Source organism: Miscanthus floridulus, chromosome 1, assembly GCF_019320115.1.
Source record: "Miscanthus floridulus cultivar M001 chromosome 1, ASM1932011v1, whole genome shotgun sequence".
Classification (NCBI taxonomy): Eukaryota; Viridiplantae; Streptophyta; class Magnoliopsida; order Poales; family Poaceae; genus Miscanthus; species Miscanthus floridulus.
The window spans coordinates 51,018,945-51,089,627 of NC_089580.1; the positions used below are offsets into that span (position 1 = coordinate 51,018,945).

Genomic DNA, 70,683 nt, shown 5'->3' on the forward strand with positions numbered 1-70,683 from the left:
ACTTACCAGCGAAAGGAACCCCCGCGACGGCCGCATCGCGATAGGGGTCAAGTTGCTGCCCCTCAGCTTCACCTCTACCGTCTCCCCCACCTGACGAAGAATTTTCTCATCAGAAAGGGCAGAGGAGGACATCCGGGTGCCCTCAATGGGCTCACCCGGCTTCATCTCGAACAGCCACCGGCGCCGAGCCATCAGCGACAGCACCCTCCGACGGTGGAAGGTGGCCACGACCACAGCCACGGTGAGACCATGGCCCCATAGCCTCGCCAGCCCCTCTAGAAGCGGCTGCAGCTTGGGCTGGTCATCCTTCAGGACGCCGTACTTCCACCTCTCTAGGCAACTCCCCACAATCTGCCCAATGTAGGGGGGAAGTCCTCCATCGTCATTGCGGAGGTAGAACCAACTCGTGTACCACCGGCGATTGGAGGACGCAAGTTGGGCCGGGATGTAGAGGTGCAGGCAGTCCTGACGCACTTGGAGAGTGCAGCCGCCGGCCCTCGTCGCCTTCCTCTTACCCAACGTGCCCGTTAGCTTGTTAGTATGCCCCGCCTAGAACAGGTGGAGCCACAACTCCCAATGGGGAGCAATCCCCAAATACCCCTCGCAGACGGCAACAAAGATAGCCGCCTGAGCGATAGAGTTGGGATTGAAGTTGTGTAGCTCCATGCCGTAGTAGTGCAGGAGCGCCCACATGAACCGATCCACTAGGACGCTGAGGCTGCGCTCGTGGAAGGAGATGAAGCTCATGACGTAGCCATTGCGAGGCCTCAGCTCTGGCTCGTCGTACAGAGCAATCCACTCCGGCCTGGTGGGGTCTATCACCGGGCGAAGGAGTCCACCGTCGACAAGCGACTGAAGCATCTCCTCGATGACGTTTGATGGGTCCCAGGGGTCTGCCTCGACAACGACGATGTCGCCAGCCATGGGTGCGATGGAGGAATCGGGTGCGGTGGTGAGTTTCTTCTTTCTCTCCCACGCTCTCGCTTTTTTCTCGCTTTCTCCCTAGGCTCGCTCTTCTCTCCTCTTCTTCCCGGCACCCGATGCTCTAGCGGTGGCTCGACAGAGGTAGTGCTAATGCAGGCAAAGTAAGACAAGGAGGGGTGGGACCCTTCGGGTATTTATGTAGGGAGGAGGCGAAACGAACGGGCGACGAAATCGGGGAGGTTTTCCCCCCGATCCGGCGCAGTTAACCACGAGCCAATTTTGTCGGCCCGCGCGCCCACGTCTCCCACATTAAATGCAAGGACAATTATGTCCCATCCACCACGTCACGCTCGGCCACTATGGCAGCAGGCGTCATTTTGCCTCCCCATGAAACTGCCTCAAAAGGCGCGCCACCCGTTGCTGAGCCAATAGGGAAGATATTCCCCACGGCCTATTCCTTTCGTATGAAGGAACTAGGCTCTGAGCCTATTATGATCTAGGGGTTCGAAGGCTGGGCCCCAAAGGGTTTCGACAGCTACCCCAGGATAACAGAGTCAGGGACGACCGCGGGCGAGCCTATATGGGGCCGAGGCCCAAGCAAGCGAAATGCTTGGGATGCCCAAAGTCGTGTCCGAGACCGGCAGGAAAGTCTCCGAATGGGATCCCACCGTAGGGAGGCACCGAGCCACCGAGGCCCAGCGAACGGCCTCGGCACCTACTAGAGACATCCTCTGGTACTCTTGGAGTGTGTCTCTAGACCGCTAGCCATCCCCTAGCGAACAGGGTTCAGGCCTCCACTCGGACTACCCGATAACAGCTCACCGGAAGTGCCACCGCTCGTGCCCACCGAGGGTAGCGAGGCACATTCCACCCCTCCTTCCGAGCGAAAAGGAAGCGTGAGGGTCGCACAAAAAGTCAGGGGAACCCCCGATGGCCTTCTCGTTCTATGCAGAGGCTAGGGGGCTCTTCCTGCAACCTTACCGACACCCAGCGACCCCGACTCGCACTCAAAGGGGCTCGACAAAACAAACCCTCCTTCCGAGCGAAAAGGAAGCGTGAGGGTCATACAAAAAGATAGGGGAGCTCCTGACGGCCCTCTCACCCTGTGCAGAGGCTAGGGGGCTCTTCCTGCAAATACGCCGAGACCCCATAACCCGGGCTCGCGCCCAAAAGGGGCCTCGGCAAACAAACCCTCACGCGCGAGGGGCGTATAAAAAGCCAGGGGAACTCCCGACGGCCCTCTAGCTCCACGCAGAGGCTAGGGGCTCTTCCTGCAACCTTGCCGAGACCAGAATGGGCTCGGCAAACAAACCCTCCGTCCAAACGAAAAGGATATGTGAGGGTCAGATAAAAAAGTCAGGGGACCCCCGACCGCCCTCTTGCTCCAGGCGGAGGCTCGAGGGCTCTTCTTGCACCCAAGACCAAGACAAACGGTCCCAGCCCACGCTAGAGGTTTAATTACAAAACATGATAAAGGGCACCGAGCCCGTTACGGTCCAGGGGTTCGAAGGCTGGGCCTCCAAGAGGTTTCAACAGCCGCCCTAGGGCAACAGAGTTAGGGACAACTTCGGGGTGAGCCTATGAATGGCCCAGGCTCGAGCAAACAGTCGCTCGGGGCGTCCTAAGTCATGTCCGAGACTGGTAGGGAAGTCTCCGAATGGGATCCCACTGTAGGGAGGCACCGAGCCACCGAGGCCCAGCGAACGGCCTCGGCACCCACTAGAGAAACCCTCTGGTACTCTTGGAGTGCGTCTCTGGACCACTAGCCATCCCCTAGCGAATGGGGTATGGGCCTCCACTCGGACTCACCCGATAATAGCTCATCAGAGGTGTCCACGCTCGTGCCCATCGAGGGTAGCCTGGCACATTCCACGCCTCCTTCCGAGCGAAAGGAAGCGTGAGGGTCGTACCCAAAGTTAGGGGGACCCCTGACGAACCTCTCGCTCTGTGCGGAGGCTAGAGGGCTCTTCCTGCAGCCTCGCCGAGACCCCCGCAACCCGAACTTGCGCTTATGGGCTCGGCAAATGCGATAAAAAAGCTACTCGCTTAAACGCAAAAATGAAAAAAGCCCCTGGAGGAGTAACTCCACTCCTCCAGGGCCTCGGGGGCTACACCCGGCGAGTGCGCTCGCGCGCACCCACCGGAACCTCAAGAAACAAAACCCAACACCTACGGGGGCGGGTATAAACCAAGCCTCGGCAAACCCTCAGGGAGAGTGCACGCACTCCCCCGGAGGCTCGGGGGCTACTGTCGGGTACCTTAGAACGGGGTACCCCGAGCGAACAATCAAAGGGGTCACTTAAGTCCCATCAAAAAACAAAGCTGGAAGCTAAGCCGTGGGCCCCGCACCCGCCACGTTCGAGCCCACCAGGCCCTCCGCCTCGCCTCGAGCCTCGCGTAGGAGGTCTCGGCATCCTGACGCAATCTCCGCCTCGTGCGAGGCTCTCCATGAAAGGCCTCGGTAGGGAACACGATCTCCGCTTCGCGCGAGGCTCTCCACGGAAGGCCTCGGCAGGGGGTGCCTTCTCCGTATCACGCGAGGCTTCTCATGAAAGGCCTCAGCAAGGAGTCCGATCTCCGTCCCATGTGAGGCTCTGATCTCCGTCCCGCGCGAGGCTCCGCTCTCCGTCTCATGCGAGGCCTCATTCCCCGTATCGCGCGAGACCAGCTTATCCATAGTCCGTCGCCCCCGCCTCGGCCGGTCTTCCTGACAGCACGTCATGTCTCATTAATACTTCAACCACTCCCGCAATCTCAGCCGGACGATGGCTCGACGCCACAGAATGGCTGACGGGACCTGAGGTCGCATCAACGCCATACCGGCTGGGACAGGGCACGGCGGGGATTACCGGCCACTGTGTCCTAACGCTGTGCCCACGATCAGCGCCCACACTACATTGTGTACCGTGATCCCTGCCTCGAAAACAATATCGCACGGACAACTTGGCCCAGGTCATCACCACCTCCAAGCCGACGCGTCAGATCAGCCGCCCACTCGAGGCCTCGGCACTGTACACCAAGGTCTCGGCTATCTTGGGGTTCGTGCCCGCCGAGACCCCCCCCCCCCCCACTGCGGTGCGGCCTCAGTACCGATCAAGCCTCAGCCTCGCGCACAGTCCGTCCACAGTGGTTTGCACGTCCACCGCCCCACCCACTCCGAGGCAGTCCCAGGGCTCCCACGACGCACAGGATCGGATGGGACTGGCATGCCGCCCCAGTGCTCCAAGGACGGACCACTCCGACGGCCACGCCGCCACAGGAACAGGCCACAGGGCTCGGACATGCCGCTCCTGTTGGCACGACGCCGCATAGTTAACACATGTACTGTTCTTATTCTCCCTTCAGCTATAAAAGGAGAGGACTTAGGCCATTTAGAGGGGGACAGACGGAGAAGAACACCTTGTAACACACACACACGCACATCCCTGCCGCCTGAGAGCAACGTCTTAGACGGCCCACACGACACCTTGCCAAGACCTGGGACTAGCTCCCTCTCTCCCCTAGCTTGTAACCCCCTACTACGAGCACTTCGGTGCAAGGAATACAAGATCGATCTCTCAGACTGGACGTAGGACGTCGATTGCCTGAACCAGTATAAACCTTGTGTCTCTTTGCATCACCATCCGGGATTAGGGGCACGCAGTTCTAATTCACTAGTTGGTTGAAGACCCCCGGTCCGAAACACCGACAATTAAATTATTGATGGAATATGTTTTGACGGTGCATTTATATAAACTCATATATTTTAATATTTATTAGAAAAATTGATAAAATAGAGGTATTCGAAATACAATAAAATTTAACTAGATTATAAATTAGAATGCAAGAAAAATTGAACACAGAATTACAACCCAAACAGGAATAGTTAAATATGATCCAATAAAATGTAATTACAACAACTACCTAGCGACGGTGACTACCCCTTTCCATTCTTCTCTATCCCTCAGGAGGACGTAGCGTTATGTAGGCATGGGTCCGTGGTGGGGCCCAACAGCGGCTGTTTTTACGAAACCCCGTACAGGGGGCGAGGTTGGCGGCATGTTGGCAAGGGCGGTTTCAAGGTGCGGGAGACGCGGTCACCAACACCCGAAGAGAGATGTGCGTGGGACTCGTGGCGCTGCGGTGTAAGCGCGGGCGTCGGTCAGCCTGTTCGTTTAGCTGGGGCTCGTCGATAAATGATCGTAAATTTTTAGTTGAAATAATATTTTTTTTCCTTATAAACTAGTTCGTAGTATTTTTTTTTATGAACCAGCAACAATACGAATCAGTCAACTGAACATGCTGGTGGTGGTGACGCGACGAGGAATAGACGCACAAGATCAGAACGGCCAGAGGATTTGACGTCCAGGAAATCGAGCGTGCGCAGGGAGAGAATCACTCGAGCAACGAATAGTTTTTTGTTTTTTTACCTTGGTAACAGGGTTTGTCTTCCCATAAATGAATCTATATAATCTATATATAATAATCATGGAAATTTACTTTATACCAAGTTTGTTTTTTTTAAAACAACTAGCCGTGCGTACTTCCTTGTATACTTGTGGCCGTCGGGACTCGGACCTGGAAGAGCGAACAGCGTCTCGCTGACCCAAATCGACGGCCTGGAGCTCGTTGACATCCCCGGCCGCGGAGCTCGGCCGGCAGCCCTGCCCGGCACGAGACAAATACGTTGGCTTGAACTTATCAGCCTAACTTGTTTGTCCTATAGTATTTTTTTCTCACAATAAATCAATGGACAAAACTTTTTAGTCTAGCTTTTCGGCGAAGCGAACAGGTGAAAACAAGAGCGCCGACTTGTTCGGGCAGCAGGCACCCGTCCCTACCCTGAACACGACGCGTACGCAATACAAGAGCGCCAACCGAGCGTGAGCGCGACACGAACTCGCCACCAACCCAAACCGGTTGAGCCTTTTAGTATTGTGTCATTATAAAAGATGGTTCTAACCTACAGTCTACTAAAAAAGTTCAAACGTACCCTGATACCATGACGCTAAACTTTCTTGTCTTCCAAGCCATTCTGTCCGTCTTCGGTTAGATTTTCACAGTTTGGTGGCCCTGACATGCGGGCCCGACCAGTTATGATGTCCAGAATACCCTTCTCTCATAACCCTGTCCCCTCTCCCTTCTTTCTTTCTCTGCCGGGTGGGGCCTAAGCTGTAAGTGACATCATCGAGGGCAGCGACATCATCGTGTATCCCTGCGCGAGCGTCAGCGCGTGGCCGACATGGAGGGCAGCGATGGATGCGCGCGGCGAGGCTAGTCCACCCCGAGACCATTGCTGCCCGCGCGTAGCTCGCCGCCGGCCGCGTGTGGCTCCATACCTTAGACTCTCCTTCCTCTTCTCCTTCACCCGAACAGGAACGACGACGTAGCCTTCATGAGCGACGGCGCACGCCCCTTCTCCCTAGCTAGGACCGACACCATCTTGCCCCGCTGCTTCATCACGCCTCGCGCGCCGGTCCCAGAGCTCCCCGCGCCGGGGACGACGTCCACCCACCGCCCTGGCGACCGGCTAATCCTCCGGCTTTGGCTCTCGCTCCCGCTGCCAGTGCAGTGCTACTAGGAGCGGGCATGCGTGGTGGTGACGGTGGCTCGCACAGGGCATGGGCATGTGCGGTGGCAGCTCGGCGCGATTGCGAGGCCTGGTCATGGACATCGTGCGGCGACTCGCGCAGCCTTGGGCGGGCGTCACCGGCTCCCAGATGGACCCCGTGGGGCCGCGCATGGACATGGATCCCGCCGGATCGAGTGCCGTGCCGCCGCGAGAGGTTGGTGGGCCCACCCACGAACCTCGGAGCTCCACCCGCGCGTGGACACAGGTCCCGCATGGACATCTCCCACCTGCGGCAGTGCATGGACCTCCGTGACGAGGACGATGGCACCGAGCGCATCGCGCTCCATTCCGGTAGGTCGACGGAGAGGGCCGCTTTGCTCTGGCCGTCTGGGCGACGGCGACGTCGCCATGGGGTGGGGCGCCAGTGTCTGGCTTCGACCGCACGGCATGGAGCGTCGCCGCCGTCGTGCTCGAGGCGCTGAGCATCTCCTGCCCTGGTCTGCTCTTGTCGCCGTGGACGCCGCACGCGCGTCCTCATCGCCGTGCACGTAGTCTCCTTGCTCGCGCTTGCCCGGGCTATTGGCGGCGAGCAGCACCTCCCACTCCAGGCACAGCACCACGGACGTCGCAGCCGCAGCCTCCTCCTCCCTGCCGGGACATCACCACAGACCTCGCCCAGCTCCACCGCGGTTGCGATTTCTCGGTCGCGCACCCTGCCGCCGGCCGCGCGCCCCACCGCCGGCCCTGTGTGGCGAGCTCTGGACGGCGATGCAGGGCGAGGAGAGGAGCCGCAAGGCGCTGGACGACCTATCCGTCGCGCTCTCCGACGGGAGAAAAAATAAAATGGGGAAGAAAATAAAAGGATTAAAAGAAAAGGAGAAAATAAATTCCGGAGGGTATTTAGACTTTTTCCGCTGCGGTTTGACACCGTTAGAGGTAAATATGGATAGAATGTGCATGGAAGGTAAGAAAGTTTAGCGTCATAATAGCAAGGTGTGTTAGAACTTTTTAGTGGTACGTAGGTCAGGACATCTTTTATAATTTAGGATTAAGTCCACTTTTTGTCCCTTAACTCTTGTGTTTGGCTTAATTTTAACCATCAACTATAAAACCGTCTAGTACTAGTACCCCAACTATCAAAATCGTTCACTTTTAGCATCTGGGCGTGAGCAAGGCTGTTTTAAACCATCGTTGAGCAGTGCCTTCATCGCCGAGCATCGAGGCATGGAAGTTGCCGGGGGCCAGCGAGCCTAGCAGTGGGGGCATGCTCCCCTGCCTGGCAGCAGTACAACAGCTACGCTCGCCGACCATGGTAGTGGGGGCACAAAGCAGTGGGGGCATGCTCACCCGCCTGGTAGCAGTGCAGCAACTGCAGCAGCAACACGGCAGCGTGTGAGTAATTATTAGCTGGCTAGCTAGGCCTGTAGCTTGGAGATCATGAAGCATGAGTACCAAGACGCCGCCCGGAGCGGAGACGACATGGGCTCCTCTAAGGACAAGATGATGGTGGCAGCGACGGGGGCAGGGGAGTACGATGATGAAAGTGCATCTAGCCCTTTAGTGGGTTTTGGATGATTGAATGACAACGTGATTAAAGGTCTTACCCGTTTGCTAAGTATGGACACGTAATAGGTTATCTCACAGGTACTTAATGAAAGCCAAAATGATGTATTGTTGTATAAACAATCTGGTCCAAGCACAAGACAACAATGCAAATGGAATTCATGCAAAGGCTTATTTATTGTGGGATTTTCATGTACTGTGTGAAAGCAAGCTCGTAAGAATTAATTAATGAGACATGAGGGATTGCATATGGAATGGTCTTATATTTGAAGCTTGCTAAATTGAAATGAAAAAGATAACAATACAAATGAATGGATGATTCAACATAATATGTGACTTGATGGCTTGAGATGGTGAAGATAGCAAGGAAAGGCTTCGAGGAACTAAGCAAGGGTGAAGGGCAAGTGACAGCTTGGCGGCTGAAGAACCTAGCTAGGGTGAAGAAAGAAGTACTTGCATTTAGTTGAGGTACTAATCAAGCTATGATGGTCATGTTAATGTAAAGGATCAAATCACTATTGGAGTGTTTGATGAAAGTGACTTGATACATTTGCGATTATTCAAGAATTTGATGAATGGAATCAAGTCACGTGCTCAAGATGGCTATGCTCAAGTGAAAAAGATCAAAGCCAACATGTTGGCACCCTTACTTGATGAAGATTGGAATACACGGCTTCGATTGAAAGAGATCAACTCAAAAGGTTTAAATTCGTTATACTTTTAAATTTGAGTTAATAGAAATGTCGTACTATTAAGAGGGATGCATCATGTTGATAGATAATGTTTCATAAGTGCTCAAGCCAACCCATGTGAGCTTTGAGTGTTTGAGAGACAAAAGAGCTAATCTGTTTTTTATTGTCTGGCAGTACTGGACATGTCTGGTATTTGCCCAGCAATGGTAAAATTGTTCTTCTCAGGTTGGTTTGTCGGGAGTTCTAATGTAAGTTGAGAGTTCCGACGGTCGGGAGTTCCGACATCTCATGCCTAACTGACTTAGATGATTCACTGTCCTAGTCATAGGACGACCAGAGGCCAACGACTAGTTTTTAAATGCCTTGAGGGTCGGGAGTTCCGACTGTCGGAAGTTCCAATATGCGTCGGGAGTTCCAACACCTCACAAACTTCAACTCAGTTACTTCATTTTCAAATGTACTGAGGGTCGGAAGTTCCGAGATTCTTTGGGAGTTCCAATGTCTCACAACTTCACTATAACTCAGTTACCGTTGGCATAGTGTAAGTTATACCGGACGTGTCCAGTATGCATACGGTATGGCAACGGCTATAAAACGACTAGTTTTTTAAGGGGGCTATAAATACCCCCAAGCCTCCACCTTTGGAGGCTGCTGATTCTACCAATACACACATATGTTTTTGAGCTTTGCCAACTCTCCCAACCCCCTCTTAGTGAGTGATTGATCAAATTTGCCAAATCAAATTGTGGATTGAGTGAAATTCAAAAAGCGAGCAATCCAACCGCTTGAGCACTTGTGCATATTGTCAATCTCATGATTTGCATTTGTTACTCTTGGACTCTTCGGTCCTAGATGGCTAGGCATCGCCGGAGAGCACCCAAGAGATGGTGGTGTGCCTCAGAAAGTTTGTAACGGTCAATTCCACCGCCTCGGAATCAACTAGTGGAAGGAGAAAAAGGAGTTAGAAAAGACTCCAGCTAGAGTGAAAGCTCTAGTTTGGTTTTGATGAATTGATGAAACCCTAAGTGCTAACCTAGTTTATTAAGTGATCATGAGATAGGTAGCACATTCCAAGTGGTGAAGCAAATGAAGATCATGACATAAAGATGGCGATGCCATAGTAATGATCGAGTGCTTGGAATGGAAAAGGAGAAGGAGAAAAACAAAAGGCTCAAGGCAAAGGTATAAATTGTAGGAGCCATTTTGCTTTAAGTGATTGAGACACTTAGCGAGTGTGATCACATTTAGGATCAATAGCCGTACTATTAAGAGGGGTGAAACTCGTATCGAAATGCGGTTGTCAAAGTGCCACTAGATGCTCTAACTCATTGCATATGCATTTAGGATCTAGTGAAGTGCTAACATCCTTAAAAATGTTTGTGAAAATATGCTAACACATGTGCATAAGGTGATACACTTGGTGGTTGGCACATTTGAGCAAGGTTGAAGAAGTTAGAGTTAAAATGAGTTAGTCACGCTGGTCACAGAATGACCGGATGCGTCCGATATGGAGATCGGACACGTCCGGTATGTGACTCAGGACTGAACTACATAGTGCGACCAGACACGTCCGGTTGCCACACCAGACGTGTCCAGTATGAATCTACATGGTTGGTGTTCGGTAGTGCAGTTGATCGAACGCTGGCAGCGTCCGGTCTAGAGTGATTGGACGCGTCCGGTCGAGCATGGATGCTTACTGTACTCGACCTTACACTGAGGCTTAGCATCCGATTAGTTTCTAATAGATGCGTCCGGTCAGCCATGGTGGCTTACTGGACTCGACCGGACTTGATGGCTCGGCGTCCGATCATTTGTAGTTCTGCGTCCGCTCTAAGCATCCAATCGCATGAAAGTGTGGGCTACAACGGCTACCTTGTCTTGAACTAGACACGTGGCGGTTTGGGAGAGACTGGACGCATCCGGTCGACCTACCGGACATGTCCGGTAATCACGAACAGAGCGTCTGGTGCTGCGTCCGGTCGACGCGCAGTTAGCCCAATAATTGAGCCAACGACTCTATTTCATAGGGGCTTCTATTTAAGCCCCATGGCTGACTATAGCTCACACCTTTGGCCATTTTTATTAAAAATAGCAACCTTGTGAGCTTAGCCAAAGCCCTCCCACTCATCTCCATCATTGATTCATCATCTTTGTGAGATTGGAAGAGAATCTAAGTGCATTACTTGAGTGTTTGCATCTAGAGGCACTTGGTGTTTGTGTTTCGCTGCGGATTTCGCTTGTTACTCTTGGTGGTTGCCGCCATCTAGATGGCTTGGAGCAGCGAGGATCGTTGAGCGGAGGGTGGTGATTGTCTCTGGCTCCGATCATGGTGATTGTGAGGGGTTTTTGACCTTTCCCCAGTGAAAAGCCAAAAGGTACTCTAGTGGATTGATCGTGGCTTGTGTGATCCTCATCTTGTGTTGGTTGTGTGGCACCCTATTGAGGGTTTGGCGTGTGAAGCCAATTAGCGCGTGAACCTACAAGTGAGTGAATCGCCACAACGAGGACTAGCTTGCTGGCAAGTAAGTGAACCTCGGTAAAAAATCATTGTGTTCATCATTAATTCTAAGGTGATTGGTCTTCATTGTTATTCATCCTTGTGATTGATTGGTTTCTTCATCTACACGGCGGTATAACCTTCTTGATCACTCTCTTTATTTTACTGCAAACTAGTTGACAAGCTCTTTAGTGTAGCTAGTTGTGAGAGCTTGCTTGCTTGGTTGGTGTGGCTCTTTAGTTAGCCTTTGAGAGCACACTAACATTGGGTAGTGTCATAGCTATTGTGTGAATAGACACTATCTAAACTAGAATTATGGTAGATGGCTTGCATTTTGAGTAGGCTAGCGCAACACTTGCTTCGCCTCATAATTGTCTAACTATTTTGTTAAGTGTTGTTGTAGAAATTTTTATTAGGCTATTCACCACCCCTCTAGCCATTAGGACCTTTTAAGTGGTATCAGAGCCGAGGTCACCGTTATTTGAGACTTAACAACCTTCGGTGTTAAAATAGCTAAAATCAACAACACTAAGAAGCCACCCTAATTTGATGGCTCAAATTATTCTTATTAGAAGTCAAAGATGACCACACATATCAAGTCAATCAATAGAAAGGTGTGGAAGATGGTAGAAACCAAAATTGAGATTGAGGATCCAGAAAATCCCATCGCAGCCGAAGAAGTGCTTCTCCAAAATAATGACATTGCTCTAAGTGTCATTTATGATGCAATTGATGTGAGAACATTTGAGCAAATCAAGAATATTGAGATGGCTCATGAAGCTTGGAAGAAATTGGAAGAATCATTTGAGGGCACTCAAGCCGTGAAGGGTGCAAAGGCATATATTCTCAAAGAGAAGTTTGCAAGCTTCAAGATGAAGGAAGATGAGAGTGTGTCGGACATGTTCCATCGGATGGAAGTGATTGTCAATTATCTCAAAGCACTTGGTGAGAATATAGAGGACAAGGACTTCTCCAATAAGTTCTTGAGATATTTGCCCGCAAGATTTGGCATGTTGGTCACCTTACTAGTGAGGACCGGTTTGAACATAATGACACCAAACCAAATCTTGGGAGATATCATGACCGATGATGCTTATAGAGATGATGATGAGAAGGAAAAAAAGAGGGAGAAGAAAGATGAGAAGAAGGATGACAAGAAGAAGAGTGTGGCATTCAAGGCCACATCATCTAAGGGTAAAGCTAAACAAGAAACATCAAGTGAAGAGGATGATTCATGGTATGATGATGATGAGAAGATGGCTCTCTTTGTCAAAAGATTTGGCAAGTTCATGGTGAAGAAGGGCTACCGTGCAAGAAGAAAGAAATCTTCATCCAAGAACAAAGAAGAGTCAAGAAGGTGCTTCAAGTGTGGAAGTAAAGATCATCTTGTCGCCCAATGCCCATACAATAGCGACAATGATGATGACAACAAGAAGAACAAGAAGAAGGATAAAAAGAAAAAGAAAGAGAAGAAGGATAAGATGGCCTTCAAGAAGAAGAAGGGTGGTTCATATATAGTCACTTGGGATAGTGATGCTTCATCAAGTGATGATGATGATGATAGTGATGACAACAAGATCACCAAGAAGAAGGTTCTTGCAAGCATTGCTATAAATGAGAAGCCTTCTCTCTTTGAATCTTCATCATGCTTCATGGCTAAGGCCACTAAGGTACAATCTTGTGATGATGAAAGTGATGAAGAATATGATGATGATAATGAACATGAACATGAAAATGATAGTGATAGTGATAATGATGAACCTACTAAGGATGAATTATTTGACATGCTAGAAGATGCTAAAGAACACTTTGACATTAAGAGAAGGGAATGCAAGAGCTTGAATAAGGAGGTAAAAGCCCTTAAGCAAGCCCTTGATGAGCTCAAAGCAACTCATGAGAAGCTAGAGGAAGCCCATGAGAAGCTTAGTAAGGCTCACAAAAAGCTTGAAAAGGCTCATTCCACTTTGCTTAATGAACAAGATAAAAAGAAGCATGTTGAAACTTGTGATGTAGGTGTAACTTATGATTTAATTGATACATCACTATCTATACCTATCATTGTTGCTCCTACTAATCCTTCTTGTAGTACATCTACTTCCGCCTCATCTAGTAGTGATGGTCTCACTTGTGATGCCTCACTAATGGTTGAGAATGAGAACCTCAAGAAGGAGGTCACTAAGCTCACTCACACTTTGGCTAAGGCCTATGGTGGTGAGGACCGCTTGCTTATGTGCTTGGGTAGCCAAAGAGCGTCTCTCTACAAAGAGGGATTGGGCTATACCCCCAAGAAAGGCAAGGCGGCCTTTGCTCCTCACAAGACTAGTTTTGTGAAGAACAATGGTCGATTTTGCACTAATTGCAAGCAAGTTGGTCATAAAGAGTAAGAGTGCAAAAACAAGAGCAAAAATGCTAATATATCCTCCCTTAAGCTTGATTCATGCTATATGCTTACTAAGGGCATAAATGGTGTGAAGGCTAAGTTCATTGGTAAACCATGGATGGGATCAAAGAAGAAAGCCATTTGGGTACTAAAGAGCTTAGTGACTAACCTTCAAGGACCCAAGCAAGTTTGGGTACCTAAAAAGAATTGATCTTCTTTTGTAGGTCAATTACAAAGCCGGAGGAAGGCATTGGGTTCTTGATAGTGGGTGCACTCAACACATGATCGGTGATGTAAGAATGTTCAACTCAATCAACATCAATGGCAATGATGGTTATGATAGTATCACATTTGGTGACAATGGCAAAGGCAAGGTCAAAGGGCTTGGTAAGATTGCAATACCAAATGACATGAGCATATCCAATGTGTTGCTAGTAGAGAGCTTGAACTTCAATTTGCTATCCGTGGCACAATTATGTGATCTTGGATTCAAATACATATTTGGGGTAGATGATGTAGAAATCATAAGTGTAGATGGCTCTAATTTGATCTTCAAAGGTTTTAGATATGAGAATCTATACTTGGTTGATTTCAATGCTAGTGAAGCTAGATTATCTACATGCTTGTTCACTAAGTCTAGCATGGGTTGGTTATGGCATAGAAGGCTTGGTCATGTTGGAATGAAATAATTGAATATATTGGTTAAGCATGACTTAGTTAAAGACTTGAAAGATGTTGTGTTTGAAAAGGATAAGCTTTGTAGCTCTTGTCAAGCCAGCAAACATGTTGGAAACAACCATCCTAAGAAAAGCATGATGAGCACTAACAAAGCATTTGAGTTATTGCACATGGATTTGTTTGGGCCAACACAATACACTAGTATCGGTGGAAACAAATATGGCTTTGTAATAGTGGATGACTACACAAGATACACATGGGTATTCTTTCTAGTGGACAAAAGTGATGTATTTGCAACATTCAAATCATTTGCCAAAGGCATTCACAATGAGTTTGAAACAACCATCAAGAGAGTTAGAAGTGACAATGGTAGTGAGTTTAAGAACACTAGAATTGATGAGTTGTGTGATGAATTTAGAATTAGACATCAATTCTCGGCCAAGTACACACCTCAATCAAATGGTCTTATTGAGAGAAAGAATAGAACACTCATTGATATGGCAAGGTCTATACTTAGTGAGTACAATGTGAGTCAATCTTTTTGGGCCGAAGCTATCAACATGGCTTGCTATTGTAGCAACCGCCTCTATTATCACCGATTGAAAGAGAAGACACCATATGAGCTCTTGAATGATAGAAAGCCCAACATTGCATATTTTCCGGTCTTTGGTTGCAAATGCTATATCTTGAAGAAAGGCACTAGATTGGGCAAGTTTGACAAGAAATGTGATGAAGGATTCCTACTAGGTTATTCCACTACAAGCAAAACATATAGAGTTTGGAATTTAAATAGTGGTACTCTTGAGGAAGTTCATGATGTTGAATTTGATGAAACCAAGGGTTCACAAGTAGAGAATGAGAACTTGGAAGATGTTAGAGGCATTCAACTTTCAAATGCCATGAAGAACATGGATATTGGTGAATTGAGGCCTAGGCAAGTGAATGATGATGAAGATGATCAAGTGCAAGTGCTCTCTAACTCAAATGTGCAAGATGATACAAATCAAGTTAGTGCAAGTGGCTCTTAGGATAATGAACAAGATCAAGTGGCTAGTACATCATCTCAACCAAATGATCAAGCAAGTGCAAGCAATCAAGTCCAAATGCTCCAACCAACCAATATTGCAAGAGATCATTCTTTGGACACTATCATTGGTAATATTTCAAGAGGTGTACAAATAAGATCAAGATTGGCATTATTTTGTGAACACTTCTCATTTGTGTCATCCATTGAACCAAAGAAGATAGATGAAGCATTGAAGGATATTGATTGGGTAAATGCTATGCATGAAGAGTTGAATAATTTCACAAGAAATCAAGTATGGGAGTTAGTAGAAAGACCAAAGGGACACAATGTGATTGAAACTAAATAGGTCTTTAGAAACAAGCAAGATCAAGATGGGATAGTAGTAAGGAACAAAGCAAGATTAGTAGCACAAGGCTATACACAAGTTGAAGGTCTTGACTTTGGAGAAACATATGCCCTGGTTGCTAGATTTGAAGCAATTAGAATCTTGCTAGCCTATGCTTGTGCCCACAATATCAAGCTCTATCAAATGGATGTTAAGAGTGCATTTCTCAATGGTTACATCAATGAAGAAGTATATGTTGAGCAACCTCCCGGTTTTGAAGATGATAAGAAGCCCGACCATGTGTACAAGTTGAAGAAGGCATTGTATGGATTGAAACAAGCACCTAGAGCATGGTATGAGAGATTGATAGACTTCCTCCTCTCTAAAGGGTTCATGATGGGCATGGTTGACACCACTCTTTTCATCAAGAAGATTGGAAAAGATTTATTTATATTGCAAATCTATGTAGATGACATCATATTTGGATCAACCAATCAAGACTTTTGTGATGAGTTTGGAAAGATGATGTAACACCCCAGTGTTACGATCTCGTTTAGCACTGCGATTTAGGCCTAAGAAAAATTTTCGAATCAAGTTTTCTCAGATTTTAAATTAAAACATATTTGACACGATACATGAGTCCTATGCGACCCGGTTTTTGCGGACACGAATAAACGTCCAAGTTCAATCACGCCGCGCGTAGAAATATTTAGGAATATCGAACGATGATTTTGGTGAGTAAATTAAGCATGAAAAGCAATAAAATAAAATCCGTTAATAAATAGAACGATATACACATATATAGCTTTTGAATCAAATTTAAATTTGAGGTTTACTGAGATTTTCATGTGCCTAGACGTTGCAAATTGACTAAAGTAGTAAACCGTATATTTATATGTGTGTGTGTGTATATATGTGTGTATGTATGTATATATATATATATACACACACACGTTATGGTAGTAACTCTAAATCAACAACGTGTAATTGTGCCAGTTGACCTGCTCCTCTGCCTGTTCAGTCTTGTCTCTGTGGCCTCAGTCATGTCCTGCGCTCTGCTTGTCTGTTGTCTCGTTGCCAACCAATCATGTACGTACACAGGAACTAGTATAGAGGAGTAATGGATGGCATGAATGCTGAGCTGCTGCTGCTTGTCCGTTCTCTCTCTCTCACACAAGTCTGCTCCTTTGCTTTACCTCTACTGCCCCTGTCACGTCGGGTCATTTTCATTTCCCTGTGCGTGCAGCTGTGCTGCTGCCGGCCACACTGCACCGCCCCATCCTATCTCCGCATGGTGTCATGCTGCCCTGTCGGTCTCCCTCGGCTTCTTGAATATGCCTACCTGCTGTCTTCTTTCTTAAGCCGAAGCCCCATCCGTCGTTGCTCCTCCGTGTGTTCCACCATAGCAGCGCCTGCTTGCCCTTCCCCGCTCCACCTCGTAGCCGTAGCGCCTCCTTCGTCCTCGCGCCTCACGTCGCAGTGGCCACGCCCACTGGCGCCCGAGCCCCGCTATGTCCCCTGTGCCACTACCACGCGTGAGCATGAGCCCTGCTACCGAGCTGGCTCCTCCCCTCTCTCGCGCGCAAGCGCGCGCCTAGCCACATTGCCCGCACCCCTCAGTCCCGCGGCTGTCCATAACTGCGCGTCGGGCTAACGTGCCGCGCCCCTGTCCGTGCGCTCACGTCCCCTGTCCTCGCCGAGCTGCCGTGAACCACAGTCGCCCCACGAACGCAACCACGGCTTCCCCATGCTACTTTTCCACGCCCTCGCACCGTCTGGCTGCTGGCCAGCCAGAGCCGCTCGCCTTCACGCTGTTGCTGCCGTTCGCCCGATCAGAGCCACCGCTGCCGGTTTGCCACCTTCTGCGGTTCGTGTGGGCGGGCTACCATGGGGCAACTCGGGTCTTGTCACGGCTGGGCCGTGGTCGCGCGAGTTCTCGGGCAACTCTCTGGCGGGTCTCCTGCCACTGCCGTGTCTTCTCGGCCAGGTTTGGTCACCGGCCGGAGCTCCTCTGCTCGACTCTATGAAGAAGACGATGCGAAGGGTATGAATCCAAGCCGAGATTTTATACGGGGACCTTACTGCGAAATGTGCGACCTTAGTGAATAGTGCTGATGTACCTCGACGTGATTTGTTAGAAACACAGGGATGTTTTTGCAAAATGGGCCACCTCCTGGCCGCATGGGCTGGCTGTTGGGCCATGGCCTGCACCTCTGGCCCGACTGCACTAGTTTACCGACCTACTCCTGCATGTGGGTTGGCTGCTCGCCCACGCTGGGCCGGCTGGTGTCGCCGCATTGCTAGGCCGCGTCACTACGCACTACTTGGCCGGCCGCTTCCGGTTTGCTGGGCCGCGCTGCTCTGCTGGGCCGTGTGCCCTGTCCCCGCGCCTAGGCCGCGGGCGTCCTGCCCTATCTGGGCTGGTCCCGTGCTCGCCTGGGCTGATCTGGCCATTGGGCCGAGTGGGTGATTGCTGGCCTCTTTATTTTTCTTAAGCAATTTCTAAATTTGCTTATAAGGCAAAACTGAAAAATCAATATAAATCTATGTAGTGATCCAAACTTTATGAAACTAGTTTTGTTAGTTTCCTAAAATCATGCTCTATTTATTAGCATATTTTGTTCACAAAGTTTGGCAATATTTTTGGGAGCTATATAATTATTTTAAAATGCTTAATATTGTTCAAAGATGAACTTGTAGGAATTTCCCGGATAAATCGGTAATAGTATTGACTCTAAAAATTTGACAGTAAACTACTAATATTATAATCTACCCACTATAATTTTTGTAGCTCAATAATAATTAGTTTGCTAGGTAGCTAATGATGCTCTATTTTGAATAACGATTAAATCGATAGATAGGAATAAAGAAACAACTTAGGTTTATATAACTAAACTAATTGTTGGAAAATAACGCCTTATTCGACAACATGTATATGTAACCTTAGTACGGTCATCGTTAGAACTAGCTGTTAACTTGAGAGGCGTAAATCGTATTTTACGAGTCACGGTTGCAATCGATTAATTATGTCTTTGCATTGCATCGCATTGCATATCATATAGGTACGAAGATGGATCAACGGACCGATCAAAGGATGATTGAGAATCCAAAAATGGTGTAATGGTATTTCTCTCTAGGAGATGATGCAATGGGCTTTCTATCCAGTTGATGGTGGATGATCTAGAGATACAGATACTAACTTTTAATATATCTTACCCAGGCAAGCCCCGGTGCATAATCCCTACTTTTCTGCAGTTTAAATTATATTTGTGCATTAAGTTTTAAGGAGTTGAATAAAACCCACTTGCATATATATATCTTTATCCTATGAGTCTTACTAGTATGATAGGATCGTGTAGATTGCTATGCTATAGGACTCCGGTAGAAGTCGAGTTATTGCCTGTCACTCGCAAGATATAGGAAATATGTTACTATATGGTTATCACTTGGAATATATAAAATGGTGACCGGGCAGGGATATGGTTTTGGTATTGGTGAGTGTAAGGAGTTGTGTCGCCATGGACACGGGGCATAGCTTGGTTACACTATTTTTCCCTATCTGGTCGGTTAAGGACCGATCGTTGCATATGACTCTAGGCAGGTCACAGACTTATTATCCCGAGCACATACTTGTGTATAGGTGCTTGGAAGACTTGTTGCTCTCTTGTCACGGATCCGGCTCTTTCTGGACCGACTATCAGGTTTTGTTTTTGGTGGAGGAGGTCCTTGCACCGCACTGAGTCCGGGACTCAGGGGCGGGGGCTTGGAGTCCCAGTTTGGACGGGGACCTAGACACCTAGGACAGGAGAGTGATGGGTTGGTCCTTCTTGTGCCCGGGGTACAAGCAGGGCGTGTGTTTTCGGGGTACCCAGCTGGGGGCATTGATTCACGAATCACTGGGCGATCCGGTACGACTTGTCTACGGTTTAGCATTGTAGTAAGAACTGAAGATGAAAGATGAAAGATGGAAAAGGAAATCTAATTGCTTACCACTTTCTTGAAAGTAGTACAGGTGCTTACATAGAATGGTTAGTTAATGAACCAAGGCGGCTATTATTAAAAATCAAATATAAGGACGCACGCTTAGTAATGCTTTCTACAAATGCAACCCACAAACTAGATAGCCTTGCATATCCTTGGAGTCTTTTCTTTTCTCCTATCAGGTAAGTCTTGCTAAGTACAATTAAGTACTCAGGGTTTTATTCCCCCTATTGCAGGTGACAGGTGGATGCTAGAGCTGACCCTTGTGTGTGGACTCCTCCTGGTGGGCTCAGCGAGGATTCCTTTACGCTGCGATCGTAGTTGTTATTTATAACTCTCACCAAATACTTTTATAAATGAAAGTTTAATAATCTGTTGTCGTAGTTTATATATCAATACTTCATCATATCGTTAATAGATGTTTATTTCCGCTATAACTCTGATCACATGCTTATATTCCGCTGTTTAATTAAATTGTTTATAACTCTGATAATATGATTATATTCCGCTATTATAATAATAAATATTATACTCTAATGTACATGTAAAGTGATGTAAGAACTGGTTAAGAATGATATAAGCTTTATTCTCTTATTTGTGATCCTGATGGCAAAAATATGGATTTTCGGGTTCTCCCCTAGGGTGTACCCGACAGAACCAAGTAATTTAGTGTTCTCCCCTGAGTGCTTAGTGTCTAATGGAAGACAAGCGCTCCTGTGAGGCATTAGATTAGGCGGTTCTACCACAGATGATGGCTAATGAGTTTGAGATGTCCATGATTAGAGAGTTGAGTTACTTCCTTGGTCTTCAAATCAAGCAATTGAAGAATGGTACATTTGTGAGTCAAGGCAAGTATATCAAGGACATGATCAAGAAGTTCGGCATGAGTGATAGCAAAGTCATTAGCACACCAATGGGAAAAAATGGCAACTTGGATAGTGATGCAAGTGGAAATATGGTGGATCAAAAATTGTATCAGTCTATGATTGGAAGCCTACTCTATGTGACCGCATCAAGACTAGATGTCATGTTTAGTGTATGCATATGTGCAAGATTTCAAGCCTCACCAAGAGAAAGTCATTTGAAGGCTACAAAGAGAATATTGAGGTACTTGAAGCATACACAAAATATTGATTTGTGGTATCCCAAAGGAGCAAAGTTTGAGCTAGTTGGTTACTCCGACTCGGATTATGCGGGATGCAAGGTTGAAAGGAAGAGCACCTCGGGGCACATATCAATTGTTGGGAAGATTACTTGTTTTATGGTCATCAAAGAAGCAAAATAGTGTTGCATTATCAACCGTTGAAGCCGAATACATATCCGCCGGTAGTTGTTGTGCATAAATACTTTGGATGAAGGCCACTTTGAGTGATTTTAGAATCAAGTTCAAGAAAGTGCCATTGCTATGTGACAATGAGAGTGCAATCAAGTTGACAAACAATCCGGTTCAACATGCAAGAACAAAGCACATTGATGTCCATCATCATTTCATAAGAGATCACCAACAAAAAGAGGACATTTGCATTGAGAGTATAGGCACCGAAGATCAACTTGCCGATATATTCACCAAGCCATTGGATGAGAAAAGGTTTTGCAAGCTAAGGAATGAGTTGAACATATTGGATTTCTCAAATATGTGTTGATGCACCCCCCCCACTCATATGACATGCCTCTCCTTCGAGCAATCCAAGGTAAAAATTGATTGGCATGCCATACATCTTTGCTATGGACATGATTAGTGCATCTAATTACATTTTTAATTTTATTAGGACCGTTGAAGTGGTTCTATTTTATTAGGCTTATTCATGAAAATCAAATGATTTTGATGTCTATATGGTGTCACTATTGCTTCTATACTTGACTTGATCTAGTGGTAGCATATGCCATGTTTATGGGCTTGTAAACCTAGTGTTTAATCTAGAATATGGGCTCTAAGTGTTTAACTCAATATGGTACAAGATAACCCTTATTTGGAGGTGTGAAGAAGATTGTCCTTGGATCAAACCAAGTTAAATATCTTTGGCAAATAATCTAGATTGGATCAAATTTGGGAATATGATCCTCACCCCATTGATTGACATTGATAATCTCGACCCTACAAGTAATACTATCTATATTTTGAACCTTTGTGGTCATTGATGACAAAGGGAGAGAGAAACAAAGATAGTAGTAAAGATAGTGAAAAAGGGGGAGAAATATCATAAAGGGAGAGAAATATAAATATATGTTGATATATGACATAGGGGAGAGATATGACAAAGGAAAGGGGTCAACTAAAATTTTGAGCACACAAGTAGGGTGAGCAAGCTCATGAACTTGTATGGTGCATTTGAATGTGCATTTCATATATTTGCTTGCATGGCACAAGTTTTAAAATTCAATATCTATGTTTGTGTGGTGTATGCTAGTTGTCGGTTTGAATGATGAAATGAAAACTAGCATGCATAAGATATCTAGTAATTTCATTTCCAAATATTTCCAAGTGGCATTGAACTAACCATGGTGCTAAGGATGGTATATTGGTGCACTCTGATTGGTATCACGCTTCAAAGGTCCATCTTTTATACCTTAGCATCATTTGGTAGACATTGTCTCCTATATTTCCTATTTAAGCATATGTGCAAGCTACTGTCCAAACTCTTAGCACATATGTAGGGGAAGCAATTGCTACCATTTGGGGTTCATGAAACTTGTCCATATCCTTTTACACATAGTAAATATGCTTGGACAAGCAACATGGATTCAATTGAATTTCAATTCATATCTTTGTGAAAGGGTTGTCATCAATTACCAAAAAGGTAGAGATTGAAAGCTCTAGTTTGGTTTTGGTGAATTGATGAAACCCTAAGTGCTAACCTAGTTTATCAAGTGATCATGAGATAGGTAGCACATTCCAAGTGGTGAAGCAAATGAAGATCATGATATAAAGATGGTGATGCCATGGTAATGATCGAGTGCTTGGAATGGAAAAGAAGAAGGAGAAAAACAAAAGGCTCAAGGCAAAGGTATAAATTGTAGGAGCCATTTTGCTTTAAATGATCGAGACACTTAGTGAGTGTGATTACATTTAGGATCGATAGCCGTACTATTAAGAGGGGTGAAACTCATATCGAAATGCGGTTGTCAAAGTGCCACTAGATGCTCTAACTCATTGCATATGCATTTAGGATCTAGTGAAGTGCTAACATCCTTGAAAATGTTTGTGAAAATATGCTAACACATGTGCACAAGGTGATACACTTGATGGTTGGCACATTTGAGCAAGGGTGAAGAAGTTAGAGTTGAAAATGAGTTAGTCGCGCTGGTCACAGAATGACCGGACACGTCCGGTATGGAGATCGGACATGTCCGGTATGTGACTAAGGACTGAACTACATAGTGCGATCGGACGCGTCCGGTCACCACATCGGATGCGTCCGGTATGAATCTACATGGTTGGTGTTCGGTAGTGCAGTTGATCAGACGCTGGCAGCGTCCGGTCCAGAGTGACCAGACATGTCCGATCAAGCATGGATGCTTACTGTACTCGACCTGATGCTGAGGCTCAGCGTCTGGTTAGTTTCTAATAGACGCGTCTAGTTGGCCATGGTGGCTTACTGGACTCGACCGGACTCGGCGGCTCAGCGTCCGATCATTTGTAGTTCTACGTCCGGTCTGAGCGTCCGATCACATGAAAGTGTGGGCTACAACGACTACCTTGTCTTGAACTGGACACATGGCGGTCTGGGAGAGACCGGACGCGTCTGGCTGACCTACCAGACACGTCTGGTATTCACGAACAGAGCGTCCGGTCGACGCGCAGTCAGCCCAATAATTGAGCCAATGGCTCTATTTTGTGGGGGGCTTCTATTTAAGCCCCATGGCCGGCTGTAGCTCACACCTTTAGCCATTTTTATTGACATAGCAACCTTGCGAGCTTAGCCAAAGCCCTCCCACTCATCTCCATCATTGATTCATCATCTTTGTGAGATTAGGAGAGAATCTAAGTGCATTGCTTGAGTGTTTGCATCTAGAGGCACTTGGTGTTCGTGTTTTGCTGTGGATTTTGCTTGTTACTCTTGGTAGTTGCCACCACCTAGATGGCTTGGAGCAGTGAGGATCGTTGAGTGGAGGGTGGTGATTGTCTCCAGCTCTGATCGTGGTGATTATGAGGGGTTCTTGACCTTTCCCTGGCGGAGAGCCAAAAGGTACTCTAGTGGATTGCTCATGGCTTGTGTGATTCTCATCTTGTGTTGGTTGTGCGGCACCCTATTGAGGGTTTGGCGTGTGAAGCCAATTAGCGCGTGAACCTCCAAGTGAGTGAATCGCCACAACGAGGACTAGCTTGCTAACAAGCAAGTGAACCTTGGTAAAAAATAATTGTGTTCATCATTAATTCCAAGGTGATTGGTCTTCATTGTTATTCATCCTTGTGATTGATTGGTTTCTTCATCTATACGGTGGTATAACCTTCTTGATCACTCTCTTTATTTTACCGCAAACTAGTTGACAAGCTCTTTAGTGTAGCTAGTTGTGAGAGCTTGCTTACTTGGTTGGTGTGGCTCTTTAGTTAGTCTTTGAGAGCACACTAACATAGGGTAGTGTCATAGCTATTGTGTGAATAGACACTATCTAAACTAGAATTGTGGTAGGTGGCTTGCATTTTGAGTAGGCTAGCGCAATACTTGCTTCGCCTCATAATTGTCTAACCATTTTGTTAAGTGTTGTTGTAGAAATTTTTATTAGGCTATTCACCCCCTCTCTAGCCATTAGGACCTTTCATAGAGTGACCTTTGTGGTACTTTCTAGGGCTAACCTTCGCTGGGTCGCCCGCAGCCCCCTCAACGGAGAGTAGGACTCGAACGAGTCTGAACTTTGGTAAAACAAATATCATGTCTCAATTCGCATTTCATTTGATATTTGTGTTGCTCCAGCTCTTATGCAGGTTCTCTATGTATATTATCATCTCTAGTAGGTGCCTACAGTTTGGTTTGAAGATAGAAATCGAAAGGAGCAAGTTTGGGGCTGATCTGCAGAAATCGTGTATACCGAATACGTCCGGTATTAGAGCTCAGGGCTGAATATTATTTGATCTCTATTCTAACTTTGTGTTGCAGACTTCTAGCTTCTAGATATATTCTTTATAACTTGTTTACTCTGTGGCTAAATTGTGAGGGGTGGTATTACTCTTAATTTGGAGTTTCCATTTTGGAAACTCCCTTTTCTAATTGTTTTCATATTTAAAGGTGTTAATTTTCAGAAATGCTTATTCACCCCCCTCTAGGCAGCATCCTAGGTCCTTTCAATTGGTATCAGAGCAAGGTTCTCACCTAAAGCTTCACTGCCATAAGAAAAGGATGTCCACGCCTATCGAGTTGGAGCCGTTGCTTCTCTAAAATAATGGTTCAAACTTTCTACCTTGGTCAATTCTTATACTCAATGCTTTTAGGGATATTAGTCCTCTTGTTGAGCATATTGTGGATGCAAGCATACCTCTTCCAATAATTGATTGGAGCAACTACAAAGATTTATCAAAAGAGGAAGAGATATGTGTGCAACTCAATGCTCATGCTATTAATGTTATTTTGAGTACATTAAGTGTAGAGGTTCAAGATAAGGCAATCTTCAATGGACAACCACCTCCGGAGAGTGCTCATCTCATTTGGACTAGACTTTTTGATTTATATGGAAAATCCAAATGTAATGATGCACTTGAGATCGAATCAATGGAAAGTATATCCATTGTGTCCTCATGCAGCAAAGAAGCCTCACAAGACCTCAAGAGTGCTGAGCTAGAGCAAGAAGTGCAAGCAGTGCATGACTTGTTGTCTGCCTACACATACCAGATGTGTCCGATATATCTACCGGACGTGTTCGGTATGGTCAAGGCAGCAGAGCAGCAAGCAGCTATTTGTAATGATGCTGAAGCTCGATGGCAACCAAGTGATGAGTCAACCTCAGTATCTCATGATACTCATCACTTGTGTCTCATTGCCAAGAAAAGCAAGAAAAAGAGTAACAAGAAAGATCAAAGAAAAGGAGAAAGCACAAGTAGATGATGAAGATGAGAATGATGTTGAAGTTGAAGACAATTACAACCTTGATTATCTCAACCGCAAAGACAAGTTCATCATCATGAAGATAGTTGAAAAGAATGATGAGCTTAAAGAAGAGACTAAGAAGCAAGAGCAATCACTTCAAAAGCAAGAATTGTTTCTCATCTCCAAGATGGAAGAACTAAAGGCTCTAAGTGAAAGGTATAAAAAATTGTTAATTGAGCATGCTTTAGTTACTAACTCTTCTTCTAGTGTTTCACAATTAGAGAAGGAAAACTTGGAGCTCAAGGCAAGGCTAGATGAACTATCAAGCAAGTATAATGTGCTACAAGCAAACTATGTTCATCTAAAGTGCTATCATGATGAAGTAGTAGAATCAAGCATGATGCTTGAGGTGGCTCATGAGGTTGTGATCACATCGGTAAAATTTTCTCAACCTCTCACACATTCACTCACTAGTACACCATCTCAATTAAATATTTCTTGTACTAATGAATATGCTCCTCAAGCAAGCCAATCTTCGATTGAGCTAAATCTCATAGAAAACATAGAGCTCAAAGAAGAGGTGGAAAGATTACAAAAAGATGTGATTCAGTTGAAGGGTACGGAGAAAGCACAACCTTCTCAAGATAACCGTGATGACATGGTGAAGAAGCTTGAGAAGGGTTCAAACCTTGCTTCCTCCAAAACCCAACAAAAGAATCACATCTCAAGCAAGGCCAACACAACTAAGAGCAAGAAACATGGAAAAAGGTTATGCTATGGTTGTGGATTATAAGGACATGAGTGGGCCATGTGTCCACATAAGAGTTGGACCAACAAGTGTAAAGTGGCCGAACAAAATGCCTCAAACAAGTTGGCCAACCAAAAGAAAAGTGATGGACAAAGCACTTGTCTCATAAGCAAGAAATTGGGGCATCCTACCAAGAAATGTCCAGTGTACAAAGAGGCAAGAAAAGAAGCCCAAGTTGCAACAAGAAGATGCTATGGATGCAATGAGATGGGCCACAAGATTGATAGATGTCCATACAAGCAAAGCAAGCATAGAGCAAACAAAGGCCGCATATGCTATGCTTGTAGAAGAAAGAGGCATGTAAGTTATGAATGCCCAAATGGTAACACACCTAAGTCGAACACATTTTTTTATAATGATATGCTTAGGAAGACCACAAATGGAGTTAGCACTAGCAAGGTGATGTGTTCACCATAAACTAGTGCTAAAGTCATTTGGGTGCCTAAGCACTTGTTGACTAACTCAAAAGGACCCAACAAGAGTTGGGTACCAAAGTGTGCTTAGGGTAATGATGTATGTACTTGGTGATGAGATGAAGGCCTTGGGGTGGTTGAGCAAGCAAATTGATAATACTCACTCAATCTATCAACCAATTCTTATCATAATCTCTTATATGGTTGACCCGAAGATAATTTAATGAATATATCATTTACTTCATCTTCACCATTGGTAACAAGTACCTAAACCTTATAGGATAGCCACTTTATTTGTTTTGTGCTCAATGACTCACAAATAGGCATATTGATGAAAATTTGAAACTGGCTAATTAGTTTTACTTGATAATTATCATGTTTGCCATATGGTGCTTTTAATACGTCTCTAGTAGAGAAATTCATTTGTTGAGATGCAAGTATACGATAAATAATAAAGCTAAATGAAGAATCACAAGCAGCGAATTATTTGTTTCTATCCTGCACCTATCGGACATGTCCGGTATGGCTAGGGACAGAGTGAAAGGTCCTAATATGGCTAGAGGGGGGGTGAATAGCCTATTTAAAAATCTACAAATCAACTAGAGCAATTTGATTAGTATGACAAATAGCGTAATGCAAACTTGCTCTAGCTCTATAAGGGTTGCAAGCCACCTATCCAACAATTCTAGTTGCAATGATTACTTAGGCACACAAACTTGCTATATAACTACTCACTAAGAGCTCTCAACCTTGCTACTCTAAAGAGCTCAACTAGATGAATGACAATAATAAAGCAAGCTCTCAATTCTAATTACACTAAAGAGCTTGTATTAACTAGTTTGCAAGAATGTAAATAGGTGAGTAGGGTGATTATACCGACGTGTAGGGGATGAACCAATCACAAGATGAAGATTAAGCCAATCATCGGGAGAATGCAAAAGACAAGAGACAATCGATTTTCTCTAGAGGTTCATGTGCTTGCCAACACGCTACGTCCCTGTTGTGTTGACCAACACTTGGTGGTTCGGCGGCTAAGAGGTGTTTCACAAACCTCATCCACATGATAGGACACCGCAAGAACCGACCCACAAGTGAGGTAACTCAATGACACGAGCAATTTACTAGAGTTACCTTTCGGCGCTCCATCGGGGAAGGTACAACTCCCTTCACAATCACCAAAGGCGGCCACGAACAATCACCAACTCATGCCGATCCTCCACCGCTTCTCCAACCGTCTAGGTGGTGGCAACCACCAAGAGTAACAAGTGAAATCCGCAGTGCAACACGAATGCCAAGTGCCTCTAGATGCAATCACTCAAGCAATGCACTTAGATTCTCTCCCAATCTCACAATGATGATGGATCAATGATGGAGATGAGTGGGAGGGCTTTGGCTAAGCTCACAAGGTTGCTATGTCTGAAAATGTGCAAGAGGGTGAGCTTGAGCCGGCCATGGGGCTTAAATAGAAGCCCCCACAAAATAGAGCCGTTATACCCCTTCACTGGGCACACTACGGGCTGACCGGACGCTCCGGTCAGACTGACCGGACTCTAGACCCAGCGTCCGGTCAACCGATGTAAGTCGCATGTCATCCTGTGTTCAACAGGAGTCGTCTGATCTCAATGGTCATGACATGACCGGACGCGTCAGTTACAAAGTGACCGGACGCTGGATCTCAGTGTCCGGTCGTTTCCAGTAAGGTTCCAAACATGAGATTTCACGACCGGATGCGTCCGGTCATGCTCGACCAGACTCACCCAGCGTCCGGTCACTCAACTTCTCTTTTGTACGCCCTACATCAGCATACGTCAGCACTGACCGGACGCACCCTACCAGCGTCCGGTCGCTTTTAGCGCCAGCATCCGGTCGAAGACCAAAACACGCGCCCTCTGCTGCCATTGACCGGACGCTCCGGTCCAACTAAGGCCAGCGTCCGGTCACTTACAGTGACCTCCAATTTTTCTGTCTAGGGCGCCGGTGGCACCGTCGGACTGTCCGCACTCTACGGGCAGACACTCCGCCGGTGGAGTTCCGTACTCTTACTCCCAAACTTCACCACCCTTGATCAAATGTGCCAACCACCAAGTGTATCACCTTGTGCACATGTGTTAGCATATTTTCACAAACATTTTCAAGGGTGTTAGCATTCCACTAGATCCTAAATGCATATGCAATGAGTTAGAGCATCTAGTGGCACTTTGATAACCGCATTCCGATACGAGTTTCACTCCTCTTAATAGTACGACTATCTATCCTAAATGTGATCCCACTCACTAAGTGTCTTGATCACTAAAACAAAATGGCTCCTACATTTTATACCTTTGCCTTGAGCCTTTTGTTTTTCTCTTTCTTCTTTTCCAAGTTTAAGCATTTGACCATCACCATGCCATCACCATTATTATGATCTTCACCATTGATTCATCACTTGGAGTAGTGCTACCTATCTCATAATCATCTTGATAAACTAGGTTAGCACTTAGGGTTTCATCAATTAACCAAAACCAAACTAGAGCTTTCACAGAGAGAAAATGTTTCTGTTCTGCGTATTCTGGATGTGTCCAGTATACATACCGAACGTGTCCGGTATTGAAGGAACCAAAACACTAATAGAATTGCAACTGAGTCTTTGATCCATATATTTTCATATATCCTCAATTTACTCAGAAGCTTGTGGTTTACCAAATTTAAGTGAATTGTGAGCATCTCTTGAACTCAAATTTAAATATGGCAAATTATTTGGTTATGGTTCAAAATAAAAAATTGACTCCCAAATTCTTAAAAGAATAAAGTGCTTGTTGAAAGTTATTCAAATTATTTATAGCACTTATTTAGGGGGAGCTTAGTTTTTATTTTGCTTCTTTGTGGACTAACAAATTTATCTAGCATTCTTTGTAGTCCTTTGGATGAAAATTGATTTAGAATCTAGCATGATTATTTGACAATTAATGTAACAACCCAAAAATCCATACACCAAAAATACCAACTATAAAATTTTTTCTCAAAACTCCCATGTGATGATGAGTGTTGTGTATAGCAACTCAACCTAAGAGATGCATTAGGTCCAACCCCAACCCAAGTTAACACATAAGCATGGCATGTCTTTTGTTGATTATGATTATTTAATTTCTAACAAATAAAGGGTTGCATACATTGTTAACCCAAATTGTGATTTGGATTTCCTTTTGTTTTATGTTATGCTTGACAACTCTTTTAAAAGAAACACACCATAAAGTAATTACTATTCAAAAACAAAGGATAATTGTGTAAAAAGAGAAAACAAATCCTATTTTTTATATATATCAAACTACACCTATTTTTGTTATACAAAATAGCTAAATAAATCCCTAGTATTTATATAAGTATGTTGTGGGCCTCATATCAAAAACTCCAATGAATATGGTGCACCAATTTGGAATCCAAATTTGAAAATCAAAATTGAATTCAAATAAAGAAGAAGGAAAATAAAACTGAAAAAAAGAAGAAAGAAAGAGGGAAGAAGACGGCTACAAGACCAACCACCAAGAAGATGAACAAGGAACCATCTAGTTCAAGAATAGAATCTGTGTTCCATCTGACCCAGTACTACGAGAGGAAATTCTGTCAGAAGCTCACGATTCCAAGTACTGTATTCACCCTGGAGGTTCAAAAATGTATCAAGACTTGAAGAAACACTTTTGGTGGAAAGGCATGGAGACAGACATTGCAGGACATGTGGCACGATGTGACACCTGCAATAGAGTCAAGGCTGAACATCAAAGTCCTGTAGGTTTGCTAAAGCCTCTTGACGTTCCCGAGTGGAAGTGGGGGAGCATATCCATGGATTTCATAGTTGGATTGCCCCGTTCGTAGAAAGGCAATGATTCCATCTAGGTGATTGTTGATCGCTTGACCAAGATTGCTCACTTTGTACCAGTTAAGACCAAGACCAATGCCGAAAAATTAGCAGATCTATATGTAGAGCATATTCTCAGACTGCATGGAGCTCCTTCTAGTATTGTATCTAATCGTGGTCCTCAGTTTGTGTCCCGATTCTAGGAAGCTCTGCACAAGTCCATTAGAACTAAACTTGATTTCAATACAGCTTACCAACCACAGATAGATGGATAGACAGAATGAGTAAATCAGATCTTAGAAGACATGCTTCGTGCTAGTGTACTGAATTATGGCTCTGATTGGGAGAAATGCCTACCTGATGTAGAGTTCTCTTACAACAACAGCTACTAAGCTAGTATCAAGATGTCACCATTTGAAGCTCTGTATGGCAGACCTTGTAAGACACATTTGATGTGGTCCCAACCAGGAGAAAGATCATTCTTTGACTCCGCCAAGATTCAAGATGCCAAAGAAGGAGTTGCTCAAGTGAAGGAGAACTTGAGAATTGCTCAAAGTCGATACAAGAGCTATGCTGACAAAAGGAGAAGAGAACTTGAGTTCAATGTGGGAGATTTCATCTATATCAAGGTATCCCCGCTACGTGGAACTATCAGATTCCATGTGAAAGGAAAGCTTGCCCCTAGATTTGTTGGCCCATACAAGATTTGCAAGAGGATTGGAAAGCTCGCCTACAAACTTGAGCTATCCGAGGAATTGATGGGTGTACACCCCGTATTCCATGTCTCACAGCTACGCAAGTGCCTGAGAGTGCCCGATGAAGTGGTTCCAACTGATACACTTGACATTCAAGATACACTTGAGTATAAAGAACATCCTATCAGAATTCTGGGCAGAGATACCAAAGAGACCCGAAGCAAGACTATTCCTATATGCAAGATCCAATGGAGCAATCACACTGAGAGAGAAGCAACATGGGAGAAAGAGTCTGACCTCCGACTACGATATCCTTACCTCTTCAAAGAGTACGTTATGCTTTAATCTCGGGGACAAGATTATGTTAAGGGGGTAGGACTGTAACAACCCAAAAATCCATACACCAAAAATACCAACTACAAAAAATTTTCTCAAAACTCCCATGTGATAATGAGTGTTGTGTATAGCAACTCAACCTAAGAGATGCATTAGGTCTAACCCCAACCCAAGTTAACACATAAGCATGGCATGTCTTTTGTTGATTATGATTATTTAATTTCTAACAAATAAAGGGTTGCATACATTGTTAACCCAAATTGTGATTTGGATTTCCTTTTGTTTTATGTTATGCTTGACAACTCTTTTAAAAGAAACACACCATAAAGTAATTACTATTCAAAAACAAAGGATAATTGTGTAAAAAGAGAAAACAAATCCTATTTTTTATATATATCAAACTACACCTATTTTTGTTATACAAAATAGCTAAATAAATCCCTAGTATTTATATAAGTATGTTGTGGGCCTCATATCAAAAACTCCAATGAATATGGTGCACCAATTTGGAATCCAAATTTGAAAATCAAAATTGAATTCAAATAAAGAAGAAGGAAAATAAAACTGAAAAAAAGAAGAAAGAAAGAGGGAAGAAGACGGCTACAAGACCAACCACCAAGAAGATGAACAAGGAACCATCTAGTTCAAGAACAGAATATGTGTTCCATCTGACCCAGTACTACGAGAGGAAATTCTGTCAGAAGCTCATGATTCCAAGTACTGTATTCACCCTGGAGGTTTAAAAATGTATCAAGACTTGAAGAAACACTTTTGGTGGAAAGGCATGGAGACAGACATTGCAGGACATGTGGCATGATGTGACACCTGCAATAGAGTCAAGGCTGAACATCAAAGTCCTACAGGTTTGCTAAAGCCTCTTGACGTTCCCGAGTGGAAGTGGGGGAGCATATCCATGGATTTCATAGTTGGATTGCCCTGTTCGTAGAAAGGCAATGATTCCATCTGGGTGATTGTTGATCGCTTGACCAAGATTGCTCACTTTGTACCGGTTAAGACCAAGACCAATGCCAAAAAATTAGTAGATCTATATGTAGAGCATATTCTCAGACTGCATGGAGCTCCTTCTAGTATTGTATCTGATCGTGGTCCTTAGTTTGTGTCCCGATTCTGGGAAGCTCTACACAAGTCCATTGGAACCAAACTTAATTTCAATACAGCTTACCAACCACAGATAGATGGATAGACAGAATGAGTAAATCAGATCTTAGAAGACATACTTCGTGCTAGTGTACTGAATTATGGCTCTAATTGGGAGAAATGCCTACCCTATGTAGAGTTCTCTTACAACAACAGCTACTAAGCCAGTATCAAGATGTCACCATTTGAAGCTCTGTATGGTAGACCTTGTAAGACACCTTTGATGTGGTCCCAACCGGGAGAAAGATCATTCTTTGACTCCACCCAGATTCAAGATGCCGAAGAAGGAGTTGCTCAAGTGAAGGAGAACTTGAGAATTGCTCAAAGTCGATACAAGAGCTATGCTGACAAAAGGAGAAGAGAACTTGAGTTCAATGTGGGAGACTTCTTCTATCTCAAGGTATCCCTACTACGTGGAACTATCAGATTCCATGTGAAAGGAAAGCTTGCCCCTAGATTTGTTGGCCCATACAAGATTTGCAAGAGGATTGGAAAGCTCACCTACAAACTTGAGCTACCCGAGGAATTGATGGGTGTACACCCCGTATTCCATGTCTCACAGCTACGAAAGTGCTTGAGAGTGCCCGATGAAGTGGTTCCAACTGATACACTTGAGAATAAAGAACATCCTATTAGAATTCTAGGCAAAGATACCAAAGAGACCCAAAGCAAGACTATTCCTATGTGCAAGATCCAATGGAGCAATCACACTGAGAGAGAAGCAACATGGGAGAAAGAGTCTGACCTCCGGCTACGATATCCTTACCTCTTTGAAGAGTACGTTATGCTTTAATCTCGGGGACGAGATTCTGTTAAGGGGGTAGGACTGTAACAACCCAAAAATCCATACACCAAAAATACCAACTATAAAATTTTTTCTCAAAACTCCCATGTGATGATGAGTGTTGTGTATAGCAACTCAACCTAAGAGATGCATTAGGTCCAACCCCAACCCAAGTTAACACATAAGCATGGCATGTCTTTTGTTGATTATGATTATTTAATTTCTAACAAATAAAGGGTTGCATACATTGTTAACCCAAATTGTGATTTGGATTTCCTTTTGTTTTATGTTATGCTTGACAACTCTTTTAAAAGAAACACACCATAAAGTAATTACTATTCAAAAACAAAGGATAATTGTGTAAAAAGAGAAAACAAATCCTATTTTTTATATATATCAAACTACACCTATTTTTGTTAAACAAAATAGCTAAATAAATCCCTAGTATTTATATAAGTATGTTGTGGGCCTCATATCAAAAACTCCAATGAATATGGTGCACCAATTTGGAATCCAAATTTGAAAATCAAAATTGAATTCAAATAAAGAAGAAGGAAAATAAAACTGAAAAAAAGAAGAAAGAAAGAGGGAAGAAGACGGCCTCACAGGCTTGGCCTGCTTGGCCCGCGACCAACCGACCGGCCCAGCCCTTCACCTCTCCCCTTTGCTGGCCCACACGAGCGCAGTAGCAGGCCGGCCTCAACTCGTGCGGCCAGCCCAGCTTGTGGCCCAGCGCGTCGCCCACGCCCGCGCACCCTGCTGTGTCGCTCGCTGCCACTGCCTGCTGGACCCACACGTCAGCCACCCACCAGCACAGTAGCGTCTTCTACCTCGCCCATGCACTCTGCCGCACGACCGGAGACCGACCAAAGTGATAGACGTAGGCTAGGGGGTCATGCCCGGGGCATGACCCTGTCTCCTTGGTGCCGCGCCCACGCAACCCTTGCGCCACGCCTACGCCACCACACGCGAACCGCCCGATGCGCTCGGCGCATCACCAGCCGTCCGCCATTAGAGGTTAGAGCTTTGGCTATAAAGCAACGGCCCTCGGTTGCCCTAGCGCTCGTCCCATCGCCCCGCCGCCACTTGGTGGCCAACCACTTCACACTGAGAGTAGAAGGCTAAGGAGGAGTTCGAGAGAGGAGGACCGAGAGCACGCCGGGGTTCGGAGCACCGTCACGGATCAAGCCAGAGCAGACGACACTGCATGGCACTGCTTTCGGAGCTACACGGCCATGACCCATCACTACACTGCCATCCTCTTGCCCTCAACACCAACGGTGAGACGTTCACCGCTGAGACCTCCTCCTAAGCCCCATGGACATGAGCACGCATGGGCGCACACCGTAGACACGCGCACGGCCGTGGCGAAGCCACCGCGGCCGCATCATCGCAGTAGAAGCGATGCCACCGCCTTGGCTGGCTCCTTCTCACCATGAAAGACGCCACACTCATGACCGGGGTAGACGTAGGTCACTGGAGGATCCCGGAGGCCACACCGCGCCACGGTCGGAGCTCCGCCGTGCACCACCACCGTGGCCAGCCAATAGGAGTCGTCCAGCCACCCCGCTAGCATCACCAGGGCACCCGCCATGGTAAGGCTAAGCCGTTGCCCACTTTAGTTGAACGCCCGTGCCACTAGAAGGGGCTCGCCGACGGGCACCACCACGCCAAGCCACCGTTCGCCGTGGCCAGCGCCTTGGGAAGCCCCGGCCACCACCTAGACCCCACCATCATAGTCGCCGAGACCTGGCAGTGTTTTTCCTCACATCAATTGGGCGCTTGCGCCGCTGCTGAAGCTCACCGGTGAGCACGTCGCCGTCGGGAACACGTCGGCAAGGAAGCAGGGGAAATTTCCCCTCGCCGGCCACACACGCATGAACCCGGAGCACGTGGACCACAGAGAGAAGAAAGGAAGGATGGATGCGGTTCATCGGAAGGAGACGCGGTCCATGGACCAACACCTCTTGGTCCACCATGAGCCACGCTCACGCCCGTGAGCCATGGACCATGGCCCAGTAGAGGCCCAGGGACGTGATGTGGCCGCACCACAGCATGCCACGTGGTGGGCCAAGCCCAGCCTAGATCCAGCCCTGTCTAGGACCAGTCGAGACCCGGCCCATATTGACCGTTGACCGGTCAACGTTGACCGTTGACCTAGCCCCACATGTCAGTGACACCGAGTCGCTGGACCCACTTGTCAGTGGGTGACATCATGCTGGCGTCAGCTGGACCCCACCTGTCAGCTTGGAACCGGGACGATGACATCATGCTGACGCCAGCATGCCACATGGACCAGTCACCGCGTGACACGTGTCAGCCCAGGATTAATTCAGCCTTTTTCCATTTTTAGAAATGAATTAAACTTCGGAAATTCATAACTAATTCATACGACCTCAGAAAAATATGAAACTAGGACCAAAGTTCATCTAAAATCAAGCTTTATGCAATGAACCCATGTTTGAGTGCATTTGGCTCTTTTGAATTTTCATTGCTTCTTTGTGCTACTCTATAGACGTCGCTAACGCGACTATAATGCAATTGTTTGTAGACTCAGAGGAGATCTAGACAGACGAGGATCATGAGTACCGTGAGGAGTACGGAGATGACTACACCAAAGGTGCCACATCCCACCCAATCTAGTAGCACCCGTTACGCATGGCTAATATTGAACTGCTATTGCTCTACTTTATTGTTGTATTCACACTATGATAGGACTTGCATAGTAGTATGCTTACTTGTTGGCCTTTACCTTGACGCAACCTTATCCCTGCTCACCCCGCTGTTAGGCTAGTCACATGCTCGCTACTATATTTCGTTGCTTATTACTTCTACCACGCTTGCACTACAGTGACGCGTGGTGGAAATCTGGTGTTATCTAGACTATGGGGAGAGTGCTGCGTGTGTGACTTGGGTGCGTGGAGGGTGAGGGTAGTGTCGACCAAGTTAGAGTATACGATGAGCCTAGGGCAAGTCTTGCCATGGAGTGCTACCTGGGCACCCCTAGAAATGGATACCTGTGGTGGGTAAATGGTATATGAGGTGGTCCTGGGTGTGAACCTGTGATGGAAGGAGCCCGGGATGGAGGTGTTGTGGTGGCACGATAAATGGAAACCCTGATGGAGACATTCTGGCTTGGTCATCCCTAAGGACTTACTAGTACTCAGACTCATCGGGAAGCCTTACGTACCACTCGCCCTATATGGTGCAGGACGGTCGGACTACTTGGTAGGATATTGCCACTACTGCTAGGTTGATAGCAGATAGTGTAAGGAGGTACGGGGCGCAGAGGATTTCCCCCACACCCTTCCGAGACTTCATGGAGACCTTGTGGACCCGGCTCATGACTCACAGTTTCAGCCACCCCAGACTAGACTTGGGGTGTACCAGGGCTAAATGGTAGAGTGGCATTATCCTAGGCTAGCAAGCGGCCGGTATCGGCCCAGTTGACGATGGTCAGTGAGGAAGGCGGATCTTGTGGTTATGTAAAACCTCTGCAGAGTGTATGGTTGATTGATCGATACATGTGCCGACTTGTCGGCTATGGACCTTTCCTAGGTTTTGCTTAAACTAGATAGAGAGATGAGTCCTTCTCTTCTTCCCTCGTGAGAGAGTGTCGGTCATAGCCAGGGGCTACGGGCCTTGAGACAGTGTCGAGTGGGAGTTGGCCTGTTGACTGAGCGATGGTATGGTTATGGTATGGTGATGGTGTGGAGATGGTGGTATATCGATCCCAGGATCGAAACCTGGCTTTGGGATGGGAATGGGATGGAATGTGTGTGGGAATGGTGTTAAAACTTGATTATACTTTTATTCATACCTGATATGCTGAATGCATAGGAAACCCCAGCCTTATAGGTTCCTTTGATTATATCCAACTTGCATCTAATTTCCACAAAGCAATGCTCATAGGGTTGGGAGTGGCCAGTACAAATCGTACTGATAAATTTTGGCACACAGGTTCTGCTAAGGAGTATAGCTCCGAGGAGTTTGACGGTTGAGGGGTTCGTGCCTACGCTCGAGTTTGGCGATCTTATCTTCAAGCTGTTCTGAATGAATGCTACTTTTGATTCCGTCAATGTGGCGATATAAGAATTTATGTAATTCTGCACTATTTGTACTCTGATATTATCGTTGTATGGATGTGATATTCGATTGGGATTTGGGTAATATGATCTACAATGGTCTTATTACACTACGACGCTGTGGATTTCCCTTCACAGAAATCGGGGTCGTTTCAGTTGGTATCAGAGCCATACTTGACCATAGGATAAAACCCTTAGAAATGGACGATAGAATAGGACGTGAACAGCCCTTCTTTTGGTTATATACCGACCCTGCATTTACTTTTATGCAAGGCTTATCTATCATTGACCTGCTAACACCTATTCCTTAAAATATGCAGATGGCAATGAACGTTGACTGGCCGCCTCTAGGACCGCTACCTCTGGACCATGCCAAGCTTACCTTCGACCTACATGAGCTCAGGGGTTTTGCACAGACCCTCTGTCGAGTTCTTGTCATGTTAGGAGTCTCCGATGAGCCTATTAAGGTCACCTACACTAGGAAGCCAGCTCAGGAAGGAGGAATCGAAGGACCAATTGTCACCTCAGTCGAGTTCCCAGCTAGCACTACCTTGCCTTCTGTCCCTGCTTTCATCGAATTGACTATAGAGGACACAGTCGAGGAGGAACTGCAAGCTATCTCACACAAGGCACTTCATAGAGTGATGAGGGACCACTATGAGCACCTAAAGATGACAGAGTTTTGTCTACTTCCCTAGGCCCTTGACCTCAGCCTTACCCCTAGTGAGCAGAGTTTCGCAGCAGGTAGAGTTATCCTTGCCGAGGAGGATAGATGCCTTTGCGTCTCAGCTATCCACCTACTAGAGCAGGATAGGTACGTGACCCAGCTGGAGCAAAGAAGACATCAAGACCAGGCCCTTCAGTGGGAGTACCAGGAGCGAGACTCACAGGGAGCATAGGAGCGATCTAGTCTACTTGAGACAGTTGCCAAGCTACAGGACGAGCTCAACCGCCATGAAGAAGTCCACAGAACCGAGGTCACTAACTTACAGGACAAAGCAGCCGACCTAGGCAACAGGAACTGCTACCTCGACAGCAAGGTATTGGAGTTGCAGAGAGAGTTGGACGACAAGAAGGCCGAGTTCAACTGTAGAGGAGACAGAGAGAGATCCAAGGGGATTGATATGCTGAAAATCCAATCCCGGAACAAGACCATGACTCAAGAGCTAGAGGAGTTCAAGAAGAAGGCCATTCGCAACCAGGGTCACCTGATCGAAGCACTTAGACAGACTGAGTACCTACAGGACAAGTGCGAGAGGACATGGCAGGATTGGCAGAAGTCTGACAAGAAGTGCCTTAGGGAGATGAAGGGTATGTGGGATCAGCTACCTAAGGAGATTCGCAGCAAGACGAAGCCTAGGATAGAGGAGTTTGAGTTAGCCCCGACTCGCCTCAACCTAGATGCCTGCCCTACCCAACCTAGAGCCAAGCCTACTGAGGAGCTCACCGAGGCCCTGAAGTACGTGTCCTGACTTCACAAGTCTGACGAGGAGATCGAGATCGAGAACAGTCGTATCCCAACTGCGGTGTACGAGTTAGAGTAGGATGACCCTGCATGGTCATGAGTCATGTCAGTAGCTTCCGTAAGTTGTACCCCATGATGTACCCCTTATGAGATGTATTATGAGACATTATGCATAGTACGATTTCTCGCATGTCTTCAAGTGTAGCTACTGGAGATGATGCTATGTAATAAAACCCAGGTAATGAATGTTTTGGATCTTATTGCATCTTTATGAATCTTATTGCTTCTTTGTAATGAGTGTTGGATAGTATAAATGTTTTTCTTTAAATCGTCAAAATCATGTAATCATATTGAATTATAAGCACTTATGGCACAAGCACTAAATTCTCTATGATCCATGTTGTAGATGCCGAACCGTCGATCTAATCGCCTAATGAACCGTGGACGTGCGCCCACCCCTGAACCAGTTGAACCAAATGGGGGGCGTGGTGGCAACAACCGTGGTCGTGGTCATGGCCGTAGACGTGGACGTGGAGGGATACCTTTCCACCTAGAGAATACCCCACCACCTAAGGAGAACCTTCCTCCACCACCACCGCCAAACCTGGCCGAAGTGATGGCACAACAGACCCAACTTCTTGCAGCTCTTGTTGAAGGAGCAAACCGTTGCCAGGGAGGTCAACAGAATGACTTCCAAAGGAAGCTGGAAGGATTCCTAAAGCTTAGGCCACTGACCTATGATGGCACCGACCCTAACCTGCTTGTAGCCGATGACTGGCTCAAGGAGATGGAGAAGAAGCTTGACCTCACTACCTTCACCGACGATGAGTGTGTTGGAGCAGCCGCACACCAACTCACAGGTGCAGCACACGCCTGGTGGGATAGTTTCAGTGATTCCCATGAGGACCCTACCAACCTCTCATGGGATGAGTTCGCCGAAGCATTCACTGAGTATCACATTCCCAAGGGTGTCATGGAGGCCAAAGCTAAGGAGTTCCGCAACATCAAAATGGGAAAGGACAGGGTGACTATGGGGGATATACCCCCAGGTACCACAAGATGGTACATGGGCTGCACCATCCGAGGTGGCCTGGCCCGTAAGATCAAGGCGTGCACATCAAGATTACAAGTTGTACTAGATATTGTAATAGTACCAAATTGGATACTTTACTTGTAACCTTGTCTCTTCGGAGTATATAAGGAGAGATAAGGGTCCCCTAGAGGACAGGTTAATCTGTATGCATCCCAATACAATACACCAAAGACACAGGACGTAGGGTATTACGTCGACCAGATGGCCCGAACCTGTCTAAATCACTATCTCTGTGCCTTGTGTCACCATCTGGTTCCTGATTACACGCACCGTCTACCGATAATCTACCACTATGGGTACCCCCCTCGGTGGACTGCCGACCATATTTCGTCGATAGTGGCGCGCCAGGTAGGGGTCCCCTTTAGGGGTCGTGCGTGCTGATCCTTTGGCGAACCAGATGGGAAATTTCTCTTAACATCTGCTAAAAATCGGGTGAGTCATTCTTAGCAATGTTGTTGATTAGATCAATTTGTTCTTCGAATATCTAATACAGATTAATTGTTTCTACATGTGCCAACCCGTCTCTCTCATCCGCGATCTGATTCATCTTCATCGCTCAGCGGTGAGCGTTTTTTCATGTCACATGCGGCTGCATGAGGAGACGGAACTTGACACCACACGCACATGTCCATGGTGGACCGATGGTTACTGCGTCGACGATCAGCAGCATGGCTTCAGATATTGTGGCCACTTCACGGTTGACAGCTAGATCGGCGCACCCATCTTCGGCCTCACGGTGTTCCTGCAGGCGGCGGTGACGAACTCCTATTCCTGTACGGTTCGATGTAAGCCAAGAGCAACAACCACACGTCAAGCAAGCACGACCACATCCATTAGTTGGCTGCTGCATGCACGCATACATGCAAATGCATGCAAGTCAGATTTAATCAAAGATATTTGATCCAAGATATTTGATTGGCCAGTGCATATAAGCATGCATGCATGAAGATTTCAATCCGAACAGAAGAAGATTTAACGAGCCAATAAGCAAGGATGACGTACATCTTACATGCAAGATGATTAGCAAGGTACTACTAGTACGTGTTTGTATGAGACTCGTCCGTACGGGATAAACTCCCTTGCCTGCTCGTTCGAGCCTTTTTCCGACCACGCCAAGACAACGAGCTGGAACCGAGCCACGTCGAGAGCCATCAAGCCGCTGAGCGAGCCACGCCGAGCCACAAGCGAGCCATGTCAAGCCATCTCTCGAACATCGCAACACGCCGACTACACCCACCGGTCGTCAATAAAGCTAAGTATTATTTTTAATTGAAAATTTCTTTGATCATCGTACACCTCCACCGACCACCTTTAGGGTGCGCTCCACGTCGAATTTTCTCCATACATACAATCCAAAACATGTATAAGTTTTTACAACGGTTCGCCGATACGTTTTCCTTCCTGCTTGAGAATCCCAGAGCCGGCACTGTCTCCGGCTCCACCCCACGCGTGCATGAGAGTCCGCACTCTGCGCTACGGGTAGTCGGCAGTCGCTCCCTGGTAACACTAGCACTCTACGCGCGGCAGCGTTTCGTACCTCGCGCTATGAGATGTTGGTCAGCCCAGGGCTGGCGCATTCTTCAGGACAGGTTAATGTATCGTGCTACGCCACTACATAACAAAAGGGCTAAAAACAGCTAATGTTATTTTTCGAATATTACACCAAGTATAATTCATCGCCAACCGAACACCAAGTGTTTACTTCACCTCCTACAAAGAGGTCAATATATTTCGTACATCATCATGTACTACCGCTCTCCGTGTTTATTTTTTAGGAACACAGTTCGGTCAGCGAGCTCATGCTTTGGGGTTCGCCAAGACCACTACGGTGCTCGAGGACTCTGGCCAGACCACGCTCATGCTTGAGGACTCTGGCCAGACCATGCTCGTGCTCTGGGACTTCTCGCTAGACCACTCTGCGCTCGGGGACTTGCTAGACCACTCCGTGCTTGGGATATATGCATGCATCGTGTATGGGTATACGCATGTGAACGTCGTGGCCATGCAAGCAAACAGGAAGCAAGCAGGGACAAGGCATATATGGATATATGCATGCATCGTATATGGATATATGCATGCAAACATCATGGCCATGCAAGCAATTAGGGGCTACACGTATTCATGTTCATGCATATACGTTGCATAGTCGGCCGCGCCTCTTGCTCACTCGTAGCGATGCTCAGCAACCTCTCGCGCCCATGGTCTATGGCATCAGATCAACACGAGGCAAAGCAGACAAGGACATACGACAACATCACCATGAAGCCAACGCAAGCAAGCAAGGCCAAGTATGCATGCATATACGCGTGCCATGTAGCTCTACGTCAATTTCCAAGAGCCAAGCTTGATCAGCACACAAGCCAACGACGACGACGAGTACTCCAGCAGTGGCAAAGGCTGCTCCTACTGCTCCTACACCATCACCGACCACCGAACTGATCGAGCAGCCACGTCGACCATGGACCACGTCGATCATGTCTCGAGCGGCTCCGCTGAGCTCCAACCACATCGACCATGTCGACCATGTCCCAAGCGGCTCTGCTGAGCTCCGACCACGTCGACCACGGACCATGTCGACCATGTCCCGAGTGGCTCTACCGAGCTCCAACCACCTCAACCACTAGACCACATCGCAATGATGATCGCCGCGAAGAATGGCGCTACGACAACCGCAACCACCATCATGACGACAGGTCGGAAAGCTCGAGGACCGGACGACTTCATCACCACTGACCAGATTTCTATCAAAGATAAGTACACTTCTAATATTTATAATTAATACAATTTTCATTACGATGTTTCTCCACAACGTCCTCGTCATGACTATTCTTCAAATAACGTTTGTTCATGTATACCATCTTAAAGATAACATACAACTATACTTAATGTAAATCCTCGACCAGTCATGTTGACGCTCGATGCCTACAGAGGCGGCCTTGTCTCCGGCTCCTCCCTACACGTGCACGAGCGTCTGCCCTCTGCGTTATGGGTGGTTGGCAGCGGCTCCTTAGCGACGCTTTGTTCTTCCTACACGTGCACAGGCTCCGCGCCCCGTGTTATGGTTCACGGGCTAGCTAGGGCTGGAGACTCAGCTACATACTAACTGGTCGGGCGGTTTATATTAAGTATAAACACAAACTTCACATTAACACTGATGTTTACAAAGCACCAACTGCTTTATCACATCATGCTCATTTGCAAATGACTGCTGAGCGTTGTTTCTTCACTGCTGATTTTTCTCCATAATTTATTATTTTGTACATCATGTACTACCATTCTACATATTTATATTGCAGGAATTTTGAGCTATGCTCGGGGACTTCGTCGCTCGCTTCTCGACCTATGCTCAGGGACTGCCTCGATCACTCTCCGACCACAGCTCGGGGATTTCGTTGCTCGCTCCTCGACCTACGCTCGAGGACTACATCGATCACTCTCCGACCACAACTCAGGGACTTCGTCGCTCGCTCCTCGACCTGCGCTCGAGGACTGCCTCGATCACTCTCTGACCATGGCCTGGGGACTTCACGTCTCAACTACATGCGACTGGCGACTCACATATAGTTGGGATATTCTTTCTCGTTTAGACCTTGCTACAAGGTTCATACCTCACCTTCCAGCAAGCTCAGGGACTACATTGGTACGATGCACCTGCCGATGCATCTCGTATCGCCTGTACGACGATTGGATTCTCAACTTAACTGGGAAATTTTTTTAGACCCTGGCACCACGTGCCTACGTCACCTACTACCAGGTTCAGGAACTAAGTGGGCACACTTCACCTTGTGGTGAATGTGCTTGTTTTTCGACCACTACGCCTCTGATGATCAAAGATGCTACGCTTCAAGACGCACTTACATTTCTTTTCAGAAATACAAGTGGGCACACTTTCCGGGATGGAAATCTTTTTCTTTCTTCTTAAGAACACCATACATTCTTCGGACAACCTACTTCTCCGGCGACAACGGTGGTCGGAGATGTCAAGAACTCAAGCCTCACTGTTCGGAGAAGGTTAAAATGACGTGTCGCATCAGAATACATGGCGCTCGGGGACTAGCTATGGGGGATATACCCCCAGGTACCACAAGATGGTACATGGGCCACACCATCCGAGGTGGCCCGGCCCATAAGATCAAGGTGTGCACATCAAGATTACAAGTTGTACTAGATATTGTAATAGTATCAAATTGGATACTTTACTTGTAACCTTGTCTCTTCAGAGTATATAAGGAGATACAAGGGTCCCCTAGAGGACAGGTTAATCTGTATACATCCCAATACAATACACCAAAGACATAGGATGTAGGGTATTACGTCGACCAGATGGCCCGAACCTGTCTAAATTGTTGTCTCTACGCCTTATGTCTCCATCTGGTTCCTGATTACACGCACCGTCTACCGATAATCTACCACCACGGGCACCCCCTCGGTGGACTGTCGACCATATTTCGTCGACAGTGACTGAGTACACTACTTGTTTCACCAACCTTCTGTGCTATGCACCTTCCTATGTTGTGAACTCTGAGAAGGAGAAGCTATACTATTACCGCAAGGGACTTAACTCGCATATCAAGCTGAAATTTGGCGGTATTGAGAGTAACACGTTGCATGCTCTGGTGGATCGCTGCATCCAGATTGAGAAGGACCATGCTGAAGCTAGAGAAGAGTACAGGGAGAGGAAGCATAAGCCTGAGGAGTCTCTCCGTGGTCATGATCGCAAGAGGTTCCGTAGAGATGCACCATCTAGGGAACGCTCTCGCCATAATAGGGATGACAACCCTAGATCGAGTAGGGGTAGTGGAGGCTACACCGCCAAATACTCCTGCCCTGCTCAGGATCGTTACACCCGGGACCGTTATGCTCAGGACCGCAACACTCAGAATCATTTCAACCGTCCCCGCTCAGCAAATGAACGCCCAGCACAGAACCGCTCCGCACCAAGCACTAGAAACTTGAAGGCACCCATGCCAACCCCTATAGGCGGTACGCCTTTCACCTGCTTTGCTTGTGGCCAACTAGGTCACAAAGCCACTGAATGCCCTCAGAACTCAGCTGCTCAGAAGTCTTAGTTCAAGGGATCTGCTACTCATGGACGTCTCAACCATCTGGACACCAAGGAAGCACAAGCTACCCCTAACATGGTGTACGGTATGTTTTTAGTTAATGGCAATACTGCATCAGTTCTATTTGACTCTGGAGCAACTTGTTCTTACATATCATCCAAGTTTGCATGAAAACATGACCTGTCTGTAACCCCACATGAAAAGCCTATCATCACCAGTTCACCTTTAGGAGACTTAAAATGCACCCACATCTATAAGGGAGTGAGTCTTACCATTGAGGGTCTTATCTTTAAGGCCGACCTAACCCTGTTACCTTCCACAAACCTAGATGTCATCTTAGGTATGGATTGGTTAACCATTCACCGAGGTACCATATCATGTTCACCTAGATATGTTCAAGTGACCCACCCATTAGGCCAAGTCATTAGATGTTAACCCTAGTCCAGAAAGTCCACTTCTATCCTATGTGCTCTTAAAGCAAGTTCAGAATCACAAAAAGAGGAGAAGATAGTTCAAGATGTGCCTATGGTCAGAGACTATCCCGATGTATTCCCTGAAGAATTACCGAGTATGCCACCAGACCGTGATGTAGAGTTCATCATTGATCTTTTGCCGAGAACAGAACCTATTGCTAAGAGACCCTATCACATGTCAGTTGATGAATTGGCTGAGCTCAAGAAACAGCTTGATGAGCTCATCTCAAAGGGATATATCAGACCCAGTGCTTCACCCTAGGGATCTCCTGTTTTGTTTGTTAAGAAGAAGGATGGCTCGATGAGAATGTGCATTGATTACCGAAACTTGAACGCAGTCACCATCAAGAACAAGTACCCCCTGCCTAGGATCGATGATCTGCTTGATCAGCTCAGAAGTGCCAAGTATTTCTCCAAGATTGATCTCAGATCCGACTATCATCAGATGAAGATTCGAGAGAGTGACATCCCGAAAACAACTTTCGTGACTAGGTATGGACAGTTCGAGTTCACCATGGTGTCCTTTGGACTCACGAATGCTCCCGCCTACTTCATGAACATGATGAATAAGGTTTTCATGAATGAACTAGATAAGTTCATGGTAGTGTTCATTGATGACATCCTTATCTATTCACACATCGCTGAAGAACATGAACATCATCTGAGAACGGTGCTTGAGAAACTAGCCCAACATCAACTATACGCAAAGTTCAGCAAATGCGAATTTTGGCTATAGGAAGTTGCCTTCTAAGGCCATGTACTATTAGCTAAAGGTGTCGCAGTTGATCCAGCCAAGATTGAAGCCGTGAAAGAGTGGGATCAACCCCGTAATGTGACAGAAATCAGAAGTTTCTTGGGATTGGCCGGATATTATCGCCGATTCATTGAGAACTTCTCTAAGATAGCTCGTCCAATGACCAACCTTCTAAAGAAGACTAAGGAGTTTGAATGGACGCCTGAGTGCGAACAAAGCTTTCAGGGATTGAAACAGAAGCTTACCACAACTCCTGTGCTAGCATTGCCTGATATCAACAAAGATTTCATAGTCTATTGTGATGCATCCCATCAAGGACTTGGTTGTGTACTGATGCAAGATGGGAGAGTGATAGCAGATGCGTCCCGACAGTTGAAAGAACATGAGAACCGTTATCCTACTCATGATCTTGAGTTAGCAGCAGTTGTGCATGCCTTGAAGATCTGGAGACACTACTTGATAGGCAACAAGTGTGACATCTACACCGATCACAAGAGCTTGAAGTACTTTTTCACTCAAGAAGATTTGAATATGAGGCAACACCGATGGCTAGAGTTGATCAAGGACTATGACCTGGAAATTCACTATCACCTGGGAAAAGCTAATGTAGTCGTAGATGCTCTCAGTCGCAAGAGTTACTGTCACACCTTAATCACTGAATCCGTACCATCTGAGCTCAAGGTAGAGATTGATGATTTCCAACTAGAGATACTACTGCATGGCTTGTTGAATGAGCTTCGCATACAGTATGATATCACAGATCGCATCCATCAAGCTCAGAAAAATTGTGAAGAGATCGAATATCTCCGTGGTCTGATGAAACTAGGCTACAAGACCAACCACCAAGAAGATGAACAAGGAACCATCTGGTTCAAGAACAGAATCTGTGTTCCATCTGACCTAGTACTACGAGAGGAAATTCTATCAGAAGCTCACGATTCCAAGTACTGTATTCACCCTGGAGGTTCAAAAATGTATCAAGACTTGAAGAAACACTTTTGGTGGAAAGGCATGGAGACAGACATTGTAGGACAAGTGGCACAATGTGACACCTGCAATAGAGTCAAGGCTGAACATCAAATTCCTGTAGGTTTGCTAAAGCCTCTTGACATTCCCGAGTGGAAGTGGGGGAGCATATCCATGGATTTCATAGTTGGATTGCCCCGTTCGCAGAAAGGCAATGATTCCATCTGGGTGATTGTTGATCGCTTGACCAAGATTGCTCACTTTGTACCAGTTAAGACCAAGACCAATGCCGAAAAATTAGCAGATCTATATGTAGAGCATATTCTCAGACTGCATGGAGCTCCTTCTAGTATTGTATCTGATCGTGGTCCTCAGTTTGTGTCCTGATTCTAGGAAGCTCTGCACAAGTCCATTAGAACCAAACTTGATTTTAGTACAGCTTACCACCCATAGATAGATGGATAGACAGAATGAGTAAATCAGATCTTAGAAGACATGCTTCATACTAGTGTACTGAATTATGGCTCTGATTGGGAGAAATGCCTACCCTATGCAGAGTTCTCTTACAACAATAGCTACTAAGCCAGTATCAAGATGTCACCATTTGAAGCTCTGTATGGCAGACCTTGTAAGACACCTTTGATGTGGTCCCAACCAGGAGAAAGATCGTTCTTTGACTCCGCCAAGATTCAAGATGCCGAAGAAGGAGTTGCTCAAGTGAAGGAGAACTTGAGAATTGCTCAAAGTCGATACAAGAGCTATGCTGACAAAAGGAGAAGAGAACTTGAGTTCAATGTGGGAGACTTCGTCTATCTCAAGGTATCCTCGCTACGTGGAACTGTCAGATTCCATGTGAAAGGAAAGCTTGCCCCTAGATTTGTTGGCCCATACAAGATTTGCAAGAGGATTGGAAAGCTCGCCTACAAACTTGAGCTACCCGAGGAATTGATGGGTGTACACCCCATATTCCATGTCTCACAGCTACAAAAGTGCTTGAGAGTGCTCGATGAAGTGGTTCCAACTGATACACTTGACATTCAAGATACACTTTAGTATAAAGAACATCCTATCAGAATTCTGGGCAGAGATACCAAAGAGACCCAAAGCAAGACTATTCCTATGTGCAAGATCCAATGGAGCAATCACACTAAGAGAGAAGCAACATGGGAGAAAGAGTCTGACCTCTGGCTATGATATCCTTACCTCTTCGAAGAGTACGTTATGCTTTAATCTCGGGGACGAGATTCTGTTAAGGGGGTAGGACTGTAACAACCCAAAAATCCATACACCAAAAATACCAACTACAAAATTTTTTCTCAAAACTCCCATGTGATGATGAGTGTTGTGTATAGCAACTCAACCTAAGAGATGCATTAGGTCTAACCTCAACCCAAGTTAACACATAAGCATGGCATGTCTTTTGTTGATTATGATTATTTAATTTCTAACAAATAAAGGGTTGCATACATTGTTAACCCAAATTGTGATTTAGATTTCCTTTTGTTTTATGTTATGCTTGACAACTCTTTTAAAAGAAACACACCATAAAGTAATTACTATTCAAAAACAAAGGATAATTGTGTAAAAAGAGAAAACAAATCCTATTTTTTATATATATCAAACTACACCTATTTTTGTTATACAAAATAGCAAAATAAATCCCTAGTATTTATATAAGTATGTTGTGGGCCTCATATCAAAAACTCCAATGAATGTGGTGCACCAATTTGGAATCCAAATTTGAAAATCAAAATTGAATTCAAATAAAGAAGAAGGAAAATAAAACTGAAAAAAGAAGAAAGAAAGAGGGAAGAAGACGGCCTCGCAGGCTCGGCCTGCTCGGCCCGCGACCAACCGACCGGCCCAGCCCTTCACCTCTCCCCTCTGCTGGCCCACACGCACGCAGTAGCAGGCCAGACTCAACTCACACGGCCAGCCCAGCTTGCGGCCCAGCGCGTCGCCCACGCCCGCGCGCCCTGCTGTGTTGCTCGCTGCCACTGCCTGCTGGACCCCACACGTCAGCCACCCACCAGCATAGTAGCGTCTTCTACCTTGCCCATGCACTCTACCACGCGACCGGAGACCGACCAAAGTGACAGACGCGGGCCAGGGGGTCATGCCCGGGGCATGACCCTGTCTCCTTGGCGCCGCGCCCACGCAACCCTTGCGCCACGCCTACGCCACCACACGCGAACCGCCCGATGCGCTCGGCGCATCACCAGCCGTCCGCCATTGGAGCTTGGAGCTTTGGCTATAAAGCAACGGCCCTCGGTTGCCCTAGCGCTCGTCCCATCGCCCCGCCGCCACTTGGTGGCCAACCACTTCACACTGAGAGTAGAAGGCTGAGGAGGAGTTCGAGAGAGGAGGACCGAGAGCACGCTGGGGTTCGGAGCACCACCGTGGATCAAGCCGGAGCGGACGACACTGCACGGCACTGCTTTCGGAGCTACACGGCCATGACCCGTCACTACACTACCATCCTCTTGCCCTCAACACCGACGGTGAGCCGTTCGCCGCTGAGACCTCCTCCTAAGCCCCATGGACACGAGCACGCATGGGCGCACACCGTAGACACGCGCACGGCCGTGGCAAAGCCACCGCGGCCGCATCATCGCAGTAGAAGCGATGCCACCGCCTTGGCTGGCTCCTTCTCACCACGAAAGACGCCACACTCGTGACCGGGGTAGACATAGGTCACTGGAGGATCTCGGAGGCCACACCGCGCCACGGTCGGAGCTCCACCGTGCACCGCCACCGCAGCCAGCCAATAGGAGTCGTCCAGCCACCCCGCTAGCATCACCAGGGCACCCGCCATGGTAAGGCCAAGCCATTGCCCACTTTAGTTGAACGCCCGCGCCACTAGAAGGGGCTCGCCGATGGGCACCACCACGCCGAGCCATCGTTCGCCGTGGCCAGCGCCTTGGGAAGCCCCGGCCACCACCTAGACCCCACCATCGTAGTCGCCGAGACCTGGCAGTGTTTTTCCTCACATCAATTGGGTGCTTGCGCCGCTGCTGAAGCTCACCGGTGAGCACGTCGCCGTCGGGAACACGTCGGCAAGGAAGCAGGGGAAATTTCCCCTCGCTGGCCACACACGCACGAACCCAGAGCACGTGGACCATAGAGAGAAGAAAGGAAGGATGGACGCGGTTCACCGGAAGGAGACGCGGTCCATGGACCAACACCTCTTGGTCCACCGTGAGCCACGCTCACGCCCGTGAGCCGTGGACCTTGGCCCAGTAGAGGCCCAGGGACGTGATGTGGCCGCACCACAGCATGCCACGTGGTGGGCCAAGCCTGGCCTAGATCCAGCCCTGTCTAGGACCAATCGAGACCCGGCCCATATTGACCGTTGACTGGTCAACATTGACCGTTGACCGGTCAACATTGACCGTTGACCTAGCCCCACATGTCAGTGACACCGAGTCGCTGGACCCACTTGTCAGTGGGTGACGTCATGCTGGCGTCAGCTGGACCCCACCTGTCAGCTCGGAACCAAGACGATGACATCATGCTGACGCCAGCATGCCACATGGACCAGTCACCGCGTGACACGTGTCAGCCCAGGATTAATTCAGCCTTTTCCATTTTTAGAAATGAATTAAACTTTGGAAATTCATAACTAATTCATACGACCTTAGAAAAATATGAAACTAGGACCAAAGTTCATCTAAAATCAAGCTCTATGCAATGAACCCATGTTTGAGTGCATTTGGCTCTTTTGAATTTTCATTGCTTCTTTGTGCTACTCTATAGACGTCGCTAACGCGACTATAATGCAATCGTTTGTAGACTCAGAGGAGATCTAGACAGACGAGGATCATGAGTACCGTGAGGAGTACGGAGACGACTACACCAAAGGTGCCACATCCCACCCAATCTAGTAGCACCTGTTACGCATGGCTAATATTGAACTGTTATTGCTCTACTTTATTGTTGTATTCACACTATGATAGGACTTGCATAGTAGTATGCTTACTTGTTGGCCTTTACCTTGACGCAACCTTATCCCTGCTCACCCCGCTGTTAGGCTAGTCACATGCTCGCTACTATATTTCGTTGCTTATTACTTCTACCATGCTTGCACTACAGTGACGCGTGGTGGAAATCTGGTGTTATCTGGACTATGGGGAGAGTGCTGCGTGTGTGACTTGGGTGCATGGAGGGTGAGGGTAGTGTCAACCAAGTTAGAGTATACGATGAGCCTAAGGCAAGTCTTGCCATGGAGTGCTACCTGGGCACCCCTAGAAATGGATACCTATGATGGGTAAATGGTATATGAGGTGGTCCTGGGTGTGAACCTATGATGGGAGGAGCCCGGGATGGAGGTGTTGTGGTGGCACGGTAAATGGAAACCCTGATGGAGACACTCTGGCTTGGTCATCCCTAAGGACTTACTAGTACTCAGACTCATCGGGAAGCCTTACGTACCACTCGCCCTATATGGTGCGGGACGGTCGGACTACTTGGTAGGATATTGCCACTACTGCTAGGTTGATAGCAGATAGTGTAAGGAGGTACGGGGCGCGGAGGATTTCCCCCACACCCTTTCGAGACTTCATGGAGACCTTGTGGACCCGGCTCATGACTCACAGTTTCAGCCACCCTAGACTAGACTTGGGGTGTACCAGGGCTGAATGGTAGAGTGGCATTATCCTAGGCTAGCAAGCGGCCGGTATCGGCCCAGTTGACGACGGTCAGCGAGGAAGGCGGATCTTGTGGTTATGTAAAACCTCTGCAGAGTGTATGGTTGATCGATCGATACATGTGCCGACTTGTTGGCTATGGACCTTTCCTGGGTTTCGCTTAAACTAGATAGAGAGATGAGTCCTTCTCTTCCTCCCCCGTGAGAGAGTGTCGGTCATAGCCAGGGGCTATGGGCCTTGAGACAGTGCCGAGTGGGAGTTGGCCTGTCGACTGAGCGATGGTATGGTTATGGTATGGTGATGGTGTGGAGATGGTGGTATATCGATCCCAGGATCGAAACCTGGCTCTAGGATGGGAATGGGATGGAATGTGTGTGGGAATGGTGTTAAAACTTGATTATACTTTTATTCATACCTAATATGCTGAATGCATAGGAAACCCCAGCCTTATAGGTTCCTTTGATTATATCCAACTTGCATCCAATTTCCACAAAGCAATGCTCATAGGGTTGGGAGTGGCCAGTACAAATCGTACTAATAAATTTTGGCACACAGGTTCTGCTGAGGAGTATAGCTCCGAGGAGTTTGACGGTTGAGGGGTTCGTGCCTACGCTCGAGTTTGGCGATCTTATCTTCAAGCTGTTCTGAATGAATGCTACTTTTGATTCCGCCAATGCGGCGATGTAATAATTTATGTAATTCTGCACTATTTGTACTCTTATATTATCGTTGTATGGATGTGATATTCGACTGGGATTTGGGTAATATGATCTACAACGGTCTTATTACACTACGACGCTGTGGATTTCCCTTTGCGGAAATCGGAGTCGTTTCAATTAAGGTCAAGATAAAGACTATCATGCTATATATCTTCTTAGTGGAATTCTTGTGGACTTAAGGCAAAGATATGTGTTTACATACATGCATTGTAAGTGCATCTAAGACCCTTTATATGTTAGAATGTGCATTTGTGTGATATAGGAGAGATGTTTTTCAAAACTCATAACTAGCATGTGTAGGTGGTGTGAATTTGAAAAAATATTTGAATCTTGGTCTTTGTGACCTAGCCTTGTCATGTGATGATTATAGCTCTCCTTGATTGTTTGATTGGCTAATCACACATGACATGGCTTTCTTAAGTCCACAATCTATTATGTCTCACTATATCTCTCTCAAGCAAGCGAAATCATGTTTATGCCAAATATTTGGAAAAGAGAAAATCAATTATGGCACTGGATAAGAGAAGTGATTATACTCAGTTTGGATCAAGATTATATACCTTTTTGGACTGAGAAATAACATAAAAGGGGATTGGAAGAGAGAAAACACCTTTTGGAATAATTTGGGCCAGCCCGCGTATACCGGACGTGTTCGGTATGAGCGGGGCTATAAGACAGAGCGTACCCTTTCGGCAAGTCAGTTTTGTCTCTTTCCAACCAACCCAGCCGACGCCCTCCTCCTCTCCTAGGGCGACCGAGGATTTCACCAAGAAAAGGGAGAGAGGGAGATTGCATTGGAGAAGGCTTGCATCAAGGTTGAAGGCCCAGGGATTTGGATTTCACATCGCTTTCTCGTCTCTTCTCTCAAGGTACCCTAATCCCGGACCTCGTTTGATCTACGTGGTTAAAGCATGGTTTTGAAATTCCTTCGGTCAATATATTGCATTGGTGATATAGAAGCAATGCCCAAAGTTTGGAATTGATCCGTGATGGATTGAATCCAGGGACCCTGGTTAGGGTTGCTGAAGCGCGCATACCGCCTACCGGACGCGTCCGATATGAGCCAGCAAAGCAGGCCACTACTTCCCTTTGATTGAATCTAATTCAATAGTTGTATATTAGGTTAGCTTCTTTTGTATCTACGTTTTGCAAACCTAGTGACAGTGGTATGTCGAGGTGATTGTAAAACCATGGATAAAAGAATCTATGTCTAATTGCAATTCGAGATTAAGCTGTAGGCATATATCTAAAATTCTTTGGAAATCTTTTAGATACAGGGCAACAGCTATGAGTGAAAGAAGGGAACCCAGATCCAAGCACATGCATGATCCAGCACTAGAGAAATACAAGAAGGCAAGACAGGAAATGCATCCTAGATTCGAGTCGACTAGCAGGAGGTCTACTAGAGCTGCCTCTAGTGCAGCGCCTCAGTATGCAGAGGGGTCAGGGAGCTCTTCTTCTGACACTGATACTGATGAGTTCAGAGTGGAGCCTAGAAAAGATAGAAAGAGGAAGAGCATTGACAGAGGCTCAGAAGGTGACAACTCAGATGAGGAGCAAGAGATTGAGGAGGAGTCAGTACATCCATTTCAACACCAGCCTGGTCAGGGTATGCATTATAGTCTTCTTGAGACATGTCTATCTATGTGCCCTCTTATGTTTCTAGAGTTGACTACAGGGGAAAGGGCATGACTAGGAAAGCCAGAGATGAGAGAAGAGTAGATTCGAGAGGCTTACCTAAGGTTTAGTATGATCACCGCTTCTAGACAGCCTTTCACATAGACTTCTACTCCAGTGTGATTCTCACCAGGAACCCTGTGGTAGCCAAATCTCAATGGATAGATTGGCAGTATGTCAGAGAGTTGCAGAAGGTCTCAGTTGATCATGCTATTCCATTTGCCAGCGCACAGGAGTTTATGAGATCATGGAGTTCCAGCATGACTGGAACACAGAGGTGGTAGCTTAGTTTTATGCTACTCTGTTCGTTGAGGAGGATGAGAGGCGGATGCACTAGATGCTTGAGGGCCAGTGGTACAGTGTTGATTATGATGTATTCGCCGGCCAACTTGGCTTCTCAGAGGATAATCTCCAGAGGGATAAGATTCACATAGAACAGGTACTTCCTCCAGAGCAGCTGGCCTACATGTACCCACCAGGAGATGAGAGAGGAGCAGTGGGCAAGGTTCTAGGTCTTCACCCTACTTATAGATACTTGGACATGATGTTTAGGAAGACCATTGATTTCAAGGGTGGAGATAAGGGAAACATCGCAGATTACTCCAGGAACCTGCTCCATAGGATGGCACCTGATGCTCGGCCCTTCAGCGTTTTTGACTTTATCTGGTGTGAGATCCAGAGTGTAGGTGAGAGGCCCCTCAATATTGTCATCTCTAGTAGGTGCCTGCAGTTTGGTTTGAAGATAGAAATTAAAAGGAGCAAGTTCGGGGCTGATATGCAGAAATCGTGTATACCGAACACGTCCGGTATTAGAGCTCAGGGCTGAATATTATTTGATCTCTGTTCTAACTTTGTGTTGCAGGGTTGTAGCTTCTAGATATATTCTTTATACCTTGTTTACTCTGTGGCTAACTTGTGAGGGGTGGTATTACTCTTAATTTGGAGTTTTTATTTTGGAAACTTCCTTTTTCTAATTGTTTTCGTATTTAAAGGTATTAATTTTCAGAAATGATTATTCACCCTCCTCTAGACGGCATTCTATGTCCTTTCAGAGGAGGAGGAGATGGATGAGATGCTGGCTGCGCTCGGGTACAAGGTGCGTTCATCGGATATGGCGGACGTCGCACAGAAGCTGGAGCAGCTCGAGATGGTCATGGGGATGGGCAGCGTTGGTGCCGCCAATGCTACCGCTGATGACGCTTCATCTCCCACCTCGCCACGGACACCGTGCACTACAATCCCTCCGACCTGTCATCCTAGGTCGAGAGCATGCTGTCCGAGCTCAACGCGCCCCCGCCACCGCTGGCCCCAAGGCTCGCGTCCACCTCGTCCACCGTCACAAAGTGGCGCCGCCGCCGGTGTTGGCTACTTTGATCTCCCGCCCACCGTCGACTCGTCCAGCAGCACCTACGCCCTGAAGCAGCTCCACGGACTCGACACGGGAGCCCAAACAGATGCGGACCGGCGGCAACAACACGTCGTCTTCCTCTTCCTCGTCGTCATCCATGGATGGCGGTCGCACTTGGAGCTCCGTGGTCGAAGCTGCCCCACCCGCGACGCAAGCGTCCACGGCGGCAGTGTGAGAGGGAGGAGAGGGAGGTGTTGAGTGGGTGACGTGTGGGCCCCATATGTCACTGAGATGGAGGTTGGCATCCTACGTGACGGTCAACACTAGCGTGCCGTGGTCAAACCTGCTCCACGTAGGACAAAACATCCCTGTCCGTGTTCAGGCGCTAAAAGTGAATGGGTTTTAACAGCTAGGGTATTACTGCTAGACGGTTTTATAGTTAAGAGTTAAAATTAGACGAACCCTATAATTGAGGGCTAAAGTGGACTTAATCCTATAGTTTATAATGACACACACTTAACAGGCTCAAACCGCTCAAACCGGTTGCACCCACCCACATCTGCACCCACTCCGAAGCCAGGAGCCGTAGAAAAGCCAGCCCGCAGACGGAGAGATCCGCGTGCCAGCCCCGCCCCAGCGTAGCAACGCGCGCCCGCCCCCACCTCGCCGCCTCTCCACGCGACCCGCTCGACGCTGCCTGCCGCCGCAGCCCAAATGCCCGCCCAGAAGCGCCCGCCCCCGCCACCCTCGCCCTCCCCCTCCGCGGCCGCGGGCGCCGGCTCGCCCCCTCCCGCGTCTCCGCCGCCGCCGCCGACGGCCGAGCCCGCGGAGAAGAAGCCCAAGCTGGAGGAGAACGGCAGCGCCGTCGCCGAAGCCAACGGCAACGCCAACGGTGAGCGCTCGTTCGTTCGCCCGCCCTGCCGCCCCTCCCTCCCACGTCGACGGCGCTCTTCTCCTCGATCTCCACGCGCTGATGCTTGGTTTATTTCCTCTTCCGCCCACGTTGTTTGGCCTTGCTCGCAGATTCCGGCGCGAAGGCGGCGGCGGCGGCGGCGGCGGAGTCGTCGGAGTCTGAGTCGGAGGACGCGGACGCCGCAAAACAGGAGTACGTCGGACGCTCGCCAACCGTTCCGTTGCTTGCTTGCTTTGCCGCTTTCCTTTCCCCGTCGTCGTGGTTTCCTTCCTGATGCGTGTGCTCCAGATGCGGCACCGCTAAGCGGCCACTCGCGCACGCGTTCGCTCCCTGTCGTTGGCCCTTTGATCAGCTCTCGTGCCTAGGCCGAGCCCGTGGGTCTTTTCCTAGTTGACCATGGCTGGCTGCGGATTTCTGGGGGCTGTATGCGGGAAGGGAGGCGGCGAGCCATGGATGTTGCGTGCTTTGCCCTATTTTCTACTTGTAAGAAGCAGTATCTCTGTGATTTCCGTTGGTAGCAAGCAACACAAGTTGTGCAGATGCAAGCGCTAGCTGTGGTCATCGTCATCATCTGATTCAGAATTCTTATATCTTATTATTAATAGAGCCAGGATGCCTAATAAGAGGGTAATGAAGTTTGAGGCAGTCGTGAACAGTGCTAAAGTTTCCAATCGTACAGTCCAGTGCGGGTTAGGGATGACACTGCAGATCTTTCCATGCATATACAATCAGAAATGAAGTGGCTTAATTGGTGGTTAGATATTGATCATGTTCCTTATTTAAGAAAACCTGTTGACCCTGCCTCTCTCCAGCAACAAGTTTCAGCTCACACATCATAATGCCCTTTATTTCATCGCTACAGTGAAACTGAACATGGAGGTGTAGCTTTCAATGTGTACTTCATCATCCATTTATTTACTGCTTAATAATTAAGGATGCTATGCTAGTTGTAATATCTGAGCTCCATCCACCTATTAATTGAAACATACATTATGAACTTGGCAGCCTATTCAGAATTGGTAGGCTGAAGCTTTTGGCATACTGGTAGAACCCACCACCCCTAATTAATTAGAGCTTTGAACTAAAGTGTTTTTAAATGCATACATCTTTAGTCTAATTGCTGATATGCATACTGATGTACTGTAGTTGCTGCTAATGCATATAGATTTGGTACACAGATTGATTATGATAAGAGTATAGATCACATGGCTATTTCTGCCTAGTAGTGAAAAGATATATCAATAAACTTCTATAACTTAGATGTTAATTATTCTGGCAAAAGATAGTGATGAGGTAAGTGAACATTAGCCTTTTATTTTGTACTCTCGTTTCTCTGTGTTAGTGACGAGTAATGCTCTATGCATGTCTGTTATGGTATATGTGTCTGGCTGTTGCCTTATTTTGATGTCACACGACCAAATGCAGAGGACAAAAGCAAATGAAAGCCAAGTTTGCTTATTAGTTTGTAACATTCATCTTCAACTCAGCATTGGATTGTCATTATGTAGCCAGGACATGGCCTAGGCCTGAATTTTCTTGTCAGCAATATCATAGTGCAAGCTGCCTACCTAGGATTTAGATGGATCATTCCCAGAAAAATGAAAACAAGGTTAACTTTTCGATTTTGACATGTAATTGGGGCTGAGCTTGAGCAATGTTGTTTGCCTTTGGACTTTAGACGGCAGATTTTACAATGTGTTTGCCTAGGATATTCAGCCTGTTCGCTTGTTGGTTTCAGCTAGGGCTTATCAGCCATGGTACAGTGTTTTTCTCTCACAACAAACCAACACCAGCCGGGCTTATCAACCCAGAAACCAACCAGCGAACAGGCTGATTAGCTTCTCATAATTTCTAGCAAGTTGATGAACTATTTGTTTGCCTCAGTCATTTTCACATGCATCAACTGAAACGGCAGGCACATGCAGTGTTTCAGGATACATTATTAGTCCTGAACATACAGCGAAAGGGCCTCTACCTGAGTTGGTTAGGTGGCTTGAGTACCACTTCAGGTTTGACTCCCCGTGGGAGTGAATTTTAAAGCTGGGGTTAAAAAAATACCCTCATCTCTCCCATGCCAAAGCACAGGTCTAAGGTCTGGCCCTGGTCGTGGTCGCTCTCACATGGGCTACGGTGCCGTTGTTTATGGGTGGGGAAGGGGTTCGGGGGTTTTCTCGACCTGCGTGAGAAGGTTTTCTTCTTAATGCAATGCCCAGGGGTTGTCCTACCCCCCCGTAGGTCGAGTTTTTTTAGTCCTGAACATACAACTCCTTTGTAAGCTCTGACTATTTCTCAAATTACACCTTCAGGCTTCAGCACCACCTTGTGTAGCATACATGATCTATACTAGAGTCATCTAGTGCTTCACCTCATTTTTTTATGATTCTTATAATTTTATTACAGGATGTTCATTTCTCTTGCTTTCCCACCCATTTTAAAGAGATTGACACTTGCACTGACACCTGCAGGTTTGTACCAGTAAAATTGCTGGATGTACGCAAAGAAGTGCAGTGTCCCATATGCTTAGGTACCTACACTAACGCAGACAAACCTGTAATCTTTTGTATTGCACAAAAGAAGCTGCCATTTCTATATGGTTAGATTATTCATATACTGTACATTGCAAACACATAATGTTGACATTTCAGTATTTTGAAACCCACCTATACTTTCAGTTGGAGAGAATCCTTGTTACAAAGATAAGTATTTTCTTGGACATGCCATATATTAGGAGCTAGAGCCAATGGATGGTACATATTTTAGTCATGCTTAACTAAAACTAACTTTCTTCATTCCAGCAGTAAATAATGGTTTCTGTGAAGCTTTTGGTTTTCCATTTTTACTTTTGTAGCTTTTTTTAGCCAATATGTTTTTAACAGAAAGATGTTGCTTGCAGATATAACTCCTTGTCAATTTCATTCTTGGTGTCATACAAAAACTCTATTAACATGTTACATAACTGAATATCAACTTTAATTTACTGATTGTGGAACCATCTTATGCTGCTAGGCATCATCCGGAAGACTAGAACAGTTATGGAATGCCTACACCGGTTCTGTAGGGAATGCATTGACAAATCCATGCGACTTGGGTAATATATCACTACTTTATGGCATTGCTGTTGTGTTGCTTTGGCTTCTGAGTCAAGACTTACAGTTCTCTTCTTTTGTTCTATATTGTAACATGCATCCCTGCATGTTTCTTTGCATGTACACCAGACATTTTGTCAGCCCATGTTGAGTAGCACAGTATTGTTACTAACATATCCCTTTGCTATAAAGGAACAACGAGTGCCCAGCGTGCCGCACACACTGTGCGAGTCGGCGTTCTTTGAGAGATGATCCGAACTACGATGCCTTGATTGCAGCTCTATATCCAGATATTGACAAATATGAAGAAGAGGTATTGTACTTGGTATTTGTTTATTCATATTAAGAGATTGATCCTAAGAAATGTTTATGCATTGTCCCATGTCCAGGAGCTAGCGTTCAACGAAGAGGAGAATGACCGCAATAAGCAGGTTCTTTTCTTTTTCTGTTTTGCTGATATCAGTTTTATATCCACGTTCATGCGCATCTGTTGTGGTGTTCCGCATCAAATATTCCCTATCAATTTTGACTTAGATCTCTGAACCTGTGTTACAAATATGATTCCCCTCTGAACCTGTGTTACAAAAATGGTGTGATATGATTCCCTGCTACTTCTCGTAGTCGTAGGATAGTTTTGTCCCATGTGGACCTCCCTGCATTAGCATTTTCTGGATGGGTAGTAGGAAAAATCCCAGCTAAATTTCATTTCTAAGGAATCAAATTTGGTCAACTCTGTTACCCGTTTTCTGCTCGTTTCAAAAGAAAATGTTTTAACGTGTCCAAGCATCAATAGACAGGTGCCCTGGCTAAATTTCATTTCTAAGGAATCAAATTTTTGAACTAAGTTGACATCGTAGCATTGAGCAGGTTGTTTGGTCCAACTGCACTTATTGCAGAAGGATAATAATAAGTTAATGACAGAGAACTTCATAAAGTTCTTTGAAAGTAAAGAGAACTTCATAAAGGAACAAAAATGAAATAGAACAACTATTTTCATGTTAACTTTGTTAGTGCAGAACTTTATTATATTATTTGGAACTGTAAACTGTAAAGCCTGCTCTTTGTTCCAATGAATGGAAACTTATGTCAACCACATGAATAGTGGAGTCATGAAACTGCCAACTATGTCCTACCCTGTCAACAAAGTGCAGATAAGAATATTTAGAAGCCTTTTTCTTCAAGAACCCAGGAACATTGTTTTGATGTCTGTGCATATGCAAATGCTCTTGTATTCAAGTCTAACACCTAGGCATATGCAAATGCTCTTGTATTCAAGTCTAACACCTATAAAGACCCGAACTAATGATTGACATATTTGTGTGCATCTGCCATTTTGTTTCCTCTCTCTTATTTTTACATTGAACTCAAGTTCATTTTCCTGATTAATGTACATGTGAAGATTCAAGCATCCATTGCTGAGGCTTTTCGGAAACAATCAGAAGTTATTGGGCGGAAGTCTACCGCCAAAGCTACTGCTGCTGCATTTGTAAGAAGATCACGCCGTAACATTCGGCCTAATGGGCAGAATACCTATTTTCGTGGCCGAGGTAGAGCCAGTTCCGATGATGTTGCTCTGGCCTGTTCTGAAGATGAAGAGGATGGAAACGGTGAAAACTGTAACAAAGAGTCCTCATCTGCTGAGGAGAGTTCCCCAGAGAAAAAGCAGAAACGACTGCCAAAATGGCCAACACCACGTTCTTCACCTGCCCGAGGAGCATGCAATGACGAGGCCGCTTCTGATGAAAAGGATGATGTAGGAATCTCCAGGGAAAATTTTAGCACATCTCCTCTACGAGCATGGGGAAAGAATGGCACTCGCAGTCAGACTCGCCACAGTAGCTTCAGTGGTTCAAATGGTAGGATGGTCAAGGGTGGGCGCATGATCAAGTTGGTTGAGTGCCTGCGAAATTCTGACGACAATGACAGCGAGGTGAACATAAAAATGCTCGTAATATTATGTTTCCTTATTCATTGCAGTGTTGCATTAGTTGCTGACTTTATTTGACAGCGTGACGTACATCTTTGTCTGCTTCCACTTGATGGACAAACGGCACCAAATCTGGAGAAGTCATATCTGTGCTGCGGCCCAACTCTCTCCATCAAACAACTTTGTCAGGTCAGTACTTATTGAAACACTTGTGTCCATTGTCAGAAATCAGAACTTACAGACGGATATCTTTGTGTAGTTTGTCGCCAGTCAGACATCACACAAAGATGAAGAAGTTGAGATGTATGCGCTGAAGCCTTCTTATAGCAATCCTGTCAGCACTAATCCATCTGGTCTTGACAAAGCAAGGCTCGCAGGGGAGGAACGCCTTTCAGACTTGCGCTCCTCGTTCACATTTCCTAATGGGGTTCTGGTGAGATCAAACACTTTGATTATCTGAATAACCTCGTTCACATTTCTTCTAAATGTTTTGCTCTTCATTTCAGGAGCTGGTGTATGCCATAAAAGTGGCGAACTAGATGTTGAATAAAGGCCAGTTAGTTCAAATGGAAGTATTTTGTTTGTACATATCTTCATCGTGATCCCTTGATGAAATGACAGGTTTGTGCTCTTGTATACAACTGAGAAGGAACAAAAACCTTGGGGGAGACCAATTGGTGTATAATTAGCATGTGAGATGTGAGATAATTGTGTGTAGGTCTGTCAACCAGTAGTTTCAAGAGTCAGATTGGCTTCTACAGTTCACCTCGCTGTCAACCCAAAATTCGGTCTGCACTGCCAGTATTCGGGGAGTTTCTCGGTTGGGTGAAGGCTGAGTTCTTTCCTCGTCTGGTTAAGTTCTTCTGTTCACCAGTTTCAGCTTTTGGAATTCATCCGTTCATATTCTTCAGACGGCAGCCAGCCCGTGCTGCGAACGACTTCCCAGCTATATGTAACAGAAATCTCATTAAAAAAAGATATGTAACAGAAATTACTTTTTGGTCGTTTCTTTGTATGACAAAAGGACAAAGTCGTATTTAACCTTGAGATGATTATACCAGAGCGTTACTGTTTTATTATGTCTGTACTTACTACAAGGCACTTGCGTGAGGTGGAAATGTATTGGTCCTTTGCGTATTTAACCTTGAGATGGTTATACCAGAGCGTTACTGTTTTATTATTGTTCCTTCAAATAAAACAAAATGAAGACTTGCGGCCCCACAAACACTGGTTAGCTGGAGGGGGAGAGTCAACAACTCTGGAAAACAGTATGCTGCTACGCCCTTGAGAAACTGACGTTGCACCGTTTAAAACCGAGATGCTGGACGTTGAAGTGAATGTGTGATAAACAAGCTGCCATGGTATCATGGTGTATATCCATATCCATAGCAATCATGTACTCCTATTCCAAATTATAAGTCGTTTTGATTTTTTTTTCTTATTTTAATATGTTTTTAGACATATTATTATATCTAGATGCATAACAATAGATGTACCAAAATAAAAGTCAAAGTGACTTATTGTTTGGAACAGAGGAAGTATTCACCAACAACTACACTATCCGAGTCCAACGAAACCCTCATCAACAGACCTCCAGAAAACAAATGAACCACTAGCAGTCTAGTGCGAGCCTAGTTGTTTTATAGCGCACTCCACTATGTGGTGTTTACTCTGCAATAGGTCATACACAAAGTGCTGCTGCTGACAGTGCCATGAAGTGTCACTCACTCTGGATTTTTGTTGCACATGAAGGGAAAAACATAAAATACATATTCATGTCATCACCGATTAAACATGCTTATAAACAGAAGATGCGCTAGGGACGACTCTGCAGTTTTTTTTTGAGCCACAAATACAGCAGGGGAAGCCCCCACTGTTGGTATATAAATTCAAATAAATAAACTGTACAGAGAGAAAGGGAGATAAGCAAAGGACTACAGTCTACAGGCTGTACAACTGTACAGAAAGAGAGGGAGAGAAGAGAACAGCAAGAGGGAGTCAGCCTTGGAGTCCTAAAGAGGACAGAAAGGTTGCTCTTTTAGAATCACAAAGTCTATGGGCCTGCAATCTAGCTTCCTCCACAAAATTTTGCTTCCAAGAAACAAGGGAAGGACGTCCTCGGTCAAAGATAAAATTGTTTCTTTGTTTCCATATCTGCCAGGCTCCAATGATGAAGATTTCCATGAAGAAAGTGCTCGAGAACTGCTGCTTAGCTTGGGTTATCATTTGAAAGAAATCTGCACCAAGATTCCAATGTATGTCAAGTTGCTGCCAACAGCTTTGGCTGAATGGACAACCGAAGAAGAGATGAAAGGCTGTTTCTTCCATGTTTCTATTGCAGAGCACACAGTTGTAGTTGTCCCCTTCTAATTTCAGCTTCTTTCTCTTAAGGATGTTCCTTGTGATCAGTCTATCCATTAGAAGTAACCAAGTGAAGACTCTAAGTTTATTACAGCATTTGGAGTCCCAAATCCAAATGAAGGGCTTAGGAGGTTGGATATTTTTGTAGGGAAGGTTGTAGAGCTTAGAAGAACTGTATGTATTATTTCCCCAGATGTACTGCCAGGTGTCTTTATCTTCTTGCTGAACCTGAATGGTTTGTAAATAATCTTGGAGACTTTGATACTCATGATAAGCTTGTTCAGAGAGGGGCAGGTGGAACTGAATTTCCAAAGTATTACTTGTCAGGAACTGAGCAACTGAGATGTTCTTGTTTTTTGCAAAGGTATAAAGCCTTGGATACTTGGTCTGCATACTATTGTCATTCCAGAGGTCAAGCCAGAAGAGGACAGTTGATCCATCACCCACCTTGCATTTAGCAATTCCACGAAACATATCACAAAGTTGCAAAACATCCCTCCACCAGAAAGAGCCTTTGTCAGAAGTGACATGGCTGCAGTTGTAGTAACAGTCTCATATATAATGAAGATGTAAGCAGTATGGTTTAATATTTTATATGGTTTTTCATCCACTTAAAACAACAATAATTATGATATTTTTAGTGTTTAGATAATTGCCAAAAAGTTTTTTCAGGATGCAGTAATGACTCAACCATGATGTCATATGTGGGGACCTGGGTGAGGCTCCAACTCGTTGAAACTTCCGCATAGTTCATGCCACAAGGAAAGTTTTTTTTTCTTTTTTGGTCTCTGTTATGCAATTCACTATAACTTATTTTAGGTTTTGCGAATTGTTCCCAGTATTGGGAACAATCAAAACAACCATGTTTCTTATACCAGATGTTGTGGAGTAGGTTTGTTGAACCGGCAGGCGTGGAAACTAGATATGTAGGTAACATGATCAACTCTACAGTGTGTTTGGTTTGTTGGATTGACTGGTCCAGAACCCCAACCGTGCAGGACATCTTCGGACGTTTTTCTTTGGGGTTGGTCCCCACAAAAGGCTCGCTGGTTGGCTTCAAATGGACGGGTCCATGATGGACACACGGAACCATGGATGCAAACCAAACAAAGTTACTAGGACTGGATGGTTCGATGGATCACCTGGTGACTCAATCCAAATACGCCACTAGTGAAGGGCTACATTAGCACTACAACATGGACTATGTACTGTAGCATACTATCTGACAACTTCATTTGATTCCCTCTCTTCTAATCTGCTAGCCTCAATGATCAGGATTCAATCTTCACCATACCAAGTCACCAACTCATGTAGTCATGTGAGTTGAAAAAAGTCATGTAGTCATGTTGACCTCTAAATGGAGCCTGCGACAAGGAAAACTCTAATCCTAACTACCAAATATACTAACATTATGCATCAATAGCGTAAATGTATGTGTATTTTGAACTCAGAGAATATGATTACAAGGATTCAGACATATGAAGAACAAAAAAAGGGGGGAACTGACCGTGTATTGCAGTATAAATCCAGCAGCTAACTCCCTCGGCATCAATAATGCGGTTTTGAGGTCATCCAAAGTCAATGTCATTCCCATTCCTGTAGGTATAAATTATATATCAATTACCCAACTATAAATACAACGGTCCCCAAATGAAACCAGGGGTGAATAATATGTCCAGGTCCAGACACACGAAAGTAAACACTCCTCAGTTTGCACATATAAACTGACAACAGACGTGAGTAGGTTATGTTAATCGTAGCTACAGCAATTTGGTTTAATCCATGAACTGCAGAGTGCTCGAGAATTTGGTCCTGCTTCCTCCATCGTAATGGCACAGTAAAGAGAACATCTTATATAGAAACTAGAAAGCCAAAAACTCGTATCAAAGTGAGAATATGCAAAAGATGCCATATTGTGCTAGAGTACTGAAATTGTACGGTTCTTTTTTAAATCTTCATCTTCTTTTCTCCTAATCACTTGTCTGTCCTTTTTCATTTCGGGATATACTTTCCTGGCATCAGCTTGTGCATTTAGTCAGCGATCTCATTGCTAGCAGCTGTTCTAATATCGTATAGAGGACATCAACAGAGCTAATAACCCCACAGGGGAAGTAGAGTTTGAGTCCACTTGGAAGAAGTGGCAGGAGACAGCACCATGAGGGGTAGAACAAGTACTAGCGGGGGAACGGAACTACGGAAGGGAAGGAAGGCGCCAACCGAGCATTGTGAAGGAGAGGCCGAGCATCTGCGCGGTGGGCCCGACCCAGAGGAAGGCCGGCGGCCTCCACAGAGCGAGCGCGCAGGCCGACGCCACCCACACCGGGAACCCCAGCGACAGAGCCTCCCCAATGCGCACCATCGCGCCACGCACGCCACCATCGCCGCCTGGAACTTGGGAGGGCGCTGCATCGGCATCGGCAGCTGCCGCGCGGCACCCGGTCTTTGACGGAATGCCGCGGAGCGGGGCCGCGGGGCGAAGGCGGAGGCAGGCGAGGCGCGGTGGGGTGGACGTAGCCTTGAGGCGCCTGTGGGGAGTAAGGAGGATACGACGGGGGACGGTTACCGCGGCGGCAGGAGCCGGCGGCGAGGGGCTGAGGAGAAGCATGCCGAAGGACGGAGAGCGGGGATGGAACTGAACGGCCGTTGACTTCTGATGACTGGGCAGAGTGAGAGCTGAGAAGTGGGGTGTTGTACGTAGATCAGGGGCTTAACTCTTTTTTAGCTTTATTAATGGTCCGTCAACCGTGAAAAAATTAATATGAGCTACGAAAAGGCTGCTATGAGCTATAATTTGTGGTTATAGATTGTTTGGCGAAAACACTTTTTCCCTCTGTTTTTCTTGAAATAATTGTGAAATAACTCTCTATCTATGCATTTCGAAAAACGGAGGGTTAAAAGCAGGATCAAGGTGTTTTATTTATGAAAAAGTAGATTCATATTTCATCTGTTTGGTTAGCTTTACGTTTTTTTAATAGCAAAAGCACTCTTCACAAGCTCAACTAAACATAACCTAAGTTATTGGATTCAATATCACTCTAGGCCTTTTATCACCGTTCTTTTCTTTCAAGGTTACCTGTTATTGGGCTCAACCTCACCACTCTGGGGCGGATACTAATATTCTATAGCATCCTTCCTCTATGAGAGCGAGGACGTCCGGTCAAAAAGATCCATCGTAATATTATTTTCTCCATTTCCACTTAAGAATCTTCAATGATTTCAGCAGCCTAGCAGGTTTATGATGCTTAGCCGTCACTTTCTAACAATATCACATTATAGACTTTTATCTATTTTCACAAAAAAAGCTGTTTCAAATCTCGATATATCTTATACCCTGTTTGGAACAACTTTTCTAGACCTCCCTTGGAATCAAAGCTACACTTTTTCCACAACGAACTTTTATAAGAATCACGCGGAGAAAAAGCTTAGCGTTTGGTATGGCAGATTCTAGGGGGAGAAAGAACTCGACATGCTGGAGCTCCGACGAGGACGCAGAGAAAGAGGAGGGGCTCGATGAGGAGGATGTTGCGTAGGCCCATATGCTGTCACACTGTAGTGCCGGCTTCACTGGATTCAGTGCCACCACCAGCCCCGTCTCGCGGACATCACCCACCACAGTATCGTCGCCGGAGGCGGACATCACCCACCATATCGTCGTCGCTGGAGGCAGATCTGTCGGGTTCGACTGCTTTTGCCTCCAGTGGCAGGGGGGAGAGGGGAGGGAGGCGAAGATAGGACTCAAGGTGATCAGACACAGTGCCGAGCGAGGGGAGGAGGAGATGGGGGCTCTAGCGAGTGGAGGCAGACGTGGGCTCGAGCGATTTCGTGTTTATGTTGAAACGTAGCGGTGATAGAAACACGGGCAAAATATGCCACTGGAAATCACAACGTTTGCCACCCTTGGACTTCTTTTTGCCGGAAGCCGTCTAGAAGTGGTCCCAACCAGGACCTTAGTCTCACCTAGATGCACCAAACGACGAGTTTCCTTAAAATCCATTTTCACTCAGCATTCTAGGCATTCTTCAAGTCATAGGCTGATGGTAGCTAAAATCTATTTTTTACCTCCGCATTATGTAACACGCAAAGGTGGTCTCTGAAACAAGGAGGAATTCCTTATGTGCCATTAAAAAAGATCGTAATGCCCCGTGAATCTCTGAAAAAATTCAGCGGTCTTCAGCGCTATTGCTCTAACTTTTTTTTACCCTCCATGTTACCGCCGTCAGTTTGGGCACTAACGGTGTCAAAATGCAGGTGTAAAAAGTCAAAAATACCCTTAAGTCTAAATATGTTATTAATTTTTTTAGCATCTTAACAACTTCAAATAAAAAAACTCAAAACTAGAAAGTTGTAGATCTCGTCGAAATCTATAATTTTTATATAAAAAATATCTTCATTTAATTCCACAAAAAAGAGATATAATTTGTTTTTTTTTGCGAAATTAAATGAATATAATTTTATATGAAAATTATAGATCTCGACGAGATCTACAACTTTCTAGTTTTGAGTTTTTTCATTTGAAGTCGTTAAGATGCTCAAAAAAATTAATAACATATTTAGACTTAAGGGTATTTTTGACTTTTCACATCTACAGTTAATGCTCAAACTGATTATAGTGGCATGGAGGGTAAAAAAAAAATTAAACAGTGATGCTGAAGACCGTTGAACTTTTTCAAAAATTTACATGACACTATGGTCTTTTTTTTTTAATGGCCCACGCAAACAAAAACACACACACGCGATAAGCAATAGTCAATTGACTAGTACTAATGCCACCACCCACTAGCTATCGAGGTAGGATGGCATAGCCGGATCTGATTGAATCCTCACACGGGTGCCCGATTGCGGTTACAGATGGCAAGTCACGGTCAGCACAAGCCCAACACGGCAGCCTGACGACGACGTGGCAACCATTTTTTTAGTGATTAGTTAAGTTGAGTTAACGGGGTAACTTTTGCCAAGGAGCCAAAATCGGCCCCCTTTACCCATCACGGTGCATTTTGTTCGCATTCCCCTGCCGCACAGAACATAGACCGATACAATACTACTGTGTCTGTATGGTGTGTGTATGTGTTTAGGCTAAGCAGCGAAAGAACGGATCAGATAATACTATTCATCAAGATTAGGAAAATTAAAATGGAAGAAACAGGCACGTAGAAGTACACGCATCCATTACTCACCGGCAAAATATTTACAAGATGGAGAAAAGCTAGCACACACCCAGCCACACGTACCACACACACAGAGCTCCCTTCACTGGCCAAGCCGAGTCAGAGGAGCTACTCAGTACCCACTACTAGGAGTGACTGCATATCATTCTAACTCCATAACATGACATAACATATAGGACAAATTAAACGGCAAAGTGTTTCGTCCTGTTCGCTTCTCTTAAGACATACTTTTTTTTGATCAAACGAAAAATATTTTTCTCCCACGACAAAGCTACCGCCATGACTTATCAGCCATCCGATCAGGCCATTTATCAGCAAAAGCAAAGCAGAAGTACTATAATAGAGCATGCATGCGACTTTTAGATAACCACAAGGACCAGCAAGCATGATGGCCTGACAGAGACCGCCGGGCCCTTCATCATCATCCACCATGTCCGATCTCATCAGTCCGATCTAACGGTGGTTGCTCCTGGTCTCGTCGCTGTACAGCCTGAAATGAAATACGTATTATACACATGACAACATTCTGTGCCACGATATTTGTTTGCTAAAAGTCCAAATGACACCATTGTTTAACTAGCTAGTAGTAGTAGATAGTTTTCACAGGTTAAAATATTACTATATTAGAGAAACAATTCAAGAGGAGTTTATTTATGATAATTTTGGCCACCAGCGTGTGGCCTTATCCGTTCCAACAAACACTCGAACATAGCACTCGATCTATGTCACTGTCTCACTCTCCTCGGTCGTGCTTCTGGATTGGCATGCCACGTGAGCAAATCATCATGTGGCGCGCTAAGTGGATCCAGTGTTGCTTTTGTTTAATATTTTTTGTGCTAAGTTCACTAGTGCATATGTATCGTCTTGATTATAGATGTTTCTGGGTGCTTGGAACAGAAACTAATTAAAATCAACCATTCATTTAGTTAAACAAGACTCGGAGAGCAGGAGTGCAGTGGGAGCAGCACAGCAGCCAAGTCTGTGCTCGATTAGTTCGATGCTGGATCTTGCTGTTGAGCAGATCACGTAGCCACGTAGGTTCTTTTTGTTTTAAGCTATAACCATGCAAGTGAGAGATGGAGGGATGAGACGATGCATATATGCGGCTTACCAGTCGTAGACGGTGGGGGAGTTGGGCTGCGGGCGGTCGAAGAGGTTGGCGCCCATGCCCTTGGTGGCCAGGTTGCTCCCCGGGTGGAACACGCTGCGCCACACGTTGCCGGCGCCGCGCGGCGTCGTCGTCGACGACGACGGCGTCACCGGCGTCGTCGGGGTCGA

The 70,683-nt window shown here is 46.1% G+C and overlaps 4 protein-coding genes and 1 long non-coding RNA gene across 12 annotated transcripts in view; 2 read left to right on the forward strand and 3 right to left on the reverse strand.

Moving 5' to 3' along the window:
* Positions 1 to 7,243: 7,243 nt before the first annotated feature.
* LOC136456563 (uncharacterized) lies at positions 7,244 to 54,894 on the forward strand. The gene is made up of 3 exons (XM_066456470.1): positions 7,244 to 7,371; positions 54,200 to 54,537; positions 54,839 to 54,894. The coding sequence occupies exons 1-3, from the start codon at positions 7,244 to 7,246 to the stop codon at positions 54,892 to 54,894; spliced, it is 522 nt and encodes a 173-aa protein (XP_066312567.1).
* A 1,643-nt stretch (positions 54,895 to 56,537) lies between these two features.
* Positions 56,538 to 62,958, forward strand: LOC136518444 (putative E3 ubiquitin-protein ligase RING1a). 2 transcript variants are annotated; one of them, XR_010774526.1, is made up of 11 exons: positions 56,538 to 56,845; positions 56,977 to 57,058; positions 59,332 to 59,390; positions 59,873 to 59,954; positions 60,145 to 60,265; positions 60,342 to 60,383; positions 61,352 to 61,882; positions 61,961 to 62,068; positions 62,139 to 62,312; positions 62,386 to 62,500; positions 62,598 to 62,958. XR_010774526.1 is itself a non-coding variant. In XM_066512132.1 (10 exons), the coding sequence occupies exons 1-10, from the start codon at positions 56,668 to 56,670 to the stop codon at positions 62,416 to 62,418; spliced, it is 1,410 nt and encodes a 469-aa protein (XP_066368229.1). In that variant the 5' UTR covers positions 56,539 to 56,667; the 3' UTR covers positions 62,419 to 62,958. The 2 variants fall into 2 exon arrangements, 1 of the variants encoding a protein (XP_066368229.1); XM_066512132.1 differs by having other exon boundaries at positions 56,539 to 56,845; positions 62,386 to 62,958.
* Positions 60,390 to 61,795, reverse strand: LOC136518850 (uncharacterized). 2 transcript variants are annotated; one of them, XR_010774639.1, is made up of 3 exons: positions 61,656 to 61,795; positions 61,237 to 61,535; positions 60,390 to 61,197 (listed from the first exon to the last, which is right to left on the reverse strand). It is a non-coding gene; the product is annotated as an uncharacterized lncRNA (long non-coding RNA). The 2 variants fall into 2 exon arrangements; XR_010774646.1 differs by having other exon boundaries at positions 61,237 to 61,530; positions 61,656 to 61,793.
* LOC136518549 (probable sodium/metabolite cotransporter BASS1, chloroplastic) lies at positions 62,686 to 68,599 on the reverse strand. 6 transcript variants are annotated; one of them, XM_066512312.1, is made up of 3 exons: positions 66,458 to 68,599; positions 65,748 to 65,836; positions 62,699 to 62,825 (listed from the first exon to the last, which is right to left on the reverse strand). In XM_066512312.1, the coding sequence occupies exons 1-3, from the start codon at positions 66,843 to 66,845 to the stop codon at positions 62,787 to 62,789; spliced, it is 516 nt and encodes a 171-aa protein (XP_066368409.1). In that variant the 5' UTR covers positions 66,846 to 68,599; the 3' UTR covers positions 62,699 to 62,786. The 6 variants fall into 6 exon arrangements, 3 of the variants coding, with proteins under 3 accessions (XP_066368409.1, XP_066368477.1, XP_066368347.1); XM_066512380.1 differs by lacking the exon at positions 62,699 to 62,825 and adding an exon at positions 63,672 to 64,772; XM_066512250.1 differs by lacking the exon at positions 62,699 to 62,825 and adding an exon at positions 63,672 to 64,687 and having other exon boundaries at positions 66,458 to 68,593.
* Positions 68,600 to 69,388: 789 nt separating this feature from the next.
* Positions 69,389 to 70,683, reverse strand: part of LOC136483483 (dormancy-associated protein 1-like) — a 1,759-nt gene continuing 464 nt past the window's right edge. The window contains exons 2-3 of the mRNA XM_066480569.1: positions 70,517 to 70,683; positions 69,389 to 69,895 (exon numbers count right to left, since the gene is read on the reverse strand). The exon at positions 70,517 to 70,683 is cut by the window's right edge and continues 53 nt beyond it. Of these exons, the coding sequence (XP_066336666.1) occupies positions 69,859 to 69,895; positions 70,517 to 70,683 (204 nt within the window). The 3' untranslated portion in view covers positions 69,389 to 69,858. The remainder of the gene's footprint in view (positions 69,896 to 70,516) is intronic.

Excerpts from the sequence above, each read along its gene's own strand:
- LOC136456563 (XM_066456470.1), top strand. The coding sequence starts at position 7,244 with ATGCAGGGCGAGGAGAGGAGCCGCAAGGCGCTGGACGACCTATCCGTC. Across the intron at positions 7,372-54,199 it reads GAGAAAATAAATTCCGGAGG|ATACAGGGCAACAGCTATGA; the intron begins GTATTTAGACTT and ends GAAATCTTTTAG. Across the intron at positions 54,538-54,838 it reads TCAACACCAGCCTGGTCAGG|GAGTTTATGAGATCATGGAG; the intron begins GTATGCATTATA and ends GCCAGCGCACAG.
- LOC136518444 (XM_066512132.1), top strand. The coding sequence starts at position 56,668 with ATGCCCGCCCAGAAGCGCCCGCCCCCGCCACCCTCGCCCTCCCCCTCC. Across the intron at positions 59,391-59,872 it reads GCAGTGTCCCATATGCTTAG|GCATCATCCGGAAGACTAGA; the intron begins GTACCTACACTA and ends TTATGCTGCTAG. Across the intron at positions 61,883-61,960 it reads CTGACGACAATGACAGCGAG|CGTGACGTACATCTTTGTCT; the intron begins GTGAACATAAAA and ends TTTATTTGACAG.
- LOC136518549 (XM_066512250.1), bottom strand. The coding sequence starts at position 66,845 with ATGCTTCTCCTCAGCCCCTCGCCGCCGGCTCCTGCCGCCGCGGTAACC. Across the intron at positions 65,837-66,457 it reads CCTCTCCTTCACAATGCTCG|GAATGGGAATGACATTGACT; the intron begins GTTGGCGCCTTC and ends TTATACCTACAG. Across the intron at positions 64,688-65,747 it reads GATTTATACTGCAATACACG|GTGGGTGATGGATCAACTGT; the intron begins GTCAGTTCCCCC and ends GCTAAATGCAAG.